Genomic DNA, 60948 nt, shown 5'->3' with positions numbered 1-60948 from the left:
CCATGCCAGCTAAATTATCAATTTGGCCAACTCTTCAATTGTGTTGAACCTGTCTATTTCAGGCCACTTCGGACAAATTCCTTTACACTACAATTCATGATATGCCGGCTGTCGAGCCTGTTAAATCCACAGGTTTGTCACCAAGGAAAAAAACAATGAAATACTGCCCTCTCTTGGTACACAAGGATTCTTTCAACCAGAGAGAATTACCTTGCAGAACCTAAATTATCAAGAAAGATATTCAAAGTAATCACTTTTATTATTTATACCCTTAAAAACGAAATATACTTTTGAGGGTAAATCAGAATTCAGTTTATTTTTAAATCAAGATTCTGGATTATAAATATCTGACCCACCCCTTCACAAACCTTAAAAAATCGAAAACAATCAAATTATCAACAACAACAAAAATCTGATTGAACAGCAGTTATGACCATGAGAACACTACGCAGAGGAAAACATGAACTTTAGGGCAGAAAACAGAAAAGGTAGATATTATTTATGTTTCTGTCATACATGTTATAAGTCTAATCAGCCTGAGTGAACAGTCACCTCGAGACTACAAGTTATAGCATTATTATTACACTTTCACTATCATTTTATTGTTTCTCTCTGTAACTGAGTTTGTGCTTAGTTACAGAGTTGTGTGTATATGGGGATTGTATTTCATGTCCTTTCTCATTTCAAAAATATAGACATCTAACCACTATATAACCACTTTAGCTCTGACTAAGGCATGACCTTAGATTTATAGTATGTACAATAATCAAATGTGTGTGATGCTTGTTTTTCTGTCGTGTGTGTGTGTGTGTGTGTGTGTGTGTGTGTGTGTGTGTGTGTGTGTGTGTGTGTGTGTGTGTGTGTGTGTGTGTGTGTGTGTGTGTGTGTGTGTGTGTGTACTTGAGGTCATCCTACGTATCTGGGACAAACCTGTGCAATTGTGCATATTTTCTGGCAAAGCTTATTATGCTAGTGTCTTTGAACTAAAGAAGCACCTTTTCTCCCCAGAGTTACTGGCTCTAGCTTACCAAGAACTAGTGGGGATCAACAAACTAAGGGTAAGGGGGGAGCACCTGTCCACCCTCTACAGTTAGGTTAGATGGTGCGTCTACGCAGGCAACTGCATGTCAGGCACTTGAGGATGCTCATGGTGATGTGCATGAGAGGTCCAAAATTGAAGAGCAGGTTGTAGAAGGTGTTGACAGACAGGCCACCAGTCTCATCAGCATACTTTAAGGCCACAATTGGTGTGTAGAGGCTGTTGGTGAGGTTCCTGAAGCGAGGGCTGTTTGACTCAATAACCTTTTTGATGCACTGGAGAGACGAGAAGAAAAAACATTTTTTACTTATTTCATTGTTATATAGATTTCTTGAATGTTTGTACCAGTTAGTTATTAGAGACACACTTTATTGTTCCTTGAATCCTTAAACAGAATGGCCCAATGTGAATTAAAAACCATTCCCTTACTTTGGCTATGTCATCTGGCATCTGGCCCATGGCTTCAAATATATCTATGGATGATGGCAGGTAAACGTCTTTAAAATAACGAATTGTGTCGGCATCTGCTCCTGGATACTCCATCTTGGCTACATCCTCCATCATCTTTGTTTCAAACTCAGTGTGCACTGGGCCAGGCTCGATCATGGACAACCTGTGGGGAGTCAGATGCAGAAATGCCTGTGAAATAGCATGTACACTACAAAGCAAAGACAGATGCGAAAGAAGAACAGAGGAAAGAGGGTAATCTACCGGATATTGAACTTCATCAGTTGCACGGCCATACTCTCACAGAAACCTTCCATGGCAAACTTAGAGGCAGTGTAAACATCATTGAACACCACTCCTAAATCAACAAAACAGAGAGATAAGGGACAGTGTCACTGCTTTGTATTCTTTTTCACTTCACACTACCCAATTAACAGCAGACAGGCGTCAGATTTAATTTACACATAATGGCCTAAGATACTCAAATCAACAAAGTAACAGATACATGACAAATAGTACAATATTAGAGCCAGAACAAAGTGAGAGTCTGTTCAGCCTACTTGCATGTGATTAACAACTTGTAGCATATTCTTTAACTTATCCTGAAAAACCACCCAAATCTGACATTTAAAACAAGTTCAAACAAACACTAAAAAAATTTGCAAAAAGTCAGGAGAGCAAACCTTTACTGGAAATATAAGTCAAAGGTAGAGAGCTCATAAATAGAATAAAGTTATGCCTTTAAATACACAAATATGTATTACTACTTCAAGAAAACAATGCATTTTAGATTTACATTTAGTTTAATAAACTGTATTACGTTTTCTGAGAGCATTGCTCCTGTCAATATCTGCAAAGACTTAGTACATGTCTTTTCACACCCTGTTTGAATTATTAGTATATTTTCATGTGTTCTTGGACCAATACTTAACCCGATTGCAGATTTTATCCTGCATTGTTAAATACACAAAAACCTACCCTGAAGACCCATGACACTGCTCATGACCATGATGTGCCCTGAACGCCTCTTCTTCATGTCAGGCATCACTTCTTTGATCATGCGAACAACACCAAAGAAGTTGGTCTCAAATACTCTTTTCATCTCCTCGATGCTGATGCTTTCCACAGGTCCCAGCAAGCCCACACCTGCATTGTTGACTGACAGGAGACAAGCAGACGCAGGGATGAAATACTGCCACATTGTTATTATCAAAATGATAATAAGATATTGTTCTGCAGTGACTTAATATGAAGTGATATGTGGTTTGTATGCACTGCTCACTGGCCTTTTTACAAAATAGATCCCTCTGCCATAGATTCCAAATGGTATTTCTAAATATTGCCACCAGATGTCAGTGTATGACAACAGTGAAGTGTGATGTAACACCAGTCAATGTTGCAGGGCTACTGGTCTTAGTATTGAGGTGAAGTGGGATGTTGTTTAAGATTTAGAGTATGGTGGAGAGAAGAAATTTTGAACGATCAACACCATTGAAAATCTGAGATTTTCTCGGGTTACAAAATACATTGTCTGCTTTGTTTGAGCTGTAAGCACCCTAATTAAGATAAGTAAAAAAGCAAAAGGTTTCATGGCATAGAGAGCTAAACCTTCAGTTTCAGATAATTTTCACACACATCATATTAGCATGGTGGTCCTTTCTGTTTGGAAGCAGAATCTGTCTGCCCACTAGAATTTCAAGACTCTCCTAATGTCCTCCCCCCACCTACTCATTATGTCAACTGCAAAACCTACGCTACAAGAGACTGAAAACATTTCAGTTACTTCAAAAATGTTGTCCTAAAGTTGTGATATTAGTACAGTCATAACACTGTCCTGTGATATTTAGCTTTTCCACTTGACAAGTCTGTTATATGTTTACTGTTTCTCTCTCTCTCAGGAAAGTATGACATCACATTTTGCTCAAAAAAAAAGTCTACTTTCATGGAAAGGTTTACATTTAGTCTATGCATTTGGATATCACTTTTAGACACAAATAGACATACTAAGTCTTATAGTACTTTAGTTATTGACTGAAAGTCATATACTAAAAGTATTGTGGAACTTATCGGAAATATATGTGAAGAAACAAAACATGCCATTCAAATGTTATTCAAAGCTAGGGAAGGGGTCATATAGGAGGCATAGAAAGCCTAGTTTCAGGTTTATCCCACTCACTGAGGATATCAATATGGCGGTCTTTGACATTGTTGATGCACTGCTTTACTGAATCGTCACTGCACACGTCTAGTGGAAGCAACATCAAGGTCTTGCCATAGGCATCTCCTGCTGCCTCCACTAGCTTGTCCTTCTTCCTCAGGTCCCGCATGGTGGCAATGACTGATAGGGACAGACAGAAAAGAGCAAAATACGATGTTACTCATACATATGTTGTGGATTCAAACTCAATGGTATAACACTGTTTTTTTACTTCTATTGGAACCAAATACATCAACAGTATTAAGATGACTTTTTGGTTAATTAAGTCCAAAAACAGTACAGAAATAGTTCCTCTTTTTAAAAAAGAAAAACACTCTTGATCCATTCTCCCACTAAAAAAGTGACTCACAGTACTGTGAAACCTGTAATCTGTGCCCAAATGGCTTTTCTAACACACACACACACACACACACACACACACACACACACACACACACACACACACACACACACACACACACACACACACACACACACACACACACTCACGCACGCACCCATGGACTCACCCACCCTCACACACACACACACACACACTGTTGTGTCAGAGTCGTGCAGGTCAAAGTTCTTAGCAGGGACCACGCCTGACATAGCATTGATTTCCTCTGAACTTTAAACGTTGTGTGACATTAAACCACAGCAGATTCATTTATCATGACAAGCGACAGCAGCTATCCCCACTGTGTTGACTTGACTTTCATGGCTTCTTTAATGTTGTATGTCGTGCTATCACTTTGCTGACTGTCACAATCTAGCAGCAAGAAAGGGATACAGTGGTGTTGCACAATGGCAATCGGGGAAGTAAACAACCTCTTTGCACACATTCATTTGAATCTACCTGTTGTCCTTCACAGACAAAGGTAAAACATCACTTTATTCTTGTTTGAACAGAGACATAGCTGCCTAAATAAATAAAAGAGGGAATCAGTGTTGTTTTGATTTGCAATGCAATGTCACTGATGTTTCCTTTTATGTTGTACATAAATTAAACAAGGTCAATTGTTTTGAGAATGTTGCAGAATTTGAGAATGTAAGTGTCATGTTTTTGCAAATTTTTATATACACACTATGGATTAATGACGTCTAACTAAGTCTAATCTTACGATTTGAGAGCTGTGTGTCCATGAAGCAAGCAAGAGATTATTTTATTGGTAGAGAAGTGAACAAGAGATCCATTGTTCTTCTGGCTCCTGCAAGAATTAGCCTACTCTTGGGCTGCATAAACATTTTTGAATAAACCACATTGCATTGCACACACAAAGGTCTTTTGGGGGTTATTCTGAGTTTGGTGCATGTTACTGCAACTAATTAATACTTTACGCACAATGCAATATTTAATCTCTGTTGGATTTCCTAAAGAGCCTGGGAAAAGGGCAGATCAGCTTCATTGCTCAGAGGTGGCCTTATTGAAAGCAGGTCACGTTGTGAAAAAAGTGCTCAAACCAGTGTTATGGGAGCAGTTAATCGCTTATATTTTGCTCATCTATTTCACGGTAATAAATCCAATCAGATCCCGCATGGCCGTCCAAAGAAAAAATATACTTTTACTAACCCTTGCACTGTGGGTTTTTTAATGGCAAAACAGAAAGCCGTACAACTCACATTTATTTAATAAGATAATGTATAAGATGACTGCTGAAATCATGGGTTTCCGTCTTTACACATTGACTGCAGCCCTACAGCTAATTATGTTATTCAGTACAAAGTCACATCTAACAACAACAGGGGTCTTGAGGGCCAATTCTTACCAACAGGGGTGGGGGTGGGTAGGTGGTCTGATGTAATTCTATCTGAGGCTCCGTAACATAGTAACGTTTTGGATCTCCAATTCCTAGAGTGACATTAACGATGGCTGGGAAGCAGGAGAGGAGACGCACAGACCAACAGTGTCAAAGTGGGACACCCGAAATCCACCGTGCACCAATGAAGACTTCAAACAGCCCCTTGCTCTAGAGTGAACCCTTGCTTGTACAGGTCTCAAACTTTGTCCCCCTTTCAACACTCGCTCCAGTGAAGGGACTATAGGCACATTAGACACGGTACTAAACCGGAGCAGGCGGTCTACAATTCACTGCGATAAAAGAGGGCTTTGTGCTGGAGAAGTCACTTGAAAGAAAACTGACAAGACTCCTTTTATGATTCCGCCAGGAAAGCGGCATCCTCGCAGAGCCCTAGCCTGGAAACTGTGCTTGCAGATGATAATTGTTGAACTAAAGGGGCGACTGAATCCCATTCCTTATAAAAGTATATGGATCCGATATCACTAGAGTAGTTATATCAAGGGACACTGCACCAAATAACTTATTTGCCTTTAAGACGAATAGTTGCACTTTACACTCAACCGAACTGTGTGCGTAAAGGAGGATCGGTGCAGCTGCAGAGCTTTGCAGGGAAAGTAAACAAGGAATAGGGTTTCAAGCGAACCAAACTGTTATAGGCTTGCTACTTATAGGTCCAATCAAAGAAACAATGTAGAAGAAAGCGCATTTACCATGGTAACGCTTCTTTTCATCTTTGGCCAGCGTGACGGCGATTCGTAACCCAATGCCGGAGGAGCAGCCGGTGATTAGCACAACTTTCTGCCCGCTGTTCGCCATGATTTGTCCGCGTAGGCGCTGTGTTTTTCAGCGGTCCTCTGCTCTGGATGGTTGCTGCCGAGGGAGCTACCGACCACCGGACTTTAAAAAGCTAAAGCGGATCATGCAGCCACCGCAACCATGTGAGCCTCTAATTCAGTCACATGTTAAATAAAATCAGTAAGCAAAAACGACGTAGCATTGCAAACACCCCTTTAGGACAAGATTTCAAAACATGATAGGTGCCGCTTGCCCTGAAAATGAAGTTAATTCTTTTAAAATGTGTGCGGTCGTGCATGCGCGCACGTGCGTGTTTTAGAGGGGGCAGTGCTTAGTTGATTTTTGAGCTGGTGACCCCAACAACGAATAACTGAACAGTTATACAGTAGTCACATGATGTTTTGTTCATTTAGCTCATGTTATTTCTGATTTACTACTATATTAAAGTTCATATTCTAGATAGGACTTATTTAGAAGTTATGGCACACTCTTTATGGTATCAAACACAGTGTTTTTTTAATTTATAAAAAATATATTTTATAATAAAATACTACTAATACTGTTAATTTAAACCAAATGAGCTATAACACATGTCGGCTACACATATGAACATACAAAATCATACCAATTAAAATAATAAATAATAATAATAATAGTAGTAATTATAATAATAATACTACTAATTATTATTATTATTATTATTATTATTATTATTATTATTATTATTATTATTATTATTATTATTATTATTATGGTATTTGCTGTTGCATTGGCTATATCTACACCCCATAAATCCAAGCACTTGCTTGTTGTTGGACTCTTGACTTATTTATATAACTTGTCATCCTATGCTTACCATCATTTTGAAAGGTGATGTTTAAAGTTTCGTAATGCACTGCATTGTACTGCCACCTGGTGGTTATCAACAGTGTAGCACACTTGTGAAGCGTTAGTCCTTAATGGATGAATAATGGCTCATCAAAAAGTATTGCTAATTGCATCACTGTAATCCACATATTAAATCTATATAGGTCTGTAAGAACAATGGTCTGAGTTTGGTTATCGGCTGTCGTAGTTTGGTTTGGCAATGTTGTGATCAGCACAGCAAGGGTCTTTTATGGTGACATTTCTTGATGAATGTCGTAAGGGGTCGAAGTTCCCGTGATAAGATCTGAAACCAGGCTTTTCCCCTCTGTTTAAAGGCCATAGTGCAAGGGCCAGAGTCTGCTGAGTGTAGACTTGTTGCTTAATGATATGCAACCACATGCAAGGTCTTTGTTTTCCATTTACTCTAGTACTGAGCCTTAGTAACCCCAAGCAGTGAAGTGTGGATGTCCAAAAAGCTATCTGGAGTGATTCGTGAGTCAGCGATTTGTCGAAATTACTTACCACTAAAGTGATTTATGCCTTTCTCTTTTAACTTACTTAGAATGTTTGCATTCACTTCAACACTTCACACTCAAATACTATCAACTTTACAAAACGGAAATTGCAAACACTCGTGCTGGTTCACCCAAAGACAAAAACACATCTTAATGCATTTATTAGATAATGACACAATTAACACAATTATGTCTGTTTTAGGGAATTAGACTGAGCTGGAATTAATATGATGGATCTTCTCTGCTCAAGGATTACAAATTACAATAATTAATCAGATAAACGGGACTGAAACGTAGCTCCACACAGGTAGACTAAGTTTGGCAGAATTCTCTGTTGATCACTCTCAGATTTTGAAATCTGATTTTATATTGTAACGATGCAACTAGAATGTGCATGTAATTCATGATATTTTTCTGACGAACAACCTTTCTGTCCTTTTGAACATATCCCACAATTATTTGCACAGCCCACACAAACACACACACACACACACACACACACACACACACACACACACACACACACACACACACACACACACACACACACACACACACACACACACACACACAGGGAACAGTGGGAGAGGACAGGGACAGGGTGTTTCCTCTGGGGCCAAACTGAGGTTACTACTATAGGGAGTCAATAGTAGCTATTCTTTTTGGTCATAATCTTGAAGGAAGACGGGAGGAAGACATGTTTTAGTCCTGGTTAGATCCTTAAAGGGTTAGCCAACCAGTAGGCTGACTACGCAAAGACAGGTTTAGTCTTGCTGTGAAAAGAATTAACCTCAAATATGTAATGAATTATATAACCACAAAATATAAGAATAGATAATGAAACATCTTTATCCAATCATCACTGCTTGTGGTACAATGGCTATATGAAAACAGAGAGCACACTGTCAGCGTTCAAGAGTTCAGGCCCAATTTCCTCTTGCTGTCTCACAAAGCTAAAGTCTGCTCATTGAGAACACCCCCAAGCTGTGGCTCACCAGAAAGCAAAAGTTTCCAATGAGATAATAAAATAATAATTTGCATTGTCAGATAAAGCTGCTCCAAATCCAAGCTGACAGTGTGCGAAACATGCATCACAGGGAAAGTTTAGGCAAAATGCTGACAATTTCAGAGTAACCTAAAATTGAGTATAATGGCAGACTAAATCTCAGAATAGGAATAGCAGCCCCAAAATGGTCATATCACTATCTTAAAGCTGCCCACCAGTGAATTTGAAACAAATTGGGCTGGGAATAAGTGACTGGAATAAGTGACTGGAGTAAGGTCAGGGCTGTTCCTGGCTTGCTTTACCTTTGGAGAAAAGGGATAGGTGTGAGTGATGATGAAGAGGCGGCTGGACAGCCATTGATTTTGACCCACCTCCAAGCTATTAGTGTGGAATTTCAGAAGATTGAGGCACAGAAGGACAGAGGAAAGAGTAAAGAGGGGGGAGATAACACAAGTCCATACTTGCTTTTTCAACCAACATGCTCTTTTTTGCTTTTGATGACTTGTTGTAAACCATCCTCCGTTTTCATCTCAAACTTCACCCTGTATAGTTTCTCTTCTGAACCTCTGAACCCACATAACCCTCATTATAGCAGGTTTTTCCACATGCTTCATCAGAGCTTTCACCTGTTTCCTCTGACACCTCTGACCGCACTCCAGCTGTTCCCTGAAACCTACATCATCCATCTGTATATCTGTAATCTCTTTGTAGAAGTCCAAGTCAAAGAAAAGGACACCCCCATCTCCTCTAACCCAACTTTCATAGCTTAATAGTTAATTTCCTGAGTACAGACTTTAGGGATACATGAGCAGATGCACCTGGAACATTCACTGGTTTCCGGGCGTTTTGCAGCCAATGTCTGTTTTTAATTATCATCATTAAATATGGACTGAATGATTTTCGAGGTTTTTTTATGTACAACGCTTTCAAGCTATTTATTAAAAACAAATGAATGTTACGTTTTTTATACATTAGAATATGCAGTTTTTGTGCATGATTTTTTTTTCTTAGAAAAAAAATGCTTTAGTAATATTCCTTAACACACAGTAAGTATATCACACTGACCATCATTTGTTTTGGCCCTGCTGGTGGTGGCATCTTATTACAGTCGCATTGGACAAGAGACATATTCTGTCTGATGCTGCTGGAAGGATAAGGGACCCTGGCTGTGTGAAAGGGCCGAGGGGACTGGAATGTTTGCCACAGGTCAGGAGTGGCGCTTTCTGCTCTTTTGTGTGCAGTCTACAGAGGAGGTGTGGAATGCAAACTTCATGAGAATAAAAGGGACGAAAAGGGAAAGAGTAGCTGGGGGTCGGTGGGCGGGAGGGAGCCTTAAAAAAAGAGAAAGAATGGTTACAGAGACTTAGAAAGGAGTGAGCTGGGAAACTAGGGTGGACAGAGAATACAACTATTTGAGAGAGAGTACTAAAGAGAAGCCCACAAGCTGTACCAAAAGAGCAGAGTTAAAGCTGTTGCTGCAGCTGCACATCAGACACAATGAAAACTGCGCAATGACAGTGTGAAGATCATACTGTGTCATTTATGAATGCTAGGTTATGACATTCTTACACAATTCATAAAGTTACAGTTCACCATTATATTTCATTCAAACAGTCTCAGTCCATTGCCAGTTGAAAAGCATCACCGTTCATCACTTAAACAGCAACACTTTTTCTTCATTTATATAGTTGAATAAAACAGGTTATTTAGGTTTTCCAATAAAGGGCTGTAAAAGCAAAAAGCAAAGAGAAACAACAGCATGATGCCAGTTACATCTGAGAAAGTACACAGAGGGACTCCCAGGTGGGTGTCCACTTAGCCACTGTGGCACAATATTCTGAACACATCATTTGCTTTTTCCACTCCTTCCATCTTACTTACTTCTGTATTGTGAAAGAAATGATTTTGACTCAAGAGTCTAAAAACATGTGTTATGGCGACTTCAAAATAAAATTCAAATATCTTTCACACAGAAGAAGGGTGGAAAGAAATGCTGGTTTTAATCATAATTAGCGTCAGTGTTATGAAGTACCAGTTTTCAACATAACGGCTTTGCTATTTAGATCAAAACACAATCACTGTGTTTTGTGCTGTAACAGTGAAGAGGGGACAAGGGTGAGCTTGAGTGCGGTTGCTGGTTGAGTTTATTTAGTCTATTTGTTTGAGCAGTTCATTTAACAGACATGGTCCTTAGATGTTAATTAGTTTAGTCTCCCGTCATCTCTCAATCCTATAATCATCACCAGACTGGTAGTTCCCTTCACTGGCCCAATGCAAAAGAGAACATTTCCACACACTTTCGCGTGGTCACATCCCTGGTTTGGCAACTTAACAGCAGGGTTACGCAACAATGTGAATAAATATGTTTGAAAGCACAGCGCTGCATCCAATCCCTGTTTAACTTAAGTTCTGATGTTCATTTTGCTTTCTTTTAATACCTTTTCAAATACTATGGTTAAAGGAAGTAAGAGTGACTAAAGCTATCAATCTTATCCTATCTGACTTGCACACTTTGCCCACTGCGTATCGCAGGGAGATAAACCCAGAACACATGTTGCAGCATAGATTCGTATCACAGGGTGTGGTTTTGTACAAGCTCTAGTGTAAATACACATGCTTTCTGATATATCAAGATACCATCATCATCATATTCAGTGGGTGGCACAATCACATTTCGCTTGCGGTGCTTTCATAGATCATGGGTTTTACCAGCCTCTGACAGATTAACCTACATTTCCCCCATAAGCAAAATTTTAATTATTCAGTGTGCGTGTGTGTGTGTGTGTGTGTGTGTGTGTGTGTGTGTGTGTGTGTGTGTGTGTGTGTGTGTGTGTGTGTGTGTGTGTGTGTGTGTGTGTGTGTGTGTGTGTGTGTTTTATTTCCTTTCTTGAGCAGTGAGACTATATTGCTGTTCGCCAAAGAGTAGTATACGGATGTTGGCTGTTTTTTAGGATCTACATGTGCAGAAAGAAAGCTGTTGTTTTAGGCTCATCCATAATTTTGCTTTAACTGGGGAAATAAAAGTGACAATAGATTGGTGCGGGCTTCCCTCTACACACATGGTCCACCAACATTACACTCATCTTTAAAATCCTTGTTATAGCATAAGGACAGGATGTCATAACACTGTTTATCATCCGATATGCAACTAAATGACATCACACACTCATTAGGAAGCAGTTGTGTAAGATAGTAACTGATTTAATGTGGATACTTCATATTGACTGAATGCAGGGATAAAAGGTTTTTACCTTTTAAACATACATAAATCAATTATTGGCAAGCTAAAAGAGTCAGCTGCCTCTTTCTTTGCAACTTTGCGTGCATATTTCCTCTGGCAGTTAGCTTGTTGTCCTGTTCTGGCATGTTCTTTAACACAAGGTGAAGACCGTAGACTTCATTGAAGGCCCATTAGGGTCAATAATCCTGAATGTTCATCAGCTCCTCTTGGAGATTAATAAGGTTTCATGACTACCAGGGCCAAAAATGTGGTGGTGAATGATGACCCTCTCAGTGATTCAATGATAAGAAAAGTCCAGCATAATTTATTAGCATATTATGACCTGCAGTGGGAGGAAGCGTTACTTCCAATTTATGAAACCACACCACATGTCTGGAATAGACTTCAAACTTCAATACTGGAAGCATCATTTATGTAGTCCTGAGGAGATTTAGATTAATAAATTAAAATGACATATAGAGACATATCCTAAAGCTATTTTTCCCTTTAAAAATCTGTGGAAGATTCATCTCCTGCCAAACTTCCTATGATTTCTAAAGAATCCGTTAATTCATAAGTACATGTTAAAACACATATGGAGTTTAATTTAGTATCTTGGTGTTTCCACATGATTCGTCAGTGGGTACAAAATAAATTGCTCTCTTGGTTTCGGCTGGGTTTTTTTTTTCCAGGATAAAGTGACCTTTAAGTGACTTTAAATTCTAGCATTGTTAACATCAACTTGGAAAAAGATAATCTTTTTACCTTACATAAATTCTTATCAGTTGGATTTATGAAACCCTAATGGTTAATCACAGCTGACAGACTGCTTGAATTAAACATATGGATTGACTTTGATTTCAATTCGCATTTTCCTTTGCATTTAAATCATGTCCTTTGTCACAATTTTAAACCATGAAGAAAACCAAAGTCCTGGTGAATTTAACGCCAGGTATATTTTTGGAAAAATCATGTTAATGTTTTATTTGTTTTAATGTTTGTTCTGTGTTTCTTTTCAACACAGAACAAACAATCAATCTGTAATTTGCCCGGTAGTTGGACAAAGGTACACAGCACATGCTCCGGAAATATTTCTCACCCAGAGTTCAGACTACTCACTGGACTCTTAGTAACTATCTGCTAAAAGCTGTTAGGAATGTGGCCCTGACTCAGGTTGGCTAAGCTGGTACTGAGAAGTTAGACTGTGTGAGGTCAGGGAGTATGTTGTTTCCTTCTTTGGCTTTAATTTTCCTTCTGATCACTCTACAATTTTATTCTCCCACAATTAACTATCCTTGATGGAAATTGTATCTTTCATGTTGGTAGGGGGTTCCTTATTTTTAAATAATTCACTGTAGCTAACATTTTGACATAATTTATTTACCATGAAGAAGCATTAACATGTTTTGGACTTTCATCATAGCTGGTGTCATTAATGTTTAATGTTTAATAAGTTGCAGCTTAGAGTGGGGTTTGGCTAGCAATTATGTGGAACAGTTGCTCTGGATAAAGGAGAAAATTGTGACTTTTAAATGGGTGTGTTTCTCCCTCTTTCTGTGGTTTGAGACTCTTCTCCCTTGAGGAATTATGGCTTGGCTTCTTTTCTCTGTATGTTAACTGGGATTTTAGCTCCAAGTGATTTTACAAAGGCCTGTTGTAGCTTGGACTGGAGAAACGTTATCTTTGGTAATTTTCCAATTAGACAAGGTCTTCACAAGTCTTATCTTAGAGCATGTCTCAACTGAATAGCACAGTCTTCCTAGAATTAATTAGGCTTCTGGCAGAACTGTATTCAACCTGCACAGGTAATCAACACTATAGGCTTAAGTTTTGGCAGATGCTTGGAATGGATGTCCCTGCCAGGATTAGTTTTCATGTGACTTTTTACAACGATTATGTCAGCTCATTCCTATCAGCAGTTCCTCTAAGAAAATTGATCAAGCTGGTATTTAATGCAACCAAAATTCATTATGTTATATATATATATATATAGAAATAGATTTAGGCCCCGGCCGTGGCGCAACTGGCTGGGGCACCTGCACCGTACACTGGCGACCTGGGTTCGATTCCCGACCCGTGGTCCTTTCCGGATCCCACTCTAACTCTCTCTCCCACTTTTCTGTCACTCTCCTATCCGATTAAAGGCAAAAAGCCCCCAAAAATAACATTAAAAAAAAAAAAAAAGATTTAATACAAAATGGAGAAATGCTAAAATAACTCTTTTTAATATGTTGATGATGTTAAACATGTACAAAATGGATGTGTATGTCTTGTGAGAGGACATTTCTGTCTGAATTTCTTCATAAAAGAGCTACACAAAGTGGGATGACCATTCAAAATTAAAGTCAATTGTTTTTCAATAATGGGTTTCAAGCCAGGTGTCCCTGCTGCTGAACTCGTAGGCCATTAAGACCTTTAACCTGAGATGATTTAGCCTCTAGCCTCTCTTTGACCAAACTCCAGTTTGAACAGGCATAGAGAAACTGAAAGATTAGACTGATGGTGGGGGTAACCTGCCCTGAGCAGCAAAAACCTGACTTCACGAAATGGCCAGGGGTATTGTAATGTTACCCCTGGCCATTGTATTGATCTAGTGTTTCAATACTTTCGTGTGTCTGAAGTTCAACGTTTGTACATCACACACGCTCAAGCTTCAAGTGTTTTATAGAAAACTCTGATTATCAGTGGATGGTGAAAGTTAACAGGAAATGAAATAAAAATAATTAAATAATGAGATTCAAACATATTTAGCATCATCATCGTCATCATCATCATTAGTATTATGACAAGGGTCACTGTTTTCATGACTGAGACAATCTGTTCAAGTCTAATTTAACAATATACATGCAGAGGATGCCTAGAAGTGACATAGAAATCAAGGTTACTATGCCCCTTATTTGGGTAATGAGCACCTTTAAGTGAGACCTCACAAATGATCGTAAATAATAATCATGATTTAAGGGGGTTTTACTGCATCTCATTCAAGCGTCCTGGGACCGTCCTAATGGGAGGGAAGAGGCGTAGTAGGAGGAGAGCAGAGGGAGGGGAGTGATGGTGAGAGGGAGAACTTGAATTAGAAGGGTAGAGCGAAACTGAGAGGAGCCACCACAACAAAACTTCTCCAACAATCAAGCAAGTGGAACTACAGACTGACTTCTGTCCTTCTCTCCCCGCATGGCTGCTGGGTTCCTAGAAATATAACTGTAGTATAAAGTTTTGCTGGCGGAGGCAGAGGGGGGTCTCCGCTTGGAAAGATGGACCATTTAATAAGGAACAGGTCGCGCAGGAAAATACCGCTATTTGTTTATATCCTGCTTCACATAACGACGACACATGCAGGTAACGTATAGTTAACCATATATGATGCACTATCCCCTTTATCTGAGTTTCCGTGAATTTTTTCCAGGCACCATCATGCATCACTTGGTCCCATGCCAGCAAAGTTATTGGCGCAAACAAATAACCGTTACTGCCTTTTAATGTCGGATCCTCGAGTGCCGTGCAAATCTAATGCATACGTTTTCTGAATGCAAAACTATGAAAACTCATTAATATTCCGCATAATTGCACAACTAACTCCCACTCAGCGCTCCTTGTTCCAGTTTATATTCGAATTGAACACATTTCCAATGTTTTCAATTGGAATGCCTCCTTGCTGCGTCAGGTGAGCTGCAAGGCTCACAGCAACCTCAGGAGATGTATGATGTCACGTTTGAGTTTGCTTGTGACCAGCGTCAGTTTACTGTGAAAAGGTTTAACGTTGGCTTGAGAAAGCGAGGAATGGCTGAACACTGACCGAACAGAGTAGATTAAAATTCCTGTCATGGATCTGTTTAATGTGCCCTCTGCTCACATAGGTCTTAAGTGAAGGCGCTTAGCAATAACAGTCTTACTGCCTTAGTTATGATTATTCTGGCACACTTTAATATTTGACATGTTTTTTTGCAGCTAGCTCCTCCATTTTATACACACTTGATTCCACTTACATCTCTTCTAGGAGTGAAATAACCGGACTGATTTTTCAATTATCCACCTGCAAGACATTCTCTCCATCTGTCAAACACAGTGACCTGGTGTTCACATTTGTTGCACTTTCAGGCTTGTTGAGGAAGTGCTGCACCCAGTTTAACACTTCCTTGTCCCCAAGATAGCTAGTAACAACCAGCTTGTGCCATACATACTATATGTAATTTAGCCCACTGCTATATGTCACCCACACAGCTCTGCATGCCCTGTTGCTGTGTCCTGAGTATCTCCAACTGGCAGCAGACTATTTCATGCAGGTGCTGCCTTTAGAGACTCCCTGATAGGGCGACATGCCTCAGCAGCAGGAGTTAACCCCATGGTCACCATAAGTGCTTAAGAATGTCAAATTTTCACTCAGGGCTATCCTCATGCACATCCTTCATGGCTGGCATGATTTGTTGGAATTCATCGGCTGGCATAAAGTCATGGCAGGAGGAAGCAAGCCAACTAAAATAATCACACTCAATTGACGCAGCGGCTGTGGCGCCCACTGCTCTCTAATGAGAGCTGTGAAGGGAGAGGCCGAGAAGATTTAAAAGTGCATGGGCCATGTGGTGGTGCTGATATGGCTGTCTTAGATATGTGCATGGGGTTGATAATGTGTCTGTCTCTCTGAGTCTTTCCGATTTGTGTGCAGCTGTGTGTGTATTACAGTGCCAGAATGTTTTCCCATATGCTTTCTGTGTGTGTTTGAGAGAGATGAGAGAAGACTTTGTAGTCATGTTTGCTGACAGGAAGAGAGACATTCTTGCACACGTCCACAGCTAGTTTCAGTTCGAATCTTCTGTTCTTTTGCCTCAACACATTTTCGTTCAGTTTTTCTTTCCTTCTTTTTATGTTCTTGGGAATAGGGAGTGTTTGTTTTTATTGTATGTGCCTTATCTCTTTGTAACATCAATGTTCAACACTTGCTGATTCCCTGCCTAATCCTTGACTGGTTCTATGAGAGAGGGGAAATCGTGCGTACCACCCCCTCACTGTGTCCCGTTTGATCAAGCCTCCTTGCCAATCCTGCACCAGACTCCCAATGGAGGATTGCCAGCCTTGTTCGCCTTTGATCCATCAAAAATTAGTGGCAAATGAAAACAAATGAAAAAGGCAGCTGAATTTAGCAGGATAGAGAGTAACAAAATATAATTTGTACGCCTGTTACAGCTGTAGTGCTTTTTTCTGTTATGCAAGTTTGTGTTTGTGTAATGAAAACATTGAATATCAAAAGTGTCAGAGATGTTGATGTCTCTCCCTAGCTGCTGATGCTTTATGTGTCATATGAAACTGCCTCTCAGAATTTTAGACGAGGCAACTGTTTGGAATTCCCCCAAGTTTTTAATATGTAGGAATTATGCTTTAACACTTAATGACGCCAGATTGCAATCTATAATATTCAACACACATCTGGCATCCAGAGACTCAGTAACACCCTTCCCCTCAGGCTTATATGGTTCTGTGTTTCTGATAACTGGATGCTTCAAGAAACGTTCTGTGGGGCTATTTGTAGATGCTTCCTGTAGAATTGCAATGAGAAGACATCAGAGGGGCTGACTTCTTTGCAGTGTCCCCTTACATGTAGTCGGCCTCAATCCCATTTATAGGCCTCAGAAAAGATGGATCATAGTCCTCCATCACGGCACATTTCAGTAGAGACTGCAGTAGCAAGCTTTCCTTCCAAAGCCATCTGTAGGGTTTTGAAAACAATTCGCTACGCTCAAGGACATCATGACCTGGGTCATGTTTCAACTTCTCTGAACCTGCCAAGTGTCCTTTTCCACAAAGTCGCTACACAGAGGCCCACAACTTGATAAGAATTTCTTTAAAGTGTCCATCAGAAGCACAAAGGAACATAACTTCTAAAGGAGCATGTGTATATACCTGTCATGCACATGGTGTTCTACTTTGACTTTGCCAGCTCTGGTGTTACAATCCAATAATAGCTGCCTCAGAGTTCTAATGTCTGAGAGACTAAATGACAGCTCTGGGTTGAAGCTTGAATGGGCTCGGTCATGTGTACGCTTGCATGTTTGTATCCAGGTAATCCTCTATGCCTTAAGGTATGTGCACACATGCACATAATAACTTGTGTGTATGCACTTCTGTATTTGTTGTGGTGGTGTATCATGTTTCAAATTTATGAAGACCCGATAGCTTCAGAAGTATAAAGAGATGAGAAAACATCTTCCAACAGCAGGTCATTTAAACCTTCTACTCACCTTTTAAAGATACTTCAGTGATTCAAAGTAGTGTCAAGCAAGGTTAAGGGCCAATACTATGCATGCAGTGGAAATTATAGTAAGGGGATGAATTTTCGGTAGTCAGAACAGTAAAAAGGAACATCCTCAGAAGCATATTAGTACAAATGTGAGTGTGCAGCGGCTGTCCAGTTATGGGCCTTGAGGGGCAGGTGTTTTCTCTGAGGGCCAAACAGCTTTTTGGCCTGTTGGCCTATCATGCTGTGAACAAACATGAGCAGAACAAACTGTAGAAATTGAAGAATGTGGTGCTGATGTGTTTTGGAAGGAAATGTGTAAGCAGATGCCACCATAATCTTGCAGCTTCAAGACCAAAAGTAACAAGGGGCTGTTTCTACAGGAAACAGCCCCTGACCTATCAGCACAGTATCCCAAAACAAACTAATACTAATGTTGTGTAGTTCATGTTCAGTTTATTATTGTAGTTATAAAAGGATCAGTCTGCAGATTCCCCAGAGATTCGACATTGTACATACTTTGAGAATGAAAAAAATGTTGAAATTGTGAAATCTTGATATAAAGAAGCACAACGTGAATAAAAGATGACAAATTAGCACACCTTTTGCTTTCCCTTTGATGTGTTCGTCAAAGTTGATCAAGTTCAAATTTAAAAGGTATTAATAAAGTGGTATTACAAAAACAAGATCACACAATTCAAAACTTAATGTAAAGCACTTTTGGTTGCATTTATTACCATTTATATTGTCTACTAATACTATTCATGACCTCATAACCCTTCAGTATACGGTACAGTAAAAGCAGTTCCCAGCAGTCTACTACAACAGCTGACTTGACTTGTTCCTAAACTCTAAGCGACAACTCAAAGCAGACCCAACCACAAAGCGGGGCGATAACCATCTCGCCTTTCAGTTTGCATACTTCCAGCCCAACAAATGTCTGCACGTTACAGTAAATGTACCTTTCTAGTACACTCTTTTTCATTTTAATAACCTAGGTTTACAAGAAAAGAGCAAAGTGTGTGACAGATGAACTAATACAGTGGTCTAAAGTGCTGTTTTTTCTTCTCTGAAGGCATTATAATTAAGCTGCACATAAACAGTGCAGGCTGTAGGGCTATACTATTGAATCAGAGTATCAATCTTATTTGGCTTTTCATGCGTTTACATTTTCGTCTGTTCAGAGCTTGTATTAGCTCTCCTCACCTCTTTGTGTTATTGTCCACTCACAGCAGTGACCCAGAAAAAAGGTCACACCCACCGCTAATTAGATTAAGGCTGTTCTTCATGGAGCCTATGAGAAGCTGTGACTAGATTTATTTAACCACTTAGACTCGATCTGTCACCAGTTTTCACTATTAATCACTATATGTTTTACAGCTTGGTCACATTTAAAAGGTTTTCTGAAGAAATGCCCACTGAACAGTAGTTTTTACGGAGAGTGAGATTTCAGAGAAAGAGTTGATTTTCCTTTACTCATCTCAGGGTGTGGTCCATGATACGATGGGAAATGTTAGTTCACCGGATGCATTTTGGCTTAATGTATTGTTAAAATCCCCCAAGTTCCCAGGAGCAACCGTTTTTCACAGAGGAGTATTGTTTGTGTGCAAGTTGTATTTTCAGGCTGAGTTGGGAGTGTAGGTGGAGTGAGTCATAAAGAATGTCTTCAGACAGATCAGCTGTAGAAACACACAACACATTCTGTCCATGTATAACTGAAGCGATGTTGAGTTGTATGACTGCAGGGCATGGAGAGATTGTATCAAGTGTCACACAGCCAGAAAAGATACACAGATGTGGACTGTCTGGTGGCATTTCCAGGGGCTAGAGTATGATCTGTGTTGTCGAGCTCTTTTCTGTCAGTTAGAATGTGGACAGCTCTGTCGCTGGACAGACATGGTTGTCTCATAGAAAGAAAGACAGAAAAAATGCAAGAAAAAGAAGGCAAAAATGCCAGATGTCTGTTTGATTGCTGAATGTTTGAGATCCTTCCCATGTACTCTGACCTTTTGGTGTGATTGGAAAACTCTCTGAGTCATCAGTCCTCAGAGATCCTGTGATGCTATTTCAAACATGTTGAGCCATAAGTAGTGTGGATAGCATGTTGCAGAAACCAACAGAATAACCACACAATTTTGAGATCTGACTCAGTGGCGATATCCAACCAGTGACACTTATGCTCTTAAACTCTTGCTACGTTCCTTTAAAAACACCACAATTTGACAGATGAGATAAGGACATGAAAACCACAAAGCCTAACGAGATGCAAGCAGAGCCAGCTGCAGCTCGGACAGTCAGTGCTGCAGGATAGGCTGCGATAATTGGGACAACTTAAGGGAACATAAAGGGATTCAAAGCAGGTAACAGATCACTGTCTATCCTGTATTGCTCCATAGATACAGATTTCATATGGCTGCCTGCCACATATTTTATGCAGGTTATGCTTATATTCAAATATATTTTGCAGCCACTTTAATGGATGCACAGGTTTTCCTCCGTTATGGAATCAGCTTACCAAACTTATAACAGCTTATTTTGGGTGTGAGATGCCTATTATTCTCTGCTCGTTTATCTGACAGGTCATTGTGAATGCAGTTTCTTTTTTGGGAGGAATTCCTGCTTGTCTCAGATTTCTCCCTTTGGCATTGTTGCACATATTGATTGTTCTCTGTTGTCTTGTGAGTGTCAGAGGTCATCAGTCTCCTGACAGCCCATAGCTGGAACATGTTTAGAAAGGGGCCACAGCTATTTTCAAAATGATATCTGTTGAGGCAGAAATGGTCTCTATGTGGTTCTTAGTGTGCACTGAGATAGTCTTTGAATAACTTCAAATACAATTTTGCAGAAAAGTTAATTGCATTATTTTGTTTTGAGACTATTTTGTCAGGTGCTCTTTTGGACAGGCTGACAGAAATATCCTGCTTAATAAAACCCATGTTGTTTCAATTTAGAAAATCACTCACTTTGACTGTGTCAAACATCAGCATTGCCTTATGACCACTTTTTCACCCTGTGCATGTGTATGAATGAACGAGACAAGGAAAGAACTGGAAAGGAAAAAAGATAGACAGAAAGTGATCACCATTTGGGATCAGAAAATTAATTAAATTCAAACATTAGGAACTACGACCCAGACATGATGATAAGTGCAAAGTTAGTTTAGTTTGAACAAAAATCCAGATGATTATGCATTTAAGCTTTTAGCTACAAGAATAACGAGACCCTGGCACTCTGGCAAGGCATTGCTTTTTTTAATTCAAAAGCAGAGGCCTGATCAGGGCTTTCGAAGACGCAGCTAACTCTTTATCTTAATGTAAATGTCAAAATGGTTAAGACCAAAACATTCACTCTTCTTGCCAAGCAACCATCATCGTCATTTATTGGTATTGATTTTATTTCATTGGGCATCTGTATAAGACAAAGAGACGAAGTTAATGTGAAATCAAAAACAATTGAGGGACTATATTCATTAACCATGTGGGTGACTTGGCTGTGATTTTTTTAAGTCAACATCTTATTCCTTGACATTAAGGTCTTGGTTGACTGTCATGATGGTTACAGCAGATTTAAATATTATCCTAAAGACTGTGTGGGGCACACACAGGGGCACACACAGGGGCGCACACACACACACACACACACACACACACACACACACACACACACACACACACACACACACACACACACACACACACACACACACACACACACACACACACACACACACACACACACACACACACACACACACACACACACACACACACACACACACAACACACACACACACACACACACACACACACACACACACACACACACACACACACACACACACACACACACACACACACACACACACACACACACACACACACAAAAACTGTATGGGGGTTCAGCTGTTAGAAGCCAGCAGCCTCTTTAATTATTGAATATACTCTACTGTTTACTACCTCGATATGAATAAAATCATAAGCCCTAAGGTCTGAAATACCTTTAGGTCTGCTGCCTACCTAATGTTTTCCATTGTTGGAGCCTGGCTGTAATTCACAGCTTAACCTATTTACAACCCTGTTGCCATGCTAGGGGCCTGGGAGGGCGCGCTCACAAAGCTGTTTGGAATAAATGGCCTCTGCTATGCAAATAAATAATGCCATAAAATGCAATGTGGTGTTTTTCTGTATGCAATGTCCGGGCAACTGTATACTCTCTCAACATGTTTAATTAACAATGGGGGAAAAAAGGCCATACTCTGTATTAGCGGCAAGAGCTACAGGAGGCAATTTGGGTTTAGGATCCTCATTTCAGATGCCTGGAATGTTAAGTGCTGAACAGGCTCTGTGTAGCAGCTGGTGGGAGCCTGACAAGGCACAAAACTCTGATCCTGACTAATGCTCACGGCAGCCCTTTATCAACATACATTCGACAACATGACCAGGGGACTGCGAATAAAGCTGAGGCTTATTGTAATGAGAGAGCCAACACTGGCAGAAACTTCAAATCTACAGAGAGATTTGTTCATCAAAAATAAATCCCTATCTTAACAATTAATAAGATTAGTTTCCCTCTATTTAATTCAAATCAGCTTGTTTCAAGAGTTACTCGAATACTATCTCTATATAGTATCACAGCAATAACCATTGTTCTGTTTGTTTTTTAGATTCAACATGCACTTTGGGATAAAACCTGAAAAAAGGGAAAATGGAGAACAAATCTAACTTTGTTTTAAACAAGGTTTAGGACAGATGTTTAGCTGTGAGAATACATGAATCATTGATGCGCCTACTTATGCCCATGAAGTGTTTAAATTGTGATAAATGTGATACGGACATATTGCTGCTCGCTGGGGCAGAGTGAGCAGTGTGCAGGTGTCAGCTGTCAGGTGTGCTGCAGTAGGATTATGGGTTAGGCTGTGTACCACCCCTATCCTATAATAACACCCACAGAAGCCTGGCCACCTGCCGCCACATCTCAGAGGAGCCCGTCTCTTCCGACTACTAGGAAGCAGGAAGCCTCCGCACTTTAAAACAAGCTTCCAGCCACACTAAACCCTGCTCTTCAGCTGTGTAACAACCGGCACTTAACTGGGCCAGACAACAAAGTGCTGTCATACTGATGTGACTCAAAGCATGCTGCTTTAATCGGCTATGAGTTTCCAGCCTTCCTTATTTTATAGTTTTGTGCAAGGCTATAAAACAGGAAAGCAGGACATCAGCTTTTTATAAATCAAAACATGTATTCTTTAGATCGGTAGAATAGGAATAGTTTGGCAGCATCAAATCAATTCAACTTACATATTTCCTATATCTGCTATATTACAGTTTGCAGAAGGTTAACTTGTTTCCTTTCTTTCCTTTTCCAGCTGATCCCATTGACGTTCTGCAAGTGCTACAGCTGTCAGAGAACATGGAGCGGGTCTCCTTGGAGGCCGGTCTCTGTACCAGCAGGAAAGGTTTGGAGGAGTCGGACCTGGCCTACAAAATAGACAAAAACATCCAGCTCAGTGCTCCCACCAAACAGCTCTTCCCTGGTAATTAACTTTTTTTTCAGCGGGATTTCAAAAAAATGCAGAAGCTATCAAATGTGTCACTTTTCTAAATGATTCTTCCCTCAATAGAAACCTTAAAACTTCTGCCTTCTAATTCTCTTAACTCCTCCTCATGAGTGTTCACCGCTTTCGTGGGCAATGTTTTTCATCATTATTATCTTTACTCAAGTCTCACTGGCAGCGGGTGGTGCCTGCATGTTATAAAAATATCCACTCCCTGCTGTGCTCTCTCGTGTATGACCTTTTCTCCTCTCACTTCCTCTCAGATTCCACATTTCCTGAGAATTTTTCCGTGATGGCTACAGTAAGAGCTAAAAAAGGCTCCCAGTTCTTCCTGCTTTCAGTGTACGATGTCCAGGGGGTGCAGCAGCTGGGGCTTGAAGTGGGTCGTTCTCCTGTCTTCCTATATGAGGACCAGCATGGGCAACCCGCACCAGAATTGTACCCAATCTTCAAGAAAATCAACCTGGCTGATGGAAAGTGGGTAGTTTGAGCAAAAATGTCTCCATCTGAGCAACACAATAGCTGTCTTTCTTTTAGTGTGACAGCACACTGCATCTGATCTGTGTGCTCAAGAGATTTACCAGCACTGTGTAATATACAATGAATGTGCCTGTATAACTTCTTCAGGCCTTTAATTCTGAGGCGGGTGTCAATTCTGCTTTCTGATTCATACAGCCCACTTGAGGTTCTTGACCTTAAGTGTCCTAATCAAAAAAGCATTACATTATCAGGCTAAAATAAAGTTATTTTCTTGAATTGAAAGAGGTGTATAGCACATTTTTCTATTGCTGATTCTGCTGGGCAACAGACTTCTCTTCAGACACTACTGTTAATTTCCATTCGCTCTTCGTTCTTTCAGATGGCACAGGATAGCCTACAGTGTGCAGGGCAAGTCTGTGACCCTGTACTTAGACTGTCAGAGAATAGAAACACTGGATCTGCTGCGAGGAGACAACGCTGTAGTCAGCACAGAGGGTGTCACTGTATTTGGAAGACGGCTGCTTGACGAAGAAGTATTTGAGGTATGATATTGTCAAAGTATGGGAAATTTGAATATATTGTGTATTGTGTTCAAACAATGCAGATGATTGCCAGCAAATGTGTTTGGGCATCTCGTGTTGAGGCAGATAAAGAAAAAGGAGTACATGGGTTAGTATCATGTGCACTTTGAATTATTAAGTACTTAGGTTTAGTCAAGGGAGACTTTCACTGGGGTAATATGTAATGAAATGTAATTGCACAACAAAAAGGTTCTGGGTTTGAATCGATTCCCCCAAAAAATGGGCAGCCTACATCACATAGTTGATGATCTATATTGCATGGTACAATTTATAGTTGTGTTTGGGAAATACTTAGATCAGAAGAATACAAAATAAATAACTGAATTAAGCTTAAATGACATTTACAGGGAAAATCAAAGTTCAAGGGGCTATGGGGTGATAGGGATTTACTGTCACTCAAGGGCAGAAAGAACAAAGCAATTTATGTGTGAGCAAGAGCTGGTGGAGGGGGCGTGCTGTTTAGACATGCCTAGCATCATAATTTCCATTGCAAAGCCAAGTATTGACACATTCTCCATGTGGTTGGAAATGTCAAACATGCTGTTTTCTTTTGCCTTATCCTGTGCTGGTTCTGACTTCAATTAGGAAAAAAAAGTGGTTCATACCTTGGGTTTTTTCTTTTAGTTATTAGTTGGTTATCACAGAAACATTGAGTGTTTAAGTCTATCCAAATTGCATCTACCTAAAACATTGGGTAATTTTATCTTTTTTAGGTTGAAGTACACATCTTCAGTAAAGCGCATTGAATTGTGTCTAAGGTGCATCAATATGATGGGAAAACGTGGAGAAGCACGAAGCTTCAAACAAAGCCCTGGGAGAGTTTCCAATTCGTCTATTTCTCTGCGGTAACCTTTATTGCCAAAAGTCATTCTTTGTGCTTTCCATAACAATATGCAACCACTGCTCCATTGTCATTCTCAAAGAGGCTCCACACATCCCAAAACTCTGCTCAGCAAAGGAGCAATAAAGAGTAGAAAAGTGAGAGATATGTATAAAACACATATCAAATTCAGAGAAATCCGATCCCCTCATATTTTTGTCCCCCGAGACACTGAAAATAACCCACAGATTAAAAAAGGGGACACACTATTTAACATAAGTAGAGTACAGGTTGTTATTATTCCCTATTGGCATAATGGATAGTAACCACAGGCTTCTTCACTTTCCCCTGGAAGAACCAGATGTCCAAGAAAACCCCTATTGCCTTCGGGTTTTGCGTGTATTCAATAACTACCTTCCTGACCTTGTCCACTCATTAACCTTAACTTCTCTATGAACTTTCCTAACCTCAGTTACCCCTCCCATGCAATAGGTTACTCTGTGCTCCCTTCCGGCTCTTCCCTCTCAACAACAGGCATTCCAGTTTTTAAATGAATCCCACTTCAGTTAAGTTCTCTTGTGGGCTCTATACATCCCTTTTTAGAAGCAAAAGACACAGTTGCATCTTTGGCCTTGCTCCAACAACACTATCGTGCCATTATTCATCATCCTATTTGATCAACAAAAACGATTTGTAGTGATGAGTAAATCCCTTCAGAAGATCAAATCAATCTTCCAGTCCGATCCTGCTTTCTGCGGTTATTCTGGTCATTTGTATTAAAGTTCGGAAGAAGCTCAAATGAGCCATTCGTAAATTTTTCTTTGACACTTGATGATAAAATAAGTTTCAGTGTGTGTATTTAAAATATGAATTCACAGCTATATACATATTTAGGCATCAATGCTATATACCTATGGTGAGGCTGGTACCAGGGGAGGAGTAATTAAGCAGGCTGACCTCGGGCCCACTGTTCCCAGGCCCTGGTTCCGGTCCAGTATTCTCAGTGAGGGAGCTCAGCGTGGGAGCATTGGAAATGTGGTCAGCCACTAATGTCTCTATTGCTTCCAGATTTGTCCTACAAATGACTACAACAGTTTGGTGTTGAAACTTAACACACCGCATGCATTTGCAGTAAAGCAGAAATTAAACTGTCTACCAGCCTGGTTGTGCCCCTTTGGCCACTGCGTGCCCTGTTTGTTCTTCTGACATACTGGTTGGTTCCATAAGATCCATTCATAGTTTATTTGTTAGGAAATTCAGATCATTTTGGTTTTGATTAGGGCTAGTAAAATGTTTTTGGCTCACTGTTACAGGCATGTTTAAACCAAAACCTGTCAAGCATATCATTAAAGGGCTGCTTTATTTAAATGCTTAACACCCCATTGCTTTACAAGCACATTCAAACGGTCAAGGTCTTTTTAAGTAATATTTTGCCCTTGATAATAACTTATGTCTGACGGTGGTCAGAGGTTTTTTATTTGTTGTGAGCATCTGTCGCACTTTAAGCAAATGAAGATAATCTACATACTGTTTTCCTTCAGTGAGTTTACACTTCCTTCACTCACATGAGGTTGTGAGTCACACAAATGGACAAACTACTTCATTGATAAGATTCAGATCTCATTAAGGTACTGCACATTAATCAGCACCTCATATAATGTCTGCTTATTTGTGAATTGGTGAAGTGAGATGACTGTTTGCCTGCTGGCATCACACACCTTATTGCAGACAGCTGGGGAAAGCAAAGAGGTCACTCTAATGAACCCTTGCCAACAAAGCCACGTGTGACCTCGTGTGTGGATTCAGCTGAGGTGTTTTCCCTTTCAGCATGTCCTCCTCAGAAGTCTCTGCCCTGTCCTTAATGGAGAGTGGCAGTGCTTACATTATTTTGGGCAACACTTTAGTCACTCTGTGTTCCCCAAAGGAGAGAGCCCCTGCTAGGAAAGAAAAACAGGAAAACTTCTCTGGGAAAGTGTTTTCTTTGATCTCGAATTGAGATTGGATTAGATTGGAATAACTCCCCCCACTGCGTTTTTCTCTGTCTCTCACCTCAGAGTGCAATATTTTCCTTTGCTTGACACAGGCTTCTGGCTGAAACAGGAAGGAAAAAGGATTAGTGGATAACCCTTTTTTTTTTTTTTAATATTAGATTTCATAAATGAAAGCATAATGTCCACGCGTATTCCTATGTTTACAGTTTTCTGCATGGTGATAAAGACTCTGCATAGGCTTGCATTGCTGATACAGAAGAAGCTAAACTGGAAGATAAATGAGCCGTTGCAGTGTCAAGAAAAACGTAACACGTATATGTGTTGATTGATTTCACCCCTGGCCACTAAAGCCTAATTAATGAGATTACAATGGGACTATAATTACCACAACATCAAGCAGTTAATTTGACGTGCTTTATCATTAATGGTTGCCCAGCTGTCCCTGGATAACATTTCACCCGACAATATGTTCGCAATGGCCAGTCAGTTACATGGACCCCTATCAATAATGTACTCTAAACATTGTCAAACACTTTTGCAATGTGGCCATCTTAGTTTGTTTCTAGTAAAAAAAAGAAAATAAATGGTTTGTGTTTTCTTCAATAACAGTATTTATTGTATTGTAATATAAGTAAGAAAGCATTTGTAAACCATTATCATGTTCATTTGACAATGTTATGATAAATCAATTGACAATTAATATACTAAGTATCTCAGCTTAAAATAGCATTATGTAATAATATAAAGGAGACAGAAGACAACAGTGATGTTGAGAGTAAGGCTGTTTAAGATAACAGAGGCTCCTCAGGGCTCAGTGCTGCAGGGCGCAGCAGTGCTGTCTCTGTGCTTGTTTATGTATACACACTGGCTATGCCTATAGACTGGATGGAAATTGAAAGGTCCTGACAGGCACTATTTTATTTATCTTATTTGCACCATGTATGTTGAGTTGTTGGAGGAGCGTGGGACATAAGATTTTCATTGCCAACATATACGCTGTATCTGCTGTGCATATGACAAATAAAACCTTTGAAAACCTTGAAAACCTTGAAAGGGGGGTTGAGAGGGAGCTTTTTGACTGTTTCATGTACACAATCAAACTTCTCCTGGAGTTATGGGACACAGAGAAGCTGTGGTCAGTAGCAATTGCAATTGTAGTTTGATAATGCGACGGTATTATATATTGGTTTACATCTAGGTACATTCATTCATTGCAGTTCTGTTGGTCCCCTACTTTCTCTATTCTTTTTATACATTTTCTGGTCCTTGTATCATCTCTTCACTGTGCAGTGCAGCAGCTGCTGTATGTTTCTGTCTGATTTTTCTGTATGACTGACGTTATAAGGTATCACTTCTTACATTTCTGTTTGCTTTTATTTCAGGGAGATATTCAGCAACTACTGATTTTGGAGGACGCCAATGATGCTGCCGATTACTGTATAAACTACATACCAGACTGCGACTTTGATTTGCCCTACACCAGCAAATTGCCAACTGTTCACGAGGTCAGTAATGCCACAAATAGCGGGAAATGCCTTCAATTAAAAAACGTACGCAAAATGTTGTACAGTTTTTGCAAAGTTGCTACAGTGAAGCATAGCACTAGGTCAACAACTGCAGACACATGGCAGACAGAAAAGTCTGCTAATTTCAATGAATTCTATAGTTTTGATTGTTTCATTGAATAAGTGTTTTCCATAGTTTAGTGGCTGTGTTCTATTATGTAGTTGCTTAAGTTGACTTGCAGTAGCACTTGCTTCACAGCCAACTACTACAGCCCAAGCATGTCTATCGAATAGAGCTATGAGTCCCTAAGACTTGTATGATTTATAAGCCAAGAGCCTGAGCCAAAATAAGGTCTGAGTATAGTGCAAGTGTGCCGAGTCTGTTTGAAATAAAGAGACTTGAAAGATTAAGACAGAATAGGCCATCAGTCAAAGGAGAAGTGTCTTCTTTCAAATGTAGCCAACAGTGGAGCCTTCTTATGGTCAGGTGCTCACACGCACACAGCCAGGAGACTATAATTCAAACGTGATATAATAGCTCTTCCCTTACTCAAGGCGTGCATTAAAAATGGAATCAATCATGGATATAAATTACTGTATATTTCTTTGGTCGTGTGTGAAAGATAAGATAAGAAGAAAAGAGGCAGACAGAGGAAAAGAGGCAGATGGAAGCTGGACTTCGAGGATTACACAATTTTAACTGAACACTTAAATGTCTCATGTGTTCATTTTTAATGTGTGGCCACGTGATTACACTTATATTTTTGTTCACACATGTGACTACATTTAAGTCTGTATGCAAATGTGTGTGTTTGGTCACTGATTATGAACCCGAGATGGCACGTCAATGGTAGGGTTAGGCCATTTCCATAGTCATCCAGCTGGCTTTGAAAGAACTACAGCTGAGCAAAGAGCTCTGAATCCAGAATGCCAACATCTATCAGTCCCCTGACCTACTTCTCATCATTTTCCCTTACTCACTGACCTTGTTTATCAAAATCACTTCACTGATGACTTTCCCAGGCTATGCCTTATGCGTCATTTTCAAATCACTTACATGCAATGGACATTTCACTGCAATATGACACAGCCCATATTTGTTAGAGCACACTCAGGATCAGCAACTCTTTAGGACCATAAACAGTGACCCGCTGACCCCACAAAGCATTACGAGCAAACAACTCTACATTTGTTTGTCTCTTTTTTTGGCCAGCTCAATGGGAATCACAGTAGGGGTCTGACCCTATAAGAGCTCCTGTTTGCATTGCTACTTCATTGCTTTGCGCTATTTCTCTTATTGTGTTTTTATTCCCAGCAGTGTTTGTGTCACCCCCATTCTCTACCTGTGCCCTCATCTTGCATTCCCTTTCTCATAAAAGAAATCCCGACTTGCGTCTGAAGCCTTGATGCAAAGTGACCAGCCTGATGAACAAAAGGAGCAGTCCAAAAAGGACAAGAAAGACAAAAAGAACAAAAAGAAGAGAGACAAGGGCTCTAAGGGCAAAGGCAAAGGCAAGGGCAAGAAGGGATCCAGAAAGAAAAAACATGAAGAAGAGGGTTTTGAAGATGGCTTTCTCAGAGTGTCCACAACACTACCAGAGTATCTATCCCAAGAACCTTTTCAGCCTACAGCCTTTCCAGAAACTAAAGACACCTTAGAGGCTTTCATCCCCATGGAAGTATTCGACAAAACCCTCATGGAGATGCCCACACATGAACCTGACTCTACAGCTGAGGCCAGCACGCTGGTGCCCAGTGCACTGACTGAATCAAAGGTCACTGAGGAGGTAGACAAGTTCCATTGTAGATGCCCTCCCCCTCAACCCCATCCTGCTATTTTCAGTTCTAACTGATCACTCCCTTAATACCTCCTAACCATAACGAGCACCTTTTCCCTCAAGTTTCTTACCACCACCACTAACGAGCACCATCCTAATCATCACCTCTACTACCAGAAAACAGGGAGAACGCATCTTTGACATTTTTGATGTTCTTACTATATGCCTTTTTCCTGTATGCTTTTTGTGGAACATGCTGTAGCACATGCATACCGCATGTCCATAAGCATGGTATGGATGGTACATACAGTATTTTCTTATATGTGAACCTACAGAAGAACTATTAGGTTTAGAGGTCATTCAATGTGAATATCTGCTAAATGATTAATTATGAAAAGGCTAAAACAACTTTATGCTATTTAGTTATAAATCCAATCCTTTTTTAACATCCCATTGAAGCAAACAAGGAATGTTTATGTATGTTTTCTTCATGTATATTATCTGCTAATTAACCAAGTAAACAAATACTTCATGCTCACGCTGTTCTGTAGCAGTGGCAATCTCTGCCATGCTGCCACATAAATCTGATACATACCATCAGTTTATTACACTCCAGCAAGCAATTAACTGCACACCTGTCAACCTATCCTGGGTAATCAACACATACCCATAAAATCAAACTGTTTCGCTAACATTCTTATTGTGCAATACAAAATGTGCTTAAACTCGAAAGCACGGGGCGCTAATGAGAAGAGCTCAGTGTCCCCTGCTATATCTTTGCTATGACTCATTTGAGCCCATGTGTTGGTCCGCAGGAGGACAAGCCAGTGAAGGAGCCAGTAATGGAGGAGCATGGAGAGGACCTTTACGGAGACCTCTACGATGATCTCTCAATTTCCACGGTAACAGTGGGCCCGAATGTAACAGATTATGAGGTAGGTTAATTGAAAATGCAATTGACTTCACAGCACAAACAAATTACTAGTTTATTTTGGTATTTACAACACCTGAATGGATTTTTATTTCTTAATAGGTTCTTGATTATGAGTATTACAAGAATGACACAGAGCCAGAGTATGAAGAGTATGAAGTATACGAGGAAGGCTTTGACTTTGCAGAGCGGGAAAGAGCAGAGACATGGGATGCAGAGGTAAATCTCAACGTGAAGTACCTCACATCACTGGTCACAACTTCAAATGCCAGTGTCAAGTGATTTCTAAAGATCCACATCCATCTGTTTCTCCTCCTCAGGTTGAACTCAGAGCAGAGAAAGGCCAGAAGGGAGAGCCAGCTATTATGGAGCCGGTGAGATGCAAGAGACATTTTATGAACAGCATAGTAGCTTTAGTTAAAAGCATGGGAAGAAGTTGATCCTCTCCTAATTTCATCTATCTGTGCCTGTTTCTAGGGCACAATAGCAGAAGGACCCCCAGGACTACCAGGACCACAGGTAAGCCTGTTCCCTGTCTGAATACAGAAGGAAATTGAACTTTTGACAATGCCTTTTCTCAGTAATTGAACAGTGGCACAATGAAAAATAAGCAGGAAGGTCCAGATGTGGTGCAAAATGTTTACAAAATTGGAATGTAGTCATCAGGATAGGAAATAGGATTTTCAAGGACGACAACCCTAAAAATACACCCCTGCACTTTAATGAAATGCAATAGGACACTTTGATGAAAACTGTTTCCTAATATTTAGTATACATCTATTACCACGCAATGCAGTGCATCATTACTATTAAGTAACCATATTTGAATTCAAAACTACGTAAAGGAATGAAAAGGAATTATTGTCAAGCTTTTGAAGGGTTAGGATAATACATAGAAGAAGATAACGAAATATTCTTAAATAACTATATGTTTCAGTGCTGTGTACGTTTCCATTACAGGGGCTCTTCGGCCCAGCTGGACCAACAGGTCCTTCAGGACCCAGTGGAGATCCTGGTGAATTGGTAAGTGCAGCTTAGGCCTTGACCTGGGCCGACACCATTTTAACCCCTTCACCTTTGGGACAAAGCTGTGGGCTAAACTGTGAGGTCAGATCCAAATATGTGAACTGAACCTACTGGAAGTTGACTCACATGTTTGACCTGATTTGTGTGTGTGTGTGTGTGTGTGTGTGTGTGTGTGTGTGATTAGTTTATGATTCATCAAAATGGAACACACTCAAACACACACACCACGCTCTGTGATTTCCCAGTTGTTGATGGGGTTTCTACCATTTTGCTTTGCAAAAGTGTTGATGACAGTTTATTACCACTGAGAGACACATAGCTTGCAAGCGCATCACTTACATTTGTACTGTATCTCACACTCTCTTTCAAAGCCTTATGACTAACTATTTAGTTATATACAACAAATGTTAACAGTACTGTAAATGTTGCGCCGTAAGATAATTGTTTCCTAAAAAAACTCAACTTGAACACAATTTATACATCAAATATTATTTGAATATGTGATGCCTTTGTATGGTAGAATTTAATATCAGCACTAGCCCCTTGGTCTTCTTTAAACACCGGTTTTGTAGGTATTATAAGAGTCAAATCCATGGAGGAGGAACTTGCCTCCTTTGTTCATGCTAAAGCATGGGGCTGTTTAAAATACTTAAGCCTGTTCACTAGAGATTTACATATACTATTTACCTCTTTAAGGATTTATTACATTTAATAATTATTGGAATTTCCTGTAGAAATTCAAGACATTATGTAAACAATCTCAAGTGAAAAAGAATCCAATGTGGTAAGATAGTAAAAAAAAAATCCACTTCTGCTTCACTTGTTCGTGGAACAAGTGTCAGATAAAATACAAGAATCACCCTTGATCCAGCCAATATTTATCCCTTTTCCCTCACTATCTTTTTAGGGCCCCCCAGGACGTCCTGGTATTGCTGGGGTTGATGGGATTCCGGGTCCTCCAGGAACCCTGTTAATGCTACCAGTAAGACCTTACAGCATGCTGGCACCTATTGTGGTGTAATACCATTACCACAAGGGGGAGCTGTGTGATTGAACTTCATTTACATTTGGGGAATCCTGCAGTGTGAACTGACTCATCTTTTTCATTGCCTCAAGTTCCAGTATGGAGGTGATTCTCAGAAGGGACCAGTGGTGTCTCCACAGGAGGCACAGGCCCAGGCTATCCTGCAACAGAGCCAGGTACACTCATCATCAGTGACTGTTGATATTTTCATTCTACACTTTTAGACCAATTTGTTGCATATTAAAAGTAAAAAGGTATCCTGTGCAGTATACATTAACATCCTGTTTTGTTTATCTTCCAGCTGTCACTGAGGGGACCTCCAGGTCCACTGGGTCTTTCAGGGCGACAAGGCCCAGTGGTAAGACACTCCCTGACCTTGACCAAATTTGCCTCGTGCCTCAGGGGCTTCTGCAACCTTTAACCTCAACTTCACATTCTGCCTCATCAGGCTCAAGCCGTACTCTCTCCCTCCCATCCTACCCACATCATTGTGCATGCTCAGTATGTTCAAATTGCTTGTGAAATCACTGCAGAGTTGCAAAACATGAACATATTTGTATTATGATTTGTTCTCAGCTCATTTGAATTTAGTTAGTTTGTTGCTGAATTTGAGTTAAATTGCTCTGTTGCATCGTGTCATGCTTTAATTACATTTATTTTGCAGGGACTTCCAGGATCCACTGGGCTCAAAGGAGACCGGGGAGACAATGGCCCCCCTGTAAGCCCCCCTGTTATTATTACTTGATTTTTTATCACACTATTGATTTCTAATTGTCCTTTTGATTTCCTTTTAAAACCTCTTTTTGTTTTTCTAACTCTATTTCCTTCTCATTTAGGGATCAGCAGGGTTGCCAGGCCCTCAAGGAATTAATGGAAAGGCTGGAAAGAGGGTGAGTATTGCAGGGTTAAACACTCAACATGTCTCTGTACTTACTGTTAAGAGCATCTTTTGTAAGAATCACCATGAAGCAAAAAAACATTTCAACTGGATTGTGTATCATATAGGGGCGCGCAGGAGCAGATGGCGGCCGTGGAGCGCCAGGTGAAACAGGTTCTAAGGTAAGATTTTATTGATCTAACTGCACTGCAATGCAGGCGGTACTTTAAACTAAGTCTTTAATGCTTATAGGATATTAGTTGAGGTTATAGCTGTGCAAATGTTACATTGACAGTTGTTACACCTAATTGCTTAGTTTTGATGTACTGTTACCGTGAACACAACAAGACCACACATGTTTAAGCAGCAGGGTCACACACACTATCTTCACATGCAAGTGTAAGCCTTTAGGTATCCAGCAGCCCACAGCGTTTTATGTACATTGACAACAAAGCAACTCAATATCTAACAGCTGCAGGAAGAGTTAGCAAATATATCAGGCTCCCTTGATGCTGTGTCTGACAGAAGAACAGAGTCTTTATCAGTCAAAGCAGCATTTCAGCAGACCTAAAGCTAATCTGAAAGCTCCCTCTCCCCAACACATACGCAGAGCAGATGGGAGGCTCTGCCAGGGGAGACTTTTAGGACAATTCTGCTAATGTTTACACATTACCATATGTTTGTGTCTTTCAGGGTTTAATGCACTTTCTTCTCCATTACTTTTCAGGGTGACAGGGGTTTTGACGGCCTGCCAGGTCTCTCAGGAAATAAGGGACACAGAGTGAGTGAGATGTGTTAACCTAGCATGTCACTGTATTTATTTAGTCATTTATGCATTTACACCTCATGCATAAATACCTTACATATCATATGGCAGGTGGTTATTTGCACATTATGATCGTGATCATTGTGATTTATATGATGACAGTGTATACAGAAACAAATGGTAGATTGTGCTGTGCTAAAATTAGAACATTCCTAAATATCTTGAGGGTTGTGGCTAATGCTTTTATCTTGTAGGGGGACAGAGGAAAGCCGGGCCCTCATGGGCCTGTCGGAGAGCCAGGAGAAAGGGTGAGTACACAGTATTACTTTCATCAAAGCAAGGCTAAATTCTTCTCGCAGTATTGCTTTGTTTTTCTTATTTAAATAGCCTTTTCAGATCAGTGAATCAATTCTACAAACTAACTAGATGGTAAAGCTTTACCGATCAAAGTAAGCTTAACTGAAGTCATAAACTGTTCAATCTTTTTTTTGCAAGGCACCGGACTGAGTGCATTCACAATCAAGGTTTGCTAAAGAAACGAGAGCTACGCTGCGCATCCCTGACATAGAATTGAAAATATGAAAGAAAGAAATCTGTCAAGATAGTATCAATCCATGCAGGCGGTCGGGGGAAATTTGAGAGAGCAGTCTATTAGTCTTTGCTGGAAGATAGTTGAGCCTTATCTGTCAGGCAGTGAATTTCTATAATGAGCTATTTTCAAAGATTATGTCTGTGGGGATATAAATGTATCCACACCTGAGACTGATTGAAAGAGGTGCATGACATTTTGGTGTTGAATCTTTTCCATCTTGTTATTTCAGGGATCTGATGGACCTGTTGGGCCAAGAGGGCAACCAGGCGAACCTGTGAGTAACCCCATCCGTGATGATATGTCCTCTTGTGGTGCACATAATGCAGTTCATGTTTATTGCTACTCTACAGTAAAAAGGTAAATGTAAAAAGATATGGATCAACTCTTTGCATTAGATTTTCAGAAAAATACAATCACAAAAACCCTGCATGATATTATACGATATACAACAACAATAAAAAACTAGGACAATCAAACCTTTTTAATGTGATACTGCCACAGTACTCACCGTAGCATAGAGAGAAAAGGTCACTGGGAAAAAGCATGCAGCTTGAAGACAAGAACGTAGAAAAGCACAACATATATTCAAAATCTGTCATAGAGACTCTACCTGTGAGGTAGCTTTAGATCACAGAGCGACCTCTAGTTTGAAAATGCCTTGTTGAGGAAGCTGCCGTTTTTCCTCTGTACTTCTGCAGTGAACACTGGTTTATTGGTTATGACTCATACTCTATCTCCCTCCCAGGAGGTGAGGTTGAAGCACAGCGGGGTTCTGTCCCTCCAAATGGATCACCAATGCAGGACAAACTAGAGTGCAATAGGACATGTTAGGAAAGCTCTGTTTAAATACAAAGATACAGTGCATGAAAGGAGAGGAGTTGGCTGGTTTGATGAGAGCGATAGAGAGGAAATGATGGGAAAAGTGAGGCAGCAAGAGACAAATGCGAGGCAGAAATTTGGTTGGTGTTGAAAGAGATAAGAGAGAGGAAAGAGGAAGGAGATGGAGTAGGAGAGGGGAGAGATAAAAATCCTGGCCTGAATGATTATATTTCCATATCAATCACTTCCCAGGAGATCACAGATGTGGCTTTGGAACAGGTGGCTTGGCTTGCCTACAAAGAGGAGGGCTGACAAAAACAGAGCACACCAACACAGGCTTGTGCTGTCGTTATGGCTAGCACATACAAACATACAAAACTAGATGCCCCCACTTACACATAGTTAAATACATTATTTTTCTCCCCCTGTTTTTCACTCTCTCTCCGTAGTTCTGATTTCTGATTAGGTATTCAGCACTCAATCCATCTTATCATGAATGCAGGTTAGCTTCTTAGTATTTGCTCTGCTTTTCCCCAGGGCTCTCGGGGTCTTGTCGGACCAAGGGGGCCACCTGGCCAGCCTGGCCAGTCGGTAAGTCAACATCGCCCTCATTACAAAATCACAGCTATTTAGTCTTTTCAACTCAATCAAAGGTCCTTTAGTGCTTGGAATCATCAATATGCCACTGAATATAAACAAGGAAACAATCAAACGTTTTTCCGATTAAACTTGGACATTTCATCCATTGTTTTCTGACATCTTGTATTTTTTCAGGGTATTCTTGGAATGGATGGAGTACAAGGGTCCAAGGGCAACCTGGTCAGTCCTGCTACCTTTATAACATACTGTAATATGTGTATAAATATTTATATTAAAAATGAGCATGTTGTTAACAGCTATAGAAACATCAGATGGTATGGTATGGCTTTGTCTGGCCTTTTAATTAACCTGTTACCAGTCATATGATGATGACCTTATGATATATATAATGTAGAGGCAGATTGTGTGACTTTCAGTATTTGTTGTTGGCAGGGTGCAGCTGGAGAGATAGGGCCCCCAGGTCAACAGGGAAATCCAGGAGTACAGGTACTATAACAATACAAAAAAAATGGTGCTGATGATCATAAATCTACTAACTACACATCCTTTAACTGTATTTAAGTCATAAAGACATTCTTCAAATAAGTACAATCAGCAGTCTGTTTGTACAGTTCGTTCTCTCTCTCTCTCTCTCTCTCAAACATTTCCAGTTCCTGTTATATGTATTACTCCAGCTGAAGGTTGATTTGTTCTTTTACAGATTTGAAAATCCTTGGGCATATTGGGCTTTTACAAGTCTTTCACATTCAAATTGCATGACATTTAAATGTAATGACAAAATACAACTGCTTTGATTACTTCATTTAAAAAATATTTTTGCAAAAGCAAGGCCCTGTGCCATTTAACCTGATTGATGCTGTGTTCTGGTCCAGGGCTTGTCTGGTGCTCAGGGTCCCATCGGATTGCCAGGGGAGAAGGTAGGTTGCATGTCTCTCACTTAATTTCACAATTAAAGCTGTGACCCTGTGACCCGTCATCACGTAACCCAGGCCAATCGAGCTGCAGAGGACAATCCAACCACTTCTAGCTCCCATTCAGACAAGATACGGCTAGACAGGAAATCAATATCAAAGAAACACACACACACCGGCCTTGGCCACTGCACATGGGGGGGCTAGACTGAAAAAAGGAGAAAAGTGGAGACTAAGTCACAAATAGAATCTTTTTTGCAAAGAAAAATTTGAAATGTGGTATCGAAGACATAAGTTAAGGTGCTATATTTTACCGTAAGCTCATCTCAGTATTCATTCTTCTTTCTGTCACATACAGGGTCCGCAGGGTAATTCAGGCATGCAGGGACTACCAGGCATTGATGGTCCTACCGTAAGTATACACACACATATACAGGCATTAGCACAAATACATGTATCCATGCATACCTTTGCACAATCAGTATATATATATAAACAAATAGGCTCCACTAAGCTCAAGTGACTCAATGGCAGTAACATAAAAGTCTACAACACTTTTTGACACTGATACATTGTTTTCCAAAGCTCACAATAATTACAACTAAATAGCCATTTATGTATGCACACCCTAAAAGTGTATGTATTACAATTTGCCCTCCTACACTTTATGTGTTCTACCAGTAGGGGGACACATGAAGCATTTAAGGAATTGATCCATATCAGGATGAGCTTTAGGAAATCATTTCTAAAAATTGCAAAGGCAATGCACAGAAATGACTTTAGATTGCAGTTAAGACACATTTTTATGAGTTTCACTTAATGTTCTTTGTTTTGTTCTGCAACGCTTTGTAGCACACAATGTTTTTATGGTGCTTTAGTCTCAGTGGCAATGGCATTTCCTCTTTTTCATTGGTTGGTTGCACATGGAAATTTCCATCAAGGAGTAATACAATAATTAGTAATTTTCAGCGGTTCTAAGTCACTCTGATCCCTGACATATCATTTCAGGGTCACCCAGGAAGAGAGGGTCCCACGGGAGAGAAAGGCATCCAAGTGGGTAACTGAATATCTGAGGCTATAATGTTGTGTCACAGCAAGATATCAAAAGTGCAATATCATGGTGTTTCTTGCAATCTGTTGTAACTGTGCACTCACCTGGCACAATAAAGCTCCCTCTTATCATTATAATCACTATGTTCCTACAATGTCATTGACTTCATAGTGAAAAAGCATTAGCTCATTAGAGTCAGCAGCATGCACTCATTAGCATCATCAGCTTTTTCCTGTTTGAGAATGGTTATTGACAATCAAAGATAGGATACCGTGACTGAGTGCAACGTGTACTAATAACTGGTCTGACAAATGCATTTTTTCTGGCAGCGACTGTCTAAAACTGAACGCTTTATTTTGTATGTAGGGTTTACCAGGTGCTCAGGGACCTGTTGGGTACCCAGGGACCCGTGGAGTCAAGGTGAGACCTAAATGCATCACGATCTCTGGTGTAATGTTTACTGTGATGTGTATTCTCTCGCACATTTTACTCTGCAAGTGTATTTACCTGTGATGGACAAGCTGTTTCAGTCTATGACTGACAGGTGACAGGTGGAGGGAAAGCACCGCGTTTCTCAAGGGGGTTGCTAACAACAGAGTGAGGAGCTTTTGACGGATGGGATAGATGTTGGAGTCAGATAGAGCAGAGCTGTGTGGAGCTGTCCATTCTGACAGTGTGCTTTTAAAACTGGTAGAATAAAAGTAAAGTTATCATGAAATAGAATTCTGCTTTGTGTTTGTTCTGTTACATCACACATCTGGTAGTTTATCTGGTAGTTTGGCTTGACATAGTTTCAGGGAAGCCTGACCTTGTTGGCAATCATGTATGAAATGAATGTAAGGTCAATAACTACTCAATAGCATAGCAATGTTAGGTCAAGAGCAAATCAATACACACTTATAAATCATTTCAGTGAGTAAGATGTGGTATTGCTGAACATGCAGACAATCAGTTATTTTCTTTGTGATGTCCAGAGTAGCCTTGTAACTGATGTGAGATTTTTGTAAAATAACTGTTTTCCCACTTCACAGGGAGCGGATGGAATTAGGGGTCTAAAGGGGGGCAAAGGAGAGAAGGTGAGAAAAACTTGTTTCTGTGGTTGTAGAGCTGGTGTATTGTGACTGGAAGAAGATTTGACAAATGACAATGTAATGATGTCATTTATCATTAAATAACTTCTATTTAAACATCATCTCTCCTCAATGCATAACAGGGAGAAGACGGCTTCCCTGGGTCAAAAGGTGACATGGGAATCAAGGGAGACAGGGTGAGAGCGCCCACAAATCACAAGCCTCAGTACCATTTTCTCACTTTTTCTCCAATGGAGTGGATATTAAAATGGTCATTTTCATTCTACTTTCATCCTTGATTTTAGGGTGATAATGGAGTTCAAGGTACCCGTGGAGAGGATGGACCAGAGGGGCCTAAGGGCCAGTCAGGACCCTTGGGAGAATCAGGATCGATCGGAATAGCTGGAGAGAAGGTTATTATTATTTTTTAAACAATTTCAATTACATTACAAGTCAAGGTTTGGACAAAATAGAGAGAGGGAGGGAGATCAAATAGTCTGCTAGCATAAGGAACATTTGTATCTAAATGTGCACTGTGTTGCTATAGTTATTAGTTATTGTTGATATGGAGATACGCACTGGAGGATTGCTTTTTAAATGTTGTTTTACCTGTACAATGACAATAAAGGAATTCAATAAAATTGTAGAATTACATTACTTTATCCCAAAGGTTTTTAATAAAATAAGTGTCTGAAAATCACAACAATCCTGGACATAAAGATGTTGAATGCCCTCAAGCAACTGCCACTAAACCAGTGTGAATATATTCAGCAATGTTGCCATCACTATATGCATCAATCTGGCTGCATTGTTGCATGCATAGTCAGCAGCATTTTATATACATCTTGTAATTTTTATGTACTTTTCTTCACATACATATCACCACACATATCATTCTCTAGTTTATGTTTTCCTCTTATTCTGCCTGTCTCTCTCCAGGGTAAACTTGGTGTGCCTGGATTGCCGGGATACCCAGGAAGACAAGGTCCTAAGGTGATTTAACATTGATGAGTTATCATGATCAGTTAACGTCTCCTCTGGTTCCAGCAAGATGAGTGTCTTTGCCTGGACTGTTTCCTGTCTGATTAAAAATAAAGGATGATAAATGGCTTTTTAAAAAACGCTATTTTATTAATAGTTCATTAGTGACATCAATTCATTACATGTTGATGAATGGTGTATTTAAGGCTGTGTTGAGCACCATGGATTAAATTTGCTTTAATTTGATACAGTAGTTAATTATATGTTAATGAGGCATCGGGGGTGATGTGTGATGAATCGAGGGCTGAGGCTGATTAACCTCTATGTGTGTCTCCAGGGATCACTTGGCTTCCCTGGAGGGGCCGGTGTCTCAGGAGAGAAAGGACGAAGGGTGAGGACTGTTGTGACTTTTTAGCACATTAACACGGCTTCAGATTTTTTGTGTGTGGGAGCTGATAAGTAATTGTTAACCTCTATAATGCAGGGTCCGGCTGGTCAGGCCGGGACTGGGGGCCAAAGAGGTCCTAATGTAAGTACACCTCAAGATGCTTCCTCTATGTATAAATCAGTATGTGCTTTAATTAGATACCATCAGTTTACAAACTGTAACATAACTGCAGGGCTTTCATAGCACAAGTTGTTAATCTCACCCTACCAGATGAGTTATGCATGTGCTAATCAGACTGTTGTTTGTTTTCTTATAGGGAGCCCGGGGGGGAAGAGGAGCAAGGGGGCCCACTGGAAAGCCGGGAGAAAAGGTGTGCTTAGACTGAGACATGCACACTCACACTCACATACAGACATAAAGAAAGACATATGCACATACAGTTACACATTAACACACACCTGGCTGTCTCATAAAGTATGGATCAATGTGCAGATTAATTGTTGCCGTTCACTTTAAGATGATGAGGCACGTTGTTCAGTGAAAAGTGATTGTCTGACAGGTTATGTTTCAGACTACACACTCACCCTCTTACACCTTCTTGGAAAAGCTAAAAATGTGTTTGCAGGCAAGAGCCTTAACATGTTGGAATGGCTCCTATTTTCCTACTGTGTTTTTTATTTGTATTCTGCCTTGTAGGGTTCTGTTGCACAAGATGGTCCTCAAGGATCACCCGGAGAACAGGTAATCTTGGATAAGAATGTACATATACTGCCTAAATAAGACAAGAGATGCACATCATAGAAAACATATCTTTGAATTAAAGAAACAATCTCATAAATCAGTGCGAGAGAAGCAAAGGGGGTTGAGACTGATCTGTGTTCAAATTTTCCAGGGCCCCCAAGGACCCCAGGGAAGAAATGGCGAACCAGGAACAAAAGGGCCTAATGTGAGTTGCCGAAATGCCTGTGCTGTGATTTAATGTTTCTAATTTCTACTTCATCCCATGTTTTATGCTCATGTTTGGTTCAGTTCATAACAATGATGTAAGAGATGTATTTCTTTCCAGGGTCTACCAGGCAAAGATGGATTACCAGGTCATCCAGGCCAGAGAGGGGAACCAGTGAGTCACCTTAAATCTCAATAAAGCTTCATATTTAGCATTTTATTTTATCGCACTGCATGTGTAAACACAGCAAAAAGTTGAAAGCTATGACTTCAGCACTGAATGACTGTAGTAAGAGTGCAAGTTGAGTGGCTTCCCTGTGTGCGTCTAACTGACTGTTTCAACCATGAGGGTAACCAGAATCACTCTTGTTAATTTTCAGGGCTTCCAAGGCAAAAATGGACCCCCCGGTCCCCCAGGTGTTGTTGGACCACAGGTAAGGGGAACAAACTATTGTTAATTATTTGCCATATAAGATTACATGTTTTGTGATATGCAACTTGCTTATTGTATGCGATATATAACTTGCTCATTTCAGGGCAAATCTGGTGAGACAGGACCGACTGGAGACAGAGGCCATCCAGGTTCACCGGGACCACCAGGTGAACATGGTTTACCAGGATCTGCCGGAAAGGAGGGCGCCAAGGTGAATAGTTTTCATCACAATGACAGGATCCTAATCACCTGCCAGCATCACCTTATTACTGTTATATTCAATAAAGCCCAAGGACTCTCTCAGCACTGCCAGAATATCTTATCTCCTGGGTCTCATTCTTTCCTCTAATTTGCTAATAAATAAAAGAGGAAACCACACGGTGTTGAGTGTATTATGGCTCATAAAAGATAAATGTACTTTCTTGGTGTGACTTTCGGGTTGGTGTGATTTATGAATGCATAAGGGCCTGCTGTCTGCTGGCTTCTTGCCTTATATCTAATCACATGTGTGTGTATGTGTGGTTACCAGGGAGACCCAGGTCCATCAGGAGCTGCAGGGAAAAGTGGTTCTGCAGGGCTACAAGGCTTCAGAGGGAGCAGAGGGACCACTGGTGCAATGGTAACGCAAACTTCCATAAATCTCACATCCTCACCATCACTCAATGACAGCTAAATATTCTTTGGAAATGTGCATCTTGCAAGTAATCACATTTGAAGTTAAAATGACTTTAGACAGTTTTGCAATGTCAAATCTGGACGGACAAACACAGACTCACAATGTGAAATCAATACCAACATTGCTGTTACGGATGGTAAAAAGTGTGCTAATTACATAAGAGTTTTGCATATGAAAACTGATTTCTTAAAATTATTGTTTGAGTGTGACAGTTCTCTTTGTTTCTCTCCAGGGTCCTGCAGGTCTGAAGGGGGGAGAGGGTCTACCTGGTGTTGCAGGACCTGTTGTAAGTCTCATTTTATTAAATTGCTTTTCATCCCATCCCCTTCTCTCTGCCCAAGGTCTATGTGGTATAGAATGCTGGGATATATGAAGCATGAGGTTGTTTCCATGGTGATCCCTGATCGTGACCACCGCATTAAAACGAAGAGAGTGTCAAGTGACATGCTCACCTCAACTCTCTATCTCCTCCTATTTCCAGGGTGCCACTGGGGAGAGGGGCCCCGCTGGGCCGGCTGGTGCTATTGGCCAGCCAGGAAGGTCTGGTGGAGTGGGTCCTGCTGGGCCGATGGGAGAGAAAGGCGAGCCAGTAAGATTTGGAACATTGCAAATTTTTGTTTCTTAGGCAACAATATCCATGAATACATACTGTACCATCACCTCCCACCATTGGGTAATAAACAACACATGCTCTTTCTTGGAATGTGTCATTATGAGACTTAGAGCAGGAGAGTGGTAAAGGAGACAAGGAGATAAAGCAGGTTGATGAAAACATGTGATCAAGCCTGCTTGGGTGAAAGTTTCCCTCCTGTTATGATATATTAATCAAGGTGTCACGCTGCTATATGAGGATAATAAATATTGTGGCATTTGCTTGAAGTCTGTGGTTTTCCCATCTGTTCCCCAGGGAGAGAAGGGGCCTGTGGGGCCTGCTGGGAGTGATGGGGAACAAGGACCTCTTGGGTTGCCAGGTGCTGCTGGATCTCTTGGACCTCCTGGAGAGGATGGAGACAAGGTAGATAGATGGAACAGCCAGCATGGACTGCAGCACTGCTATAAAGTGATGGGGACTTTTGGGCGTAGTTGTATCTGTGTTTTATTCACATGTGTGCATTTGTCTCCATAGGGCGAGACAGGAGCATCAGGCCAGAAGGGCGGCAAAGGAGACAAAGGAGAATCTGTGAGTATGAATATTAGGCCAATAGTCTAATAGGCATCACATCATTACATCGCAACGCTAGGACGTAGAGGAAAAACGTCTTAGAATTTGTATACAGCAATTTATTGTGGTGGAATGAGCAGATGGTTTTGGTAACATTTTTCCTACATCAGATGTGTATTAAACTACCCTTCTGTTCTAGGGGCCACCTGGACCTGTTGGAATCCAAGGTCCTGTGGGCCAACCAGGACTGACAGTATGTTATAAACTCAAAATGCATTATAGAAAAACAGTTGTATAATATTATTAAGAAAGAACACAGGTACAAACAATGCAGCGGATAAGAAACACATCCTGAATCTAACTTTTCCAAGACCTTTCTCAGGTATAATTTTAGAACAAAGCAAATGAAGATTGGTAGAAGAGGTCCATTGGGGATAATTTGTCACAGTTTAGGCAATGCACGTTTTTGAGGGGAGGCTTTGGATAGAGGCCCTTTTTTTGGGTGGATACTTTAAAAATGTAGCTTACAGAGCCGCTTCCTCAAAAGTTGCCTACCTCAGCTTTAACAGTGCTGACCTGTCTGTGTTTATTTCAGGGTGCAGATGGTGAGCCAGGTCCTCGTGGGCAGCAGGGCATGAACGGGGCGAAAGGAGATGAAGGACACAGAGGATTTAAGGGGGCATCTGGTCCTTCTGGACTACAGGTAAAATGTACTATCCTATCATAAAACTGGCAGTATCCCATGGGCGCTTTTCTAATTTTACAGTTATACTTTAGTTTGTACTGGTTTCCATTTCATGTATGAGACTGCAATCCTCACCATATCTACATTTCTAGGGAATGCCAGGACTACCAGGGGACAAAGGAGAGAACGGGCATGTTGGCTCAATGGTAAGCACTTTTCAGCATTCCAAGCACATACAACACCAGTGTCAGTCTCGAGGCTTTTCTCAACACCACTTTACTGTCTTCTTACACTTTGCTTCATACTTTTTATGACGTTAAATGGTCTGTGTCTTGACTGATATTGGATCTCGACATAACTTTTCTTCAGTTTCCAAAAACATTTGAATATGTTTTTACACTTGTCTTTATTTCCTCTCCAGTATCTAGCATAAAGCAACGTAGTATGAAACTGTGTAATGGTTCTTTTGTTAAGATCAAAAGCATTCATTAGTGGAAAAATAATTAATAATTTACTAGGAATTTTTGATGTGTAAAACAGAACTTCTGCAGATCATTTACATGTCTGTTAACGGTTTGGAAACTCTATGGCTTTTGAGGAGATGTGGGCCATTCAGTACAAGGGAACTAAATGGTCTGAGATAATTACCCAGCTCAGTTTTTTCTCTGAGTTTCAAACAGGTGGTACTGAAATGCGTAGTTATTGCCAGGAAATTAAAGCACTATTTCATTATTGTGGGTGGTCCTAATATGGCTGTGTTGACGCTACTTTTATAAGGTATACCTAAATCAATCATGTTATGGCACCAAATTACATGTCTAAAGAAACACAATGAAGTTGTTGAGTTGAGTGAAATTTATAAAAATCATTAATAATTAAATCTTCAAATTAGTAAATGGTATTTGTGTTAGTATAACAACAATGACTTAATGGGAAACTGAATAAAGGAAAGGGTTAATTTGCTCCTGAATACTGAAAGCTTTTATTTCATAGCCTCGACACCTCTAGACACAAAACAAACTAATCAGCCTCATCTGTAGAGAAACTGAGGAAAACTGCTAAATTGGTTTCCTAAGAATAGGAATATCTCAAAGCAGACATTTGACTGGTTACTGATGGTTCTAGTAAGCTACTAAGCTAGTAAGCCATGCCAGTGAGCCAGGATTCAAATTTATAAATCATATACATATTATAATCATGACACAATGACACTTTTAACAATTGAACAATGCTTACACTTCGTGTGGGGTTTGAAGTGTTATTCAAATCAATGAACATCCATAAATAGCTGTGCTAAGTAGCTGCAAACTAATTAACCATATTACCAAGGCATACTGTGTTATTATGGTGGCTGTGGAAGAATACAGCCGTAGGCTAGAAACAAATACTCTTCAGTGAATTGCTCTCAGATGCTCTCCTCATATCTCTTGTCTGTTGGCATTAGTCATATATTTACATTATCTGATAAATTGATATCCACAATAATGATTGCAAAAACAGAAACCTTACAACCTATAATAATCTCAAGTTGTGTTTTTGATTTTGATGGATCTTCAAGGCTGAGTGTGAATGACAGTAGACCATGACCATGCAAGAAGGACGTAAAGAAATGTAAAGGATAAATAAGAAAAGAGAGAGTCACAGAGAGGACGCAGTGGAGCAATAGAGTGGAAGGAAGAGGCGGGGCTCTGGCTGTGAGCAGGAAGACGGTGTGACAGCTGCTAATCAGATTAGCCTCAGCCTTGGCTGTCTAATGAGCATCCTCCTTTGTGACAGTCATCTCACAACGCTGTCAACCATGAACACATTTCAACAAGATTCCTTATAGCTCTTCTTTTCCACAGCCAGATTACGGAGGCAATGCATTAGAATGGAACCAAAACAAAGGGAAGAAACAGAGAAAGACTGAGAAAAGGAGAGAGAGAAACACTAAGAAACGAAGAGAGGAGAGAACAGAGGCTGGAGACTCAGTGGGAAAGTTTCATTCAAGTGTGAGCGTTGCGGATCACAGAATTCTCCCCTCTAATGCTCAAGTATCTCTCCGCCAGAAGGATATGTGTTTCTTCAAGTCCCACACAGTGTCTCTCTGGGCAGATTGTGTGTCGGTCTGTCTCTCTGACTCTACAACACAACGCTCCCTCCAAGACTTCGGACTGATTCCGAGCACAGCTCAACATCTACTCAACTGAAACTGAAGCCAAGCACAGTTCGGATTAATTGCTTGCTGCTCTCTCTTGAGCTGCACAGAAAGTCAGATGCCGTCACTGTGGCTGAGAGAATATGCTTTTTCACATCACATTATAGAAGTTTCTTATTAAAAAAGGGAGAATAAGAGAAAAGGGTAGGAGGGAGAATCAGAGCTTGTGTCATATTGAGGGTAATGACCTGTCTGGATGTCTTCATCATGTCACTACGATAATGATCATAGACACTGGGGCCATTGCATAAGCAATTCAGCATGGCCCGACTTCAAACACACATTTAATTTAGGGTGCACTAGCGAGTTTCCAGCTCAAACTCTTATGTTTGTGTTTTATTGATGTGGGTCATCATTTTCATCTGCACTGATATCCTAATATGACATTATATCTCTCTCAACAGGGGCCTCCAGGACAGCATGGCCCACGGGGACCTCAGGGGTCAAGTGGTGGAGAGGTAGGGTGCAGCATGACTTTCTAAAATTACATATTTGTATTCAGATGTCAGCATGACTATGGTTATATTACAGACATCCCATTGAGCACGGAAAAGAGTGCAATCAAAACACATATATAGGTAGAATGTGGGGCAAAATTCAGTATGTTTATGTCAACATGCCATCATATCCATAACTAATTGTCAGTATTTCTCCAAAACATTAGAAAACATACGATTGTTCATTTCATATGATAATGAGCAATACCAGATATCAACATTTGTTCACATTTCTTTTTTTGGATAATTCATTGAGGTTTGCAAAAAATTGCCTATTGTTTAATTAATAGGATTAAGTGGGCGTCATTGCATTTTTGTTTCTGTAATGCAATATTGAAATAACACACCCTGTGTAAGGATTGGAGCTTTATTATTTTAAAGTGATGGTAGTTGCATGCCTTTTTGGACAGTTTATTAGCTTTGGAATCAAGAAGACCACCATTGAACACACAGGATTAACTACCTTTCAAACTGAACAATAATTTATCATTACTCACATCATGAACTTTATATTTCCCCTACACTCATCTCTTATACAGATCCACCCAGATCCCCTATACTGCTTTTGAAACTTCAATTATTAAACACTATTAGAATACAATTCCTGGGAGAGAGTTATATTTACTGCTCTATGAATCATTAAGAAGTATTGGACTATCATCCCTGAGAGGCAGTTATATTTACCTCTCATAATGGCCATCTCGCTGCAGCCTTTCACACCGTCAATTATTCAGCATCAAGCTGCAGAAATCTGTGTGTGCCACGCTAGTGCTTCCTCACAGGAAGCATGGAAATACAGCGGTGCATAAATGGTGGGATCCATTAATGGATTTATACAGGATAAGCGGAAAAGAGCGAAATGGTGGAGGGATGTCATGTGAGGAAAGCAGCTGACAGCAGGAGCTCAGTAGTAGTGTGTGGCTGTACTCAGCTATCATGTTTGTGCACCCTACCGAAGACGTGCTTTTACTGGGTTTGTCTCAAGAGGGAGAGCACAATACACTGACAAACTTACATGCACGCTAACATCTATGCGCATACACAAACAAACAAACAAAATGGTGGAGAGGGGGACATAGAATCCACCCTACTGTGTGACTCAAACATTATCCACATAGCAAACCTGACACTCAGTTTTTTCCTTGTGTTGTGATAATGTGATGTAGATTCAGCATTCTGTGAGCAGAACTGCTGACAAACAACAACAACAAACTGCACCAAGAACTTGATAAAAAAAAAAAAAGTCAAATTCATATTTTAAACTTGCCCTTGTTTTATGATATTTTGCTTCCCTCTCCACTTGCCACAGGGCCCACCTGGAATAACTGGTGGAGTTGGTCAGCCTGGACTTGTTGGAGAGAAGGTCAGCATTTGCCATTAGCAACCTCATGGAATGATGGTGCAGTGTGAATGCAGGATGTGTGTGTGAGTGTGTGGGGTGTGAATTTACCTTACTGATTGTTCCTTCTTTACCAGGGAGAGGATGGGGAAGCTGGAAACCCTGGGTCAGTTGGAGAGACCGGCATTGTTGTGAGTTCCATGACTTCCCCCTTTCCTTCATATCTTGCTCAAGATCATAATTTATTAGCCCTTTCATTGATTGTCATTTCACATGCTGGTTTCTTAGGGTGGTAAAGGCGATGTGGGGGAAAAGGGTGACTCAGGCCCACCTGGTGCAGCTGGGCCTCCAGGACCCAGAGGAACACCGGGAGATGACGGACCCAAAGGCAACCTTGTGAGTATTTCTCTCTCTGAAACAGTTATTTTTTTCTTGCTTTAGTTGTTCTGTCAAACAGTTATTGCTATGCCAGGCACACAATGGTTTCTTACTCACTGTTTTTAACCACAGGGCCCAATTGGATTTCCTGGAGATTCAGGTCCCCCTGGAGAAGCTGGCGTCAATGTGAGTATTTGTTGTTATTTTTGTTTTATTATACATTCATTAACCTTTTAATTGCTAATTTCTTCTACGTACATTTTCTCTCCAGGGAGTAGATGGTGGCCCTGGGCCTAAAGGAGACAATGGAGAACCCGGCAAAGCAGTAAGCATTTTCTTCCCACTTTGAACATGTTGACAGCACTAGTAGCTTTATGCTGTATGCTTAGCTAAAGTCTATATTCTCTGTGTCATGTTGCCATTTTGCCCATTATTAAAAGTTATTCTCAGTTTAGTGACAAGTTGGACATTTTTTTCTTTTTTAACTAATTCCTTTTTCTGTTATTTGCAGGGACCTCTAGGAGCCTCTGGAGAGCCAGGTCCTTCAGGACCTCCTGGGCGGAGGGTATGATAAATATATTATATACATTCGTGAGCTTTGTGTATTGTATATTTATGTTATTGCCATTATCTCAACAACATTCTCTTTCTTATCCCCAGGGTCATATAGGTCCCGCAGGAAAAGAAGGGAAGCAGGGCATGAAGGGAGCCAAGGTAAAGTTAATGGCTTGCACTGAGCCCCGGGTTAAGGCATGGTGCCTTACAACAAAACCTTTCAGGTGTTTTTATGCCTAACACCTCACTTTGTGTGTCCATGCCTCTGGTTTGTAGGGGACGTTAGGAGACCATGGTCCTTTGGGGAAGACAGGCCCAGTGGGACCCCAAGGGGAGCCAGGGAGGTCTGGCCCAGAAGGTCTTCGAGGTATCCCAGGCTCTGCGGTCAGTACACAAGAGAAGAGGAAATTCCTGCTCACTTTTGTTAATTTCCAATGAAATGTTGGCTACTACTGACACGTTTTAGTCCTTAGCCTTTCATCGGGTGAATCATCAGAAAAGAATTTGTACAATACATTGAGGGTGTGTCAGCCTTCACAATTAAATATATTTTTCGATGAAAATGGGAATAACGATGCCATAATTATATCCTTCGAACACTGTGAATCATATCACAGTATAGGTCAAAAAGATCACTATTACATTTTTGTTTTTTCCAAATCAGACAGTTCTAGAAGAAACATAACTGACAATAGTTAACATAAGGTAGCATTTGTGTTTAACCTTGTCTTCTGTTTCTCTTGAGCCAATATCTAATTCTTATGTTTGTTTGTTTTTTGTAGGGTGAGCAAGGTTTAAATGGGCCACCAGGACAAACTGGACCACCAGGACCAATAGTAAGATCCTTATAATTGGTTGTTAATGAAGCTTGGGACATTTATAATAAGAAATCAAATGAACAGAATCTACAGCATTGACAAATAACTAATCTTTGATTGTAAACAGGGGCCACCAGGACTCCCAGGTTTAAAAGGAGACCCTGGAAACAAGGGAGATAAAGTGAGTGTGTCCTTGACAAAAATAACTCTCTGTACTAGCCTTAACCCTGGGAAACAATACTGATGACCACGTCTCTGTCTGCAGGGTCATGGAGGGTTGATCGGTCTAATTGGACCCCCAGGAGAACATGGCGAGAAGGGAGACAGAGGCCTGCCAGGGAACCAGGGGAGCCGAGGGACTAAGGGAGATGAGGTATATTTTATTGCAACCTCTATGGATACATGTGATACACTTTTGCAAGGAGGAAGTTCAGTGCACCAACAAGATATGCTTGTCATTATATCTAGGGTGCAGGCGGCACTCCTGGTCCCACTGGCCCACTGGGACCACCTGGACTGGCAGTAAGTGACATAGCTGTTACAACAATATTTACTTATGGTCTGTTGAATTGTGTCAATACATATTTGAATCCTTTGTTCAAGATTCTGCAAGTGAAAAAAAAAGAAGATATTTACCGGTAGTATAAACAGCATAAAAATGGATTCAATGAGGCTTTTAAACAAAGCCGCTCACCTAGTACAACCACTGTTCTATAACTCTGATCAACATTGGCTGATCAATTCTTCAGTGAACTCAATGAGAACTCATTAAAAAAGGTCATAAAATGTTATGATCTCAGGGTTTTTGCAAGTGATTCCATCTTCAATAACTTAAGCACAATTTTAAAGCCCTTTTATTACTCATTTCTACTCAGCAGTGATAGCAATAATATTGTCCATAACTTGCCCTGTCAAGCAGGTGCCTTATTTTCTGGTGAATAGTTGAAGGGTATTGTTCAGTGCTTATTTAGGTAATTAGAAAGTTATCTAACATTTTAATGTTATTTATGTCTTAACTGCTCTTTACTCCTCCTCTCCAATTTTAGGGTGCAGCTGGTGAGAAAGGATCGAAGGGAGAAATAGTGAGTTCAGTAATCTGTCTTATTTATTTGTACATTGCCATTTCTGTACATTGCTGATTGGCTAGCATCTGCTGGGAACATCTGCTGGGTAAGAGAGAAAAAGTGTGTTTGTTGGCTTAAATGTACCATGCTTGATAATAATAATGCTCTGCTGTGTTTACCACATGTCTTTGGAACTAAAAGCCTGCTGTATAGCCACAATTGCCTTGTGTGGGATTTTCCATCAGGCCCTTTTAATAGGCTTTGGTTCTAGTGTGTACAATGTTATAAAAACCACTACAGCGTGTCTTGAGAGCCAAGCTTTGACCACAGAGTGCTGATGCACACAGCTGGATAATCCTATAAAGCAGCAGTCATATCTGTCCGGATAAAGCAGGGATTTAGCCAAGTGCGAGTGGTGTGACTAGGTGAGACATGACTGACACAAAGTTTTGTCCTCTCCTTTTCTTCAGGGTCTCGTTGGCCCCAGAGGAGATACAGGCAGAATTGGCCTCCCAGGACCCCCAGTGAGTAACATCAGTTATACACATCATGGCCTTCGCAGTGCCAGCTTCACCCTCTTTCATTCCTTATTATATGTTGCTCACCTATCCGTTCTACCTCCAGGGACCCCCTGCAACAATGATTGAGCCCCTGCCCATCAGGGAGGGCAGGCGAAAGAAACGAAGGCACTCGGATCGGGCAAGAGGAGGCGCTTCATCCAAGGAGGAGGATGTGGAGCTGGATATGGAGGAGTTCCTCCAAGGAGATCAGCCTCTGGAGGATGCTGAGGGAATGGAAGAAGTATTTGCCACCCTGTCTTCCATGAAAACAGAGGTGGAGATAATGAGAAGACCCCTGGGTACATTTGAGAGCCCTGCCAGAACCTGCAAAGAGCTAATGATGGTCCAACCTGACTACAAAGATGGTATAAAAGACATTGCTTCTTAATTTATATCTGTTTCACCACCTTAAAAGTTGTATCAAGGAAAAATAATCCAGTAAAACTAGAACCCATTCTCTAACATACACTCCTTTTTAAGCCAGCTGTTTGTTATCATCTTGTTGATGCAGTAATTATATCAAAATCCAAAACTTGATTGACATGTTTTTTGTGCATTTTCTAGGAGACTACTGGATTGATCCTAACCAGGGCTGTAACCGAGACTCCATCAAGGTCTACTGTAACTTCACAGCTGATGGAGAGACATGTCTCTACCCTGACAAGAGGATTGAGAATGTAAGTCTGTAATCTCTTGCTATCAGCCTTTACAAAGCCAACCACGTCATATTACATCAAGGCACAAATCCTTCCCTATATCCCTTGAGCTTAAAACTTTACTCAACATCCTGCCCTTCCCCCCCCTCTGCGTCTCCCTCCTGCTTTCTCTGTCCAGGTGAAATTAGCAGCATGGAACAAAGAGAAGCCTGGAAGCTGGTTCAGCCAATACAGGAGAGGAAAGCAGGTAAAAAAAAAAACTCCTCCCATTTATCTCAGCTGGCTCCAAATGCCAGGTAGGCTTTTTCATCTAAATTACTAATCTTAATTGTGAGTGTTCGAATGATACCCCTGCATATGATTGAGGTGCAAGCATTTGTACTACTGTATTCACATGAAAGGTTAGGCATGCGGGTGTCTGTCCTTCCAAGTGCACATGATTGCATGTGAACATATTTTTGTCTATTTGCAAATTGTACAATTTGGTATCAAGTTATTAGACTTTATGCAATGAGAAAACTAATTTGATATTGCCATGAGTTGATTTCAGCCTTCTGGATGAGTCACTGAATGCTAGCTCTCTCACCGACTAGCATTCAGGATAGCATGCTCATAACTCTGGCCTTTCAAGAGTACCTGATCAGAGGTCTCAAAACCATCTCAGACAATCATAAAGCTGCCAGCACAATTACAATTCACTGCCTTTCTTGCACTATGTCCTTAAATCTGCATAGGTTTTTTTTCCTCCACTGAATGTCCTCAGTTGTTACAATACTTTCCTTCTGCTTTCTGATTCTGAAAAGGACTATTTCACCCTTGCTTAAGGAAAGTCATCAGTTAGTACAAGCAAGGAGATTTGTAATTAGGTGCTATAGTGAAAATCAAAACTTATATTTGTCTGAGGCAGATTATAGGCAATGATGTGTTTTTCTGTCGATTCAACTCTTACAGTATAGAGGAAAATTGTTTATGCAAGTATTTTCCTCATTCTGGATTCTGTATGTGTGTCATCTAGCTCTCCTACAGTGACAGGGATGGGAACCCTGTGCATGTAGTTCAGCTGACCTTCCTGAAACTATTAAGTGCCACAGCCAAGCAGAGCTTCACCTATACCTGCCAGAACTCAGCCGGCTGGTTTGACAGCACTTCCCGCTCTTACCAGCTTGCCCTCCGCTTCCGGGGCAGCAATGATGAGGAGCTGACACAAGCCAAAAGCCTCTTCATTAATGCAGTGCATGATGGATGCCAGGTCAGTGCAGAGACATGCCAGAAGAAGGGGCTAGCTAGACAAATAACAATTAGCCTTAATGAAAGTAATGTGTTTTTCAATTGTGTTTCTGTTGTCAAATCACATAGGGATTTGTGGCAGAGAGTCGGGGGCGCTAGTAAGTCGTATTAAGAGAAGCAAATTCTAATAATGGCTTTCATTTTTCTCTTTCAGGTCCGTAAAGGTCAGGAAAGGACTGTTCTGGAGATCGACTCCCCCTCGGCAGAGCTCCTCCCTATTATAGATGTGGCTCCAGTAGACTTTGGCAAGAGCAACCAGAAGTTTGGGTTTGAAGTTGGACGAGTATGCTTCAATGGTTAACATCTTGCCAACCAGAAACAACAAAAAAAAGACCTGCATAGCAAGTTTTACTAAAAGAAAATGGACTTGAACTGCTTCCCCAGCAATATTTATTATATCATGCTCCTGTATGTGTTGGGTTTGTGGTATATTAATTTAAGACTTTTCCGTGGCCAATGAAATAGGTTCTATGGCTTTACAACAATAAGAAGAGAGGCAAGAAAGAGGACATGTACCAATGGGAACAAAGCACATTTACCAAAGGGAAATATTTCCAATTTGATATATTTAATTTTAAGTGTTTTTCTTTTCTTTTTTCTCACTGTTGTGCTTTAATTTATCCTTTAGAATAATGAGGACCGCACCACTTTACAATGACCACTTATCAAGACAACTAACAAGACAAATGTGTCCGATAGCAGTAAAGAACAGTCTGTCACTCTGTGTATGGGTCTGTTAAGTGGTACTTTTCAGACCTCGGATGAACTGGTTGCTACCTAATGTTTTACAAAGACTGCAAAGGAATAAATCAGAGACGATGTCATACTCATTTGCATGCTCAGATTTCACTCTAATGACAATTGCATAGCAGTTGTGGCCTAGCCTAGCATATTAATTCCACACAAGCACCATAATTAATTTCCTGCGTGCAAGAATGATAAATTGTCCTTTTTACCCTTCAACTGCAGTTTGCTCAGTGAATTACCTTGATTAGTATTCAATAGGCATAGCTAGTTATTGAACCCGACACTTACTTGAAAGGATACATTTGTTTCCTTTATTTGACTGGTTTCCTCTATAGGTTTAATTATAAGCTTTTTGAGCCATCCATGTTTATAAGGACTACAGTACTATATATGTCAGACTAAAATCCTTTCTACTGTGCTATACTTGCAATTACATACCAGAGCATCAAGGTTTTGGGATTTTTCAGGGCAAGAATTAAGAGCATGCTAATTAAAACTGTCTCTAGACTTAACTGCACTTCTTTATTCTTTATAAGACATTTCACGCATCTCTTGAAAGCATTTTATAACTGCTGACATATTTTTTTTTTCGCTTTTACGCCACACTCAGAGGCTTTTGTATCTCAGTTTTGTTCATATGTTTACATTTTGACAGTATGTTGCCATTAATTTGACATGATTTGCTCTTCAGTGGTGCTAAAGACGATTCTGTTCATTTTGTGTCCCTGTGTTTGTGTCTTTGTGGGCAGGATTATAGGACTAGAGCGGGAGAGGGTTATTGCTCTTTCAGCAGGAAACACCCTCAGAGACTGGGGACTAGTCTACTGTGTTTTTGTTCTGGCGGATTGTGCCAATGTCACAGGGCCAGTAAAAGGAGGTTGGGCACAATTCAGAGCAATGTGGTTGATAGCTTTAAAAGGTAAAATGTATCCTAAACCACATTTATATCATGCCATTCCACAAAAAAGGGTTGCATAACAAAATGCAGTTGTAGTCTAGTCCATGTTTGGTACTTAAACAAAGGAAAAGATGACAAAACAAACAACAAAATATATCGTTGTTTTTCAGAAATTATAGAGCTGAGAACCAAATATTCTTAAATTACTGTAGGTGCAATTATAATGCCATTTTATTCCTTTATTCACGGCCTCTCAAACAGCTCCATGATTTGTTTTTAGATTATCTTTTAACTACCGTTTGTTCCACATTTCGTCCTTAACAGAGACTTCTTCAAATATACAAATGGAGCTGTCAATTTTACAACATTTACATATAAATGTGAATCCTATTTCATGAAAGATATTCCCTTTAGCAAATGAAATCTTAATGCTCAGTCTACCTCCTCCGTCTTTAACAGTAGACCGTGTGCCCAGTATGTGTAATTTAGCAAAATGCTGCCATTGTAATATTTGTTTCACTGCATTTAAATATTCCAGTAATGAACTCCTCTCCTTCGGTCTGATCCTGCTCTGTTCCTCCTGTGAATAGTGTTTGTTGTACTAATTTTATATACTGTACAGTTATTCTGAGTTCCTAATGAGCAGTAACCGGCTGCTTAAATGAAAAACAAATTCATTTGTCAAAAATTGATGTGCAAATAAAAACAAAAAAGAAATCATTCTCTTATCTTTTTCCTTTCCAGACCCAACAGGTGGGTTATAACAATATCCACGAGAGCATGTGGCTGTCTGCTGTGTCCAGTTAGAGTGTAATGTACAAACAAGGCTCTTCATTATCAACTAGTTCTGAAACATTCCCTCAACAAGCTTGCAATCAGCATCCACACAGCCAATGTAATCAACTATGATTTGCTCCTCAGTTCATTTATTTCAATTAGCTCTGTTTAAGTCCTCCAGGGGGAAGCTGGGGAGAAAACCAATGCGGGGGATGGATGGTGAAAACCAGAAAAGAGGTTGGTAATGAAATGGCTGAGGATGAGAAATGTGGCCGTCGAGAGTTGGTCAATTTAGTCGAATTTGAGCTGTTTTTGATGGGTGTAAGACAAACAAAGACAAATGGCTAAAGTCGCAATGACTGCTTTGTTTCTAAGCAGTGTCTGAATTTCTTTGTACGCATTCACATTCTCTCTCTCTACATCTGACTACATATCTCTGTTGCTACAACAAACACACACGCGAGAATGGTTTTTTGCTACATCTTCACATGCACGCTCAGAAGTCTATTCTCTTGCACACACATTACAGGCCCAATGTTCAAGGTTAGCGTCAATGTTAGAATAAAGGTTACGATGTTATTTTTTTTCTCCTTTCTGTTCCCTTCTACTCAATTGAATTTTAACCACACTAAGCTCTTGACCAGGAAAGGTCATCTGTTGCCACTAACTCAGAATAATGAATAAGCAGAAGAGCAGTGTGACTGTCAATATGGTTTTTCCCTAGCACTATGCCCTTTTCCCTTCCTCATATTTCCCCCCCTGGTGCCTACAGTTCCTGTGGCAGTGTCTCCAAAGTCTTGTACGTATTCTGCTCAGAGCTGAACCTTTGTTAGATAGCATTGCTGAAGTAATTACTTTTTTAAACCCTCAAAATTAGGTTGTCGAACATGACAATCATTTGGAAACCATTGATACACAGTCTCTCCACTGCACAGATGTAAGCCAGCTTGTGCAAAGCACTGAGAAGAGCTCTTCATCCAGCTGATCCCGTAGCTCAGCTTTGTGAAAGCAAGTGGAAATCCACTGAGGAAAATGTGTATTTTACGCTTCCAAAAACAATAAATTCAACATATAAATAACAATGCTGGGAACTGTGAGTGGAGGGTTATAGAATATCAGTTAAATCCCTGTGCCTGAAAAAGACAACAATCAAATGATTGTGCAAAAGCCATGATGACGCCATACTCTTCCTCACAATGATATTTTTTTTAATAACTATTTCTTTCTGTTGTCCCTAAACGGTCTACAGTTAGGTTGCATCATGCTTAATTCATCATTACCAGCAGTTTTGTGGGTAGTCAAATATGGTCTCTAATATTTTCCTTTTGGGCATTTGTTTCAAATAGTCATAGGCAAATGAATTAATGACATAGTAACCTTGACACCTGCCCACCAAAATACAGTTCAGTTTATTCTTCAGTCCATAGGGTTGTGCCAAATTTTGAGAACCGCCCATTTACATCACGTTCAAGAGGATGGTATGGACAACCCGAAAACATAATGTTTGGGGCAACCACTGTCGCAAGAGCTGAAGGTTAATGACAACAATATATAACACTGCATGGTTTATATGGAGATGATATGGAGGAAAGCATGAAGGATTTTATGTATGTATTTTTTTATAGTTTTAATACATGTACCATATTAATATACCACAAACTAATCTTTCCCAACAAAATGTGTTTTTCACATAAAAAGGAACTAACAACAACAACAACAAACTTAACAAAATAATGGATTTGACTTTTGAATTTCATTTCAATGTCAAAGAAGCCCAAAAAACACTTAATGTAACTTAATTCAAAGGACTGCTGAACTCAAGACATCACCCCTGTATTACTCTTACTAGCCTGTCTTTAAAAGCAAGAATGTTTTGTGTGGCTATTGCAAACATTATCTGTGTCAGATTGAGAATATTTAACTTGTAAGCTTTACCTTACAGATGTGAAAATTGAAGGTGTAATGTAATATGCTCTTGGCCAACTCTGCATTGCTTTTCAGTACTTTTCCATCAAACATTTAAGCAGAGCTTTAAGGTCTATAGTTGGCATTGATGAGCTTATTTTTGGCCCTGGAGTACATTAGTGCAACGCGCAGGCAGGAGGATCCTCAGGTGCTGCATATTGGAAACAAGATTGCCTCTCTTATTCCATCTCAATATTGCTGTTCTCTCTCTCTCTGACTCCCTCTCTCTCATTTGCTCTTCTCACATCTCTGTGTCATTATTCTGGAGTAGAAGATATTAGAGATGGTTCTGTGTTTTCTGTTGGACTGTCTAGTCTCCCCTTCTTATCCTACAGCATTTTTCCATGGCCTCTGTTTCTCTCCAGTGACATTGATTCTGACTAAACTGAATGTGTCACAGAGTCACAGTGAGAAATGTACAAATTAGACAGTTCATTAAAAGAGAAGAGAGTCACTGGAAATATCTGCATTTCCCAGTGATCAGGGACAACCCCATGGTTTCAATACATCCACCCAAATCCAGATGTGTCACAGTAGATAACGGTAAACATTATTTTCCACATCACTGATGTGTGTATAACTATGTATTCTGCTCTCAGTTTAGCATCTTGTACAGTACAAGTGGCAGGAAATAACTTTGGATCATCTAATGTTGTGTGCTAAACATGCTCCTTCATGCGTAGATCTGTAAATGTGGCTGCGTGGGTATGTGAAATCACGAGTACTCGGCTAAGCAGGGGTTACTCTTATTAGTGTGCAGGCAAGCGCCTCTGCTGCCATGTCCCATCCACAGCTCCTTTATCTCAGGAAGGGTGGGGGGAATCATTTCCGCAGATGCCTCTTCCATCAAAAGCGCTTATCGACAAAGCTAACATTAGTGAATCAGTTTGAAAAAATGACTTGAAGCCGAGGAAGGGTAATAGAAATCCCTAGGTGAGTGGACAAAGAGCTCTGTGGTGGTTCGGGAAGCCATGGGCCCTGTGAGCCTGAAAGAGTGTCAGATGATTATTGGGCAGAAACAGAGCCGAGATTCAAACGCACAGCTTGACAACATCCCTGCCACCTCCAACACACACAAGACACATACACTCTTCTCCTAATTTACCGCAGCTCACAGTGTCCACTGCCAGAGCCGCAACCGCTACTACAGCTGTGCCATCATCACTTTACTTAGTCCCCAAAAGGATGGTCGAGTTATCTGCAAGCTCCCCAAGACAGCCAAAGTAATCAGTGGTGTCTTATTTACCACAGTGGGAGAGGGACACAAAGGGAAATTGATGTATGAGAGTAGGAAGAGAGAAAAAAAGAGCGATAGTCGTCTCCTTGACATGAATCTCTAAGCCAATTTAAACATGCACAGCTGTTCATAAATCCAAGGAAGACAGTGTTAATGAAACTTAGCCCTGATCAGGAAAACAGGAGGAATAATCACAGGGGATCTGTGTTC

General features: G+C 40.4%; 2 protein-coding genes across 3 annotated transcripts; one reads left to right on the top strand and one right to left on the bottom strand.

The window, feature by feature from the left end:
* Positions 1 to 288: 288 nt before the first annotated feature.
* rdh8a (retinol dehydrogenase 8a) lies at positions 289 to 6570 on the bottom strand. Its single transcript, XM_063902966.1, has 6 exons — positions 6196 to 6570; positions 3663 to 3824; positions 2465 to 2644; positions 1751 to 1844; positions 1469 to 1652; positions 289 to 1314 (listed from the first exon to the last, which is right to left on the bottom strand). Exons 1-6 carry the CDS (start codon positions 6299 to 6301, stop codon positions 1096 to 1098), a joined length of 945 nt encoding a protein of 314 aa, XP_063759036.1. The 5' UTR covers positions 6302 to 6570; the 3' UTR covers positions 289 to 1095.
* Positions 6571 to 14980: 8410 nt separating this feature from the next.
* Positions 14981 to 57479, top strand: col5a3a (collagen, type V, alpha 3a). 2 transcript variants are annotated; one of them, XM_063904004.1, is made up of 67 exons: positions 14981 to 15227; positions 23483 to 23650; positions 23935 to 24148; positions 24531 to 24693; positions 28926 to 29048; positions 30428 to 30835; positions 31642 to 31761; positions 31860 to 31976; positions 32078 to 32131; positions 32235 to 32276; positions 32718 to 32780; positions 33691 to 33765; positions 33900 to 33983; positions 34109 to 34165; positions 34472 to 34525; positions 34644 to 34697; positions 34813 to 34866; positions 35412 to 35465; positions 35705 to 35758; positions 36272 to 36316; positions 37399 to 37452; positions 37636 to 37680; positions 37894 to 37947; positions 38334 to 38378; positions 38731 to 38784; positions 39381 to 39425; positions 39790 to 39843; positions 40455 to 40499; positions 40637 to 40690; positions 40799 to 40906; positions 41433 to 41486; positions 41812 to 41865; positions 41959 to 42003; positions 42179 to 42232; positions 42559 to 42603; positions 42755 to 42808; positions 42929 to 42982; positions 43188 to 43241; positions 43344 to 43451; positions 43770 to 43859; positions 44149 to 44202; positions 44398 to 44505; positions 44824 to 44931; positions 45043 to 45096; positions 45278 to 45331; positions 45674 to 45781; positions 45916 to 45969; positions 48365 to 48418; positions 49767 to 49820; positions 49934 to 49987; positions 50085 to 50192; positions 50307 to 50360; positions 50446 to 50499; positions 50686 to 50739; positions 50835 to 50888; positions 51006 to 51113; positions 51512 to 51565; positions 51675 to 51728; positions 51813 to 51920; positions 52016 to 52069; positions 52594 to 52629; positions 53082 to 53135; positions 53236 to 53536; positions 53736 to 53848; positions 54006 to 54074; positions 54843 to 55076; positions 55269 to 57479. In XM_063904004.1, the coding sequence occupies exons 1-67, from the start codon at positions 15143 to 15145 to the stop codon at positions 55413 to 55415; spliced, it is 5616 nt and encodes a 1871-aa protein (XP_063760074.1). In that variant the 5' UTR covers positions 14981 to 15142; the 3' UTR covers positions 55416 to 57479. The 2 variants fall into 2 exon arrangements, with proteins under 2 accessions (XP_063760074.1, XP_063760075.1); XM_063904005.1 differs by lacking the exon at positions 30428 to 30835.
* The last annotated feature ends 3469 nt before the right edge of the window (positions 57480 to 60948 follow it).

This window comes from Eleginops maclovinus, chromosome 16 (assembly GCF_036324505.1).
Source record: "Eleginops maclovinus isolate JMC-PN-2008 ecotype Puerto Natales chromosome 16, JC_Emac_rtc_rv5, whole genome shotgun sequence".
Classification (NCBI taxonomy): domain Eukaryota; kingdom Metazoa; phylum Chordata; class Actinopteri; order Perciformes; family Eleginopidae; genus Eleginops; species Eleginops maclovinus.
This window is presented reverse-complemented; position numbering and strand designations above follow the sequence as displayed.

What these genes read in the sequence shown, in the direction of transcription:
- rdh8a (XM_063902966.1), bottom strand. Translation starts at nt 6,301, where the DNA reads ATGGCGAACAGCGGGCAGAAAGTTGTGCTAATCACCGGCTGCTCCTCC. An exon ending in TGAAAAGAAGCGTTACCATG is followed by an intron (nt 3,825 to 6,195) that starts GTAAATGCGCTT and finishes TGTCCCTATCAG; the next exon opens with TCATTGCCACCATGCGGGAC. An exon ending in TGCCAGATGACATAGCCAAA is followed by an intron (nt 1,315 to 1,468) that starts GTAAGGGAATGG and finishes TCGTCTCTCCAG; the next exon opens with TGCATCAAAAAGGTTATTGA.
- col5a3a (XM_063904004.1), top strand. Translation starts at nt 15,143, where the DNA reads ATGGACCATTTAATAAGGAACAGGTCGCGCAGGAAAATACCGCTATTT. An exon ending in GAGGGCAACCAGGCGAACCT is followed by an intron (nt 36,317 to 37,398) that starts GTGAGTAACCCC and finishes GCTTTTCCCCAG; the next exon opens with GGCTCTCGGGGTCTTGTCGG. An exon ending in CAGTGCATGATGGATGCCAG is followed by an intron (nt 55,077 to 55,268) that starts GTCAGTGCAGAG and finishes TTTCTCTTTCAG; the next exon opens with GTCCGTAAAGGTCAGGAAAG.